The sequence below is a fragment of the Cryptomeria japonica genome, chromosome 8 (assembly GCF_030272615.1).
Source record: "Cryptomeria japonica chromosome 8, Sugi_1.0, whole genome shotgun sequence".
Taxonomy (NCBI): Eukaryota; Viridiplantae; Streptophyta; class Pinopsida; order Cupressales; family Cupressaceae; genus Cryptomeria; species Cryptomeria japonica.
In genome coordinates this window covers 726,248,382-726,320,470 of record NC_081412.1, presented here as the reverse complement: position 1 = coordinate 726,320,470, position 72,089 = coordinate 726,248,382, and the positions used below count along the sequence as shown (strand labels likewise).

Sequence of the window (72,089 nt, the reverse complement as noted above, 5' to 3'; positions counted from 1 at the left end):
TTATCTTGTTGTGCGAGCAAAACTCCTAATGATGCTTTAGTAGTTGATACATAGAGTAATAATGGATTTCCTAGAATTGGTGACATTAGAATAGGTGGTTGCATAAGATATGCCTTGATCTTGTTGAATTCTTCTTCACATTGATGGTCCCATTTGAAATTAACATGTTTGTGCAATAGGTGTGTAAATGGTTGACATTTATTTGCTAGTTGAGAAACAAATCTTCTGATTGACTAGAGTCTTCCTTGTAGTGATCTTAGTTGACTAATATTCTTGGGAGATGCCATTTCCATGATTGCTTTAACCTTAGTTGGATCTACTTCGATTCCTCTTGTTGAAACAATGTATCCCAATAGCTTTCCTGAAGTAACACCAAAGGCACATTTCTTAGGATTTAGCCTTAGTTTGTATTGTTCTAACCTTTCAAAGATCTTTTCCAATATCTCTATATGTTCTTCTCTATTGTATCATTTAGCTAATATGTCATCCACATGATCTTCCATGAATGTATGCATCGTGTCATGAAATATAGTTGACATAGCTCTTTGTTATGTAGCACCGACGTTCTTTAGTCCAAAAGGTATGACATTCCAGTAGAAAGTACCCCACGGACATGTGAAAGCTATCTTTTCTTGATCTTTGGGTGCTATTTTGATCTGATTGTATCCAGAGAAACCATCCATTAGAGAAAACATGGAGTGTCCAGCAGTTAAATCTACAATGATGTCGATGTTAGGTAAAGGAAAATCATCCTTTGGACATGCATTATTAAGATCTCTAAAGTCTGTGCATACTCTGATGCTTTTATCTGGTTTTGAAATAGGAACAATGTTGGATACCCATTGAGGATAAGCTATAGGTCTGATGAATCCGACATCTAGTAATTTCTTTAGTTGTGTCTTGACTAGAAGAGCAATATGCGGATGCATTTTCCTTAACTTTTGTTTGACTGGTTTGACTCCTGGACTAACATTCAAGTGATGCATAATAAGCTCTGGATCTAACCTTGACATGTCTGCATATGACCAGGCAAAATTGATTCACCGTTGTTTGAAGAATTCCACATATTTTTGCATTTCTTCTTTGGACAGAGAAGTCACTAGATGAAGAATCTTTGGTTGCTCTGTTGTGCCAATGTTAACTACCTTTATTGGTTCGATCAAAATGGATGATCTTTCTTGATAGTGTTCACGTAAAGTTTCAAATCTCCCATCTTCTGGCGCATCAAGGAGGTTTTCACCATTAGATTCGTCCTTTCTTTTTACATTTTCTTGGTCTAATGTTGCCAAGAAATTGTTTTCAGCATTAGACCTGATACTGTTTTCTTTATTTTCACTTTTGCGACTAGGAGATTTGACACCCACTTGACTTGAAGATGTGTTGCTGAAATTCTTGGTGAGAGTTGTTACAGGTTCTATTGCATTAAGATATATAGATATGGCATGGTCATTTGAAAAGGTATCAATGGCGGTACGTCCTTCATTTTTCCAGTCAATAAGCTTGGGGTAGATTAGAGGTAAGGGATCTTTAGGTTGGGATGTTTCAAGGGTTTCAAGGGTCATGATGGATGTATCAAAGTTTTCAATATGTATGCCGATGTCTAGAATGGTACTCTCATCAGAATGACCTCACATAAGAAGTACCTGATCGTCCTCGGTTAAGTCCAAGTTAGCCAAATGTGATTCTAATTCAAGTGAACTAGTTCCTGACGTTTGTCCTGCATACATGTGAACTACATCAACTCCTACATCTTCTTCAAAGCAATTTTCTTCAGAGTGATGGGAATCCCATTCCCATTCATTAGAATTTGTATCACTTGCAGCTTGTAATCTACAGATTTGGTCATATAGCATTTCTTCCGCTTTTCTAGCTATACTTTTCCTTCTTTCATATTCAACCTCTTCAGGACTGAGATTGAGTTTTGTCAACTTTTCTATGAGTTCTCCTGGACTTATATTAGCTTCTTTCTTGTTTTGATTTAGATTTAATGTTGCTTGAGAGATGATTTTAGTTTGTTTCTCTTGTTGATTTGGAGCTTGCTTCTTTTTCCATTTCGTGTTTGCTTGTGCTTGTTGCTTAGCATATTTTTCATCCCTTTCAATTGCCAGTTGTTCTTGTATGTTTTCATATTCCTCTTGTTATTGACTAAAATATGTGTCTTCCGATAGAGTGATTTGTCGATACCCTAAGCTTGTTTTGTCTGTAGTCTATTGAGTGTAAGGTTGAATAGGTTCTTAGATACCCTCTTTTCTTTTTCCTATAGGACTTGTTCTAGTATATCCTATTCTTCTAAGAATGTTAAATCTTTTTCCATACTTTTCTTTAGGTATTATTACATTGTTGACCTTTTGTTGAACTTCTTCATCTTTGTATAGCCACTGTAGCACATCTTTGTCTTCTGTCTCCTCTGATAAGGTTCCAGCACTAACAAATGCTCCATCAAATATTGAAAGATGTTTCACAATTGGTTGTTGTTTAGAATTTGATGGTTTTCCCAAGGATTTAGGAGAAAGTAGTAATTGTGATATTGAGTATTCTTCGTTCCCTCGGTCTCTTAGCTGTATTTGTTTCTCCATGCTTGATAAAATAGATGCAAATGATTGTTCTTTGGATTGTATTACGTTGTTTCCTCCCTATTATGTGGAACAATTACTTCTTGAGCCATTTTTAGATTGTTGTAGTATTGGAATGGATTTGCATCTGCAGAGATTGTGATTTCTTGTCCCTTGGAGGGAAATTTTACACATTGATGATATGTTGATGGTACATCTTATAAGTCATGTATCCATAGTGTCCCTAGGAGTACATTATATGATAAGTCCAAGTCTAGAACTTGGCATGTTGTGTCTTTCTGTAGAGGTCCCACTCTGATGGGTAGTATCACAATTCCCTTGGAGGAATGTTCTTCTTCATCATAGGCCTTAATGGTGATTCTTTTTTGGACATCAACTGCATCTTCTGAATATCCTAAGGCACGAACAAGACTTAATGAGCAAATATTTAGGCCAGCTCCACCATCTATTAGAGCACGCTTAACTCACATTTTGTGAATGAGGACTTCAATATGCAAAGGAGCGTTGTGAGGGTGTTGCAAGGACATGTCATCTTCTTTAGTGAATGATAAGCAATGAGGGGTTGTGAGGTGTCCCACCATGGTTTTGAATTGATCAATATCAAGATCTTTGGATGTTGTGGTATCTACTAATGCTCATTCAATAATTTATTTATGTGTAGGTGAAAGCTTTAAGAGTTCTAAGATTGATATTTGTGCGAGAGTTTTTTGCAATTGTTCCACTAGATTGTATTGTTTTGTTGTGGCGGATGATGTGTTTGTTGTAGGACCCAGCAAAACAACTTTGGCTTTGCTTCTTGTGATAGCATGAGAATGTTCTTGATTTTGTTTTTCTTAAACTACAATCACGTTTACCACATTGTCATAAGTATGACCGTAGTTTACCTTTGTTTTACCCTTACCATTGTTTGTTGTTGACGATTCACCTTTCTCATAGTTTGGAAGTGGAGTTTTTAAAGATGTATGAGATTTGTTTGTTGTATGTCCATCCACTGTTATTACTCAATTATCAATCATATCTTGTATGATATGTTTCAACTTCTGACAACTATCTGTGTGATATCCCTTGCTTTGATGGAAATCACAATACTGATTATCATTCCACCAAGGTGGTTTGATTTGAGGTTCGTAGTTCCTTTCTTTTGGTAAAGTGATCAATTTGTTTGCGAGATGTGTTTTTAGTGCTGATCCAAGGGGTTCACCAATGTTTGTAAATTGTCTTCGAAAGAAAGTTTTGATAGTTGCTCTTTGGTGATTGTTGTTTTGTTGTGTTGCTACTGAGTGAGGGGATAAATTAAAAATCAGTTGTTTTGGTTTTACATTGTTGTATCCACTATTCCATCATTGACGACATTTCGATTTCTATTTGGCTTGTCATTGTGATTGTTGTTATTGTTGTTGTTTGGAGGATGGACTCCTCCTTTGTATATTTTCAACTCACCTTTCTTTATCATGGCTTCCTCCATTCTGATTCCGTTATCAATCATTTTTCTGAAACTTTGGTTTCCTTGCATTTTTAAGTGATATCTCATTTGATCATTTAAGTTGTCGATGAATATGTCCATTTTTTTGTATTCTGGCACTGTACGAGGATACCGCGAAGCTAACTGTCTCCATCGTTGTAAAAATGTCATGAAAGGTTATGCGCTCTTTTGTTTGGAATTACATAGGTCTAGCATTGTTACTTCATGTTGTATGTTGTAAGAGTATTGTGAAATGAACTTATCCACCAACTCTGAAAATGATCTGATTCCAGATGCAAGTTTGGAGAGCCATTCCATAGCTAGTCCAGTTAAGCTTTTCAGAAATAGTCTCATTAAGTAGGTATCCTCATGTGCAAACTCCATCCTCATTGTGCAAAATTCTCGTATATGATCTTGAGGGTCAGTCCTTCCATCATATTTTTCGTATCTAGGAGTTTCAAAACCTATAGGAAATTGTATCATGTTTAGATTTTTGTCAAATGGATAAGGATAGATTTCTTGAAGTGAGTATCGTCTAACATTTCCTCTTTGCATATCTTGAATTTGTGTTTACATTGCTTGTAGTTGTTGTGTGAGAGTTGTGATAGGATTATTAACATGATTTGTTCTTGTATGACCATGATTTTGTATTCTAGGAGGATCTAGATCTCTTCTTGTTTCATCTCTACCCCTTCTACTATCTTCATTAGATTGAATGTTATTCAGGATTTCTACTTCATCTCTTTTGGGTATGTAGGTTTCTTCATTGGTTCTGGTGTTATTGGGAATCGATGTGTCATTCATGTAGAGACCAAAGATGTCCTCATATTGTTCGTTATTATGGGGAGGGTCACTTTTCTTTTGTGTCAATTTGTTCAGATCAAAATCTTAGGGGAGTGTAGCACCAGATTTGGCTAACATTAGGAAGTATTTTTATTTTTCTCCCTCCAATAATTTATGCATAAACTTGTCGAATTGAGGATCTTTCTTGATGTCTCTGATGTTTTGTTCTATTATTTCTTCTTCAACTTGTATTTCATCTTCATGTTCCACGGTTATATTCTCTTCAGTTATTTCCAATCTTTCGATTTTCATCTCTGCGATTTTTTGTCTCTGAGCTCTAGTTAAAATAGGCATACACGTGTGTTATTTTGGTAGTATTTGATTGTCCAAAAGGTTGTTTTGATAAGTGATCAACTATCAAGGTAAATGTGATAGCGTGATATAAAAAGATGGTTCAAGTGTTTAAAGGTTTGCGAGTTTTTCGATCTTCGGTTTTGGAGTGCAATGATGATGATTTGATAAGAACCAAGTCCAGTAGGAACGATATATCCTACAATGTGGGACAAGATTATCTTGACCAAACGTTTTAGTTTCATGATAAAGGATGATTGATCCTAATGAGAAACTATGTTTGAGTGATCAGTTTACCAAAGAGGGTGATAATGCACTTGGAGATGTTTAGATCTTAAACTTGTTAAGGGTGAGCACTTTGAAAATATTAAGGTGTTTATCTTCTAGAGTCTGATTTTGATGGATGATAACTTGACCAAGGGAACCAAAAAGATAATTTAAGCATAGATTGATAGATAACAGGTGTCTACATTTACTACAAATTGATCAGGCAGAAATGACAAATCTGAAACAGGCATATAGGACATAGCTCTGGACTGACAAATGCAAAGTTTCGTAAGACAGGATATGCAGCTTAGAATGATAAAATTTACAAGATCATATGACAAATCATAAATTTCATGTAAAACTCAGTATTTCATATGACACAGAATGTTGTGTAGTAAGACACGAAATTCTGTGTAGTACTACACAAGATGTTGTGTAGTACGACACAAGATTCTATGTAGTACGACAAAAGATTTTTAGTATGACACAAGATTCTGTGTAGTACAAAAAGAGATTCTATTTTGTACAACACAAGATTCTGTGTAGTACGAAAAAATATTTTATGTAGACAGGTTCGTATGACAGAGAACCTAACTTGTACAACTGCGAGCAGAACATAGATAAAAAAATGTTTGTTTGGTTGAATTTTGATAACTGAAGTTTAATGTTTTGATTATGTCTTCCAGTTTTTGGATGTCTGATTTGTCGATTTAGGGATGGATACACAACAAACACACGATATGATAAGTGACTCCAAGCATGCTAAACCCTAAGGAAGTTGGCTAAGAATGAAAACCTTTTCTTGCTGACTTAGGTACACACCCAATAGCTAATCAGAATACGACTGTTGAGTCTCACGCAATGGATTCTCAATGCCGTATTATCCGACTCCAAATGTTAATGGGGGTACGATATGGCAAGTGTCTTGGGAGAGTTACTATCTCTCTTGCACAAAGATTATCACCCTTTCGGAGGTGAATCGGGTAGCTTCTATTTTAACCGAAACTAGTAAGGGATCCGTTTGGCGCGTTGAGGTATAAACTCAATTAAGAGGTCTCCCAGCCTTGAAAACCAATGTTTAATATACCCAAAGGTATGGAGGAGAGCTATTCCTGAGCACTGTCATTGACTTGATTTTCACCAAAATCACATTTTTTTTATAGTGGGTTGGATTACTTGGCGTTAGCCATTCCCACTTAGGTCGTTCCCCTCTCATCGGTCGTAATGACTTTAAGAGTTCATAAGCTCCTCAGGAGGGCAGGCCTGCTAAAGAAATGCACTAAGGAAAGTAAAAGATGATTCTATCTTTCTGATCACCTAAGAAAGGTGAGAGCATACTCGCCTATCATCAAAGACACGAAATACATGATAGTTCATTCCTTTAGTAAAATTGAAGTGTGCCTAGAAAAATTTAATGAATACACAAAGTTTAGTCGGATTCATAGGCAACATGCAAAATAGATCCATTAGTAGTCATTGATTGGTTTTTGAATTATGTCTTTGACAAGTGTATCTTCGTCAATTGTCCTATAGGAAAGAGTTAGGCTACCAAAAATCTCACAAACTGGTCAGGGTTAGCATTAGTGAAGTTTGGATAAAAATAAAAAACCCTAACATGCAGTCTATTAAAAATCACAGAGACAGAGACTCATACGACATGATTTATCAGATAAAATGACAAATATTTAGATCTCTGACACAAGCCAAAACTAGCTCCTACGACATAGGATTATGCTAGTACCAATAAAGAATTTGCAACATAGAAATTTGTATGACATGCATTTAGCTCTATTACGACAAGGAAAAGGAGCTCATATGAGTCGGGATGAAGTTTTATACCAGACTAAAAGGTAGTTCGTACTAGTTGGAAAATCAACTCGTACAACATTCTAATTATGTCCCAGCAGAGATGGATGTTTGTTAAAGCTTGAGAGGCCAAAAATGATGATTTCGGCCCCACGGTGGGTGCCAAAATGTCGTGTATGTGAAGTGTACCTATTCCTGCAAACACAAAACACTCAATAGATCATTACAAGCATGGTTAGTGAATTTAATTCAAAGAAACATAAAACCATAACTAAGCAATCTATCGCCTCCTAGTAAATGCGAGTATGAATTTTGCTCTCAGATCTTATTATGTAAATTCCAGTGACTTGACTACACTTAGATGGAGGATTTAAATGATGAAGATGCATGATCTAGCAATGATAACATGATTAAGCTACATGATTTCATGATTATTCTAGAAAATAGGATAGAATGAAGATGCAATTAAGCTAAGATTTGAACATGATAACAATGCTTGAAATGATAAACTAGAAGCTAGATGCCTATAGTAACAATGCTTGAATGCAAATGAGATGAGATCAATTGGGATGCAAAAATGATATGAAATTGGGACCCTTTCTGCTCCAAAATGAGGTCTATTTATATGATTTCCCAAGGCTAGGGGTGATGTGGCAAGAATCAACAATCAAGATTGATTTGAAGATATCAATAGTTAAATTGGAGGAAGTTGGCAAAGGGGTTGGATTAAAGGGAACATTTGTCATCTCTATGGTGACAAGTGTCAGGAAGCTTCTAGAAAGGGTTGGATGAAAGGGAACACTTAGTGACAGGTGTCACAAAGCTTCTAGAAGAGGTTGGATGAAAGGGGACATGGTGGTTAGGATGGAATGGGTTAGGTTTAGAAGTCGTAGAAGTTAGGAGAATTTGAATTTAAAAATTCAAATAATAGGAAAAGGATAATTGATTTCAACAACTCATAAATTATTTTGTTTTAATTAATTAAGGGATTTAGAAGAAATAAATTTGATGATGAATTTGATGGGGGGAATTAATTAATCAAAGGGTTGAAATGAACCTATTAAATAAATCCTTAGATTTATTAATAAGTAGATGAAAGGGGAAATTTAATCAAATTGTTGATGAATTCAATTAAATTGGAGAGGAGGATTAATTAAATAATTGCTTATTTAATTAATTATCTTCAGACCATTTTTAGGTGTATACAATTTGTGTTCAGGATGCTGACAACTTAAGAAGTGAGATGCTTAGGTAGCTCACATGAGAAGTACTCCAGATGAATGTATTCATGTCATAGGGGTAAATTTTGTTGTGTTTAGGTCTTCTAGGGTGTTTGAGGACCTTCAGGAGTCTTGAAATGCATTAGAATGCAAAGTTGCATCTTAGGAGTAAAAAGTTGTAAAAGTTGTTGAGCAACATTTTACAATTTTTGCAAAAGTTGCGTTTTTGGTTGAAGGCATTGAAAATTTGGTTGAACCAACTAAACCAAGAGCATAAAATCCAATAATCACTTCATTGTACGGGTTGGACAATTGGGAATGCAAGAGCATGTTTTTGGTTGTTGAAATAATCTTGTTTTCTTCACCGTTTGATAGTTTTCACTTGTTTTCATTGCTTGGTATGGTCCAGTACGGACTTGATTATGTAAACTCATTGTAGGGCATGAGTGTTGATTGAATTTACTTTCCAAAATATTGTTTTGTAGGTTTGATTGTTCATAGTTGCGGATATTTCTTCCATTCTTTGCAACTAGGTGTAAAACCCTTGCAAGTAGGGTTTAAGAGAAAAAATGGCTCTAACCTAAGCATTCTTTGATGGCACCTATTTAAATCATTAAGAATGATAGGTTAGGGTCTTTTATAGTTTTAGGATAGGATTTTTTATTTTGGAGGTCCTTGAGGAGGAGATACAATGAAGCCCTAGGCTCACCGTTGGGAGTAGGTGAGTTAGGACAACAGGAAAGTGTGTATTAAGAGCACATGGGGATTGGTGCAGCACAAAGTGTCATATGGATGGAAATCCCTCTAAGTTCCCTTGAGGAATCCTAAGTTTCTGGGAGCAGGTTTTTTGACTAGTGAAGAGTTTTAGACCCATCTTCCCAAGTCACCCTGTGAGGCCTAAACCCTCAAAAATAGTGCAGCATTGGAAACCCCACTTGTATAGATAACCCAAATGCAAATTTTCAGTATTTTTTGTAACTTCCAAAAGGGTACTCGAATCCATAATTTATTTCTAGCCTTGTTTGGAAATTTTGCAAAATAAGTCCCTAAAACCACCAAGGGAGGGCTAATTCAGTTAGGCCTATTTGAGCCTGGTAGAGACCTAGAAAGGTTAGAAAACCAAAGTGATGGGTTTGGTGATCCTAAAAGCCTCAAAATTCTTCAAAAACACTTGGTAGATGCATTGGGAGTCCATTGGAAGTGGTTGTGTGTTGAGATCCTTGCAGGAGTGGTTGGAGCCCTGGAGTGGTGTGTGCGTGTGATTGAGGTGGAAACCTCAAGAGGCAGAGTAGATTGTCCAAAACCATTTTCTATACCTAGGAGGCAAGCTAAAGAGGTTCAGACCTTGGAGGTCTCATTAGAATAAACCCTTACTAAGTGCCATTGGATGGACTTGAGGAGTTGAAAGGTTAAGGAGGACAAGACAATCCAGAAGGTGTATTGGATCAAGCTCCAAGACTCTTTGCATCACCAACCCTCAGACTTCAAGACCTTTATGATTTTAATTTTGAATAGAATTAAAAGTGTGATGTCATGATTAATGACTTGAATATAACTCTTAATGGTTAAATAATATCATTTAAATGTGAAATTTAATGATTTCAATATATGGAATGAAATGGTTTTAATGTTATTATACTACATATTTCTTTAGGCTAACCTATTACTAACATTTGTGACAGTGTTTGTTTGAGAATTGACATGATATGCAAGTGCTTGGGGTGCAACAAGGGTGGACTTGTCCACCTATACCAATAATAGTCTCAAAACCTACATACCCAGTTATATATATATATATATATATATATATATATAGGGAACATGGACTATAAGGGGATGAAATAAATTCCTCACCCGACATGAAACATAAGGAGGACATGAGATTGTAAAAAATAAAAATAAATAAAACAAATACAATTTGGAGAAAAACGAATTTTCACCTTATGTATTATTTTATCCAAGCTTCAAATACAAGTAAAAAAAGAGAGAAAAGAATTTGGGCACACAAATTATCTTGGCTCTATGTTTTGGAATGTATTTTTTTCTCCTTGCATGACCAGGGTAGTTACGCTCGATAGGAAGAAATAAAGAAAAGAGGGGAGATTTGGGAAGAGGATAGTCGCAGCTATTCTAGCTCCAAAACAGACCCATCGTACAACGTGTTAGTGACAAGTTAGTCAATCACAACCGTTAACTATAAAATTGATGGTGTAAAATGCACGACTAACATGCGTGTTAGTCAATTCATACTGTCTTTTTGGAGCCAGAATAAACACGTCCGAAGAGGACTGGTTGTGCCAGTCTTAGGACATGGTCTCCCCCACCCTCTTCATTAAAATTGGCACCAACCATGCGCTAGGAACAGAGCCATCGGTCTTAAATCAGGAAAATAGGGCTTTTGGGATACATCTCTTTTTCTTCCTAGGCTGAGTGTGGAGACTAGGGGTGGCCACTAGTTGATACAAGAGACATTGATTTGCAGTGAGTAGAGAGGTGGAAGACTCTGAAGGAAACTAACCATCTCCAACTTCATCCTAAAAAGGGGTTACTTACTTCATTCTCTGTTATCAAAATGAAAGGGATTTTCTTTCCACTCAATTCTAGAAGTAGGGAATTGGTCCAAGGATAAATTATTCTACATATTACAGGGTAAAAGATCCCTTCTCACTTACATTAATATTATTTTTTGGTTTTGGTCATGCCATTCTCTAAGGCTCTTAGTTCAAAGTCTAAATGCCTTCCTTGTGCTATCAGTTTGTTGGATATGTACCTACCAAGGCATTTTTATCCGCAAATATTCCTCTTCCAAATACTTGTATAATTTATATCTTGGTAATACTCTTCATGGAAAAGCCATTATAGCAACTCAAATTTGTAAATATCCTACCAACACTGCATTCCAAGAGATAATATCTTGTTAAGAAAAAATCATTTCTTCCCCATGCTCTAATATTTGCATAAATATCTTCCAGGTTGACTGTTGTTGTAACTATTATTACCATAAGTATGTGAATGTAAGTCCATGCAACAACCATACTTATGTACACACACATAAATCATCTAAATCATGTTCCTATATAAGACATTTATATAAATGCCTAGTATCCTTATTTTGTAGTCAAAGTAAACTGGTGTAAATGTCTTTCTTAGGAATTAAACTCCTTCAATTATGATTTTATAAGTAGCCTTTATATATGTTGCCCAACACTCTTAATCTGTAGCCATTGAGAATGGGAGGATATGCTCTAAACATGGCTTTAAATATTGTAATATTGACTTTATCTAGTATACGTATGGATATATCAATGTATATATATTTAGATGCAAAATCTGATTATCACATGTATATGCCTAGATACAACCCGGTATGTGCATATGAAATTCTAGTTTTATATTTATATGTATATAACCATACATGTACATAGATTCACTTGGCTTATTCTTGAGAATGCGTGAATATATCCATTTGATTGGTAGAGCTGAGGGTGTTCTTACCTTAAGCACTTAAGATAAACCTACCCCTATACTCGTCTAATCTGCCATAGTAAACCGGAATCAGCCCTAAGTGTGAACCACCGAGTTATTGAGAAAAGGCTAAGATAAAAATATCCCTATACTTGTGCCAATGATCAATGCTTAGAACTTTGTGAAGGATTAGCTTGCCTTCACCTAGTACACAGAGGTGAGGAGATGATGAGAGCTATCCTGGGCATGATATGGGATTGATTACCTGGGTAGTTGTCTTTTTTGTGGGAGAATGGTAACTAAGGTAATCACAATATCAAAAGTTATTCTAGCAGGCACCTATAGCATGGGGGTGGTCATTGCCAAGTGCAACCGGATTAAGGAAAGAAGATAGGAGACTCTATCACTAAGGTCACTAGGTGGTATGAGTTGGTAACTACATCCCCTTGGGTGGACATACCCCTCGTTGGTGGCTTACAAACGTAGGTTGTAGGAATACACCAGGTCGGAAGGTTCATGACTTAGGTACTTTGTAAAAGGCCTCAAGCCTCAGGATGGAGGATGGACCCTGGTTAAGTATGGGATGCACCTAGTCTTCCACCCCAACTCCCTAGACTATTCCCTACTTGCACTCATCGCTACTGGTGCAAAAGAAAGGGATATGGATGGGACCCGTGGTGTAGTTCGCAATGCATCCATGGTCCATCTCCTAAGAGATGTACTAGCAAAGGTGGGAGTATGTATTCTACCTACTAGCTACCAAACCCCCTTAAACTAGATCGTATCCCTACCTTGTAGCTAGTGAACTCTTCAGAAAGAAGTAAGAACAACATCCCATTTTCTTTAGACTACTTCAGACTATTTTTGAGATAGGTTGCTAGGTCCACTTGGATGGGGCAGATAGGGAATTTTTTCACACGGAAGGGATTGTTGCACCCCACCTACACAAAAGAGAGAGAGTTTGTTCACCGAAGTGGGACACCCATGTATCAAGGTAACATAAATAGGTATCCATCTTATGGTTTCATTCCTTGTTGGTTTCATATATGCACATTGGTGTATTTGGATAGTTTAAATGCTTATTCTAATATAGAAGTTGTTATAGATTGCAAGCACTTTGTCCTTGACCAACAAGCAAAAAGAAAATTGCTCTCATGGTTGGACCATTACAGTGAAATTGATATAGAAGTTTCTAAAGAAAGTTCCATTATCATGAAAGACATTTATAAACAATTTGATTTGGATCACTCGCCGTAGATGAAATTGATATACAAGTTTTTAATAAAAACTTCATTATCGCCTGGTGTGTGTATCAAGATGGTGTGCAAAAACGTGGACACGCCCCAAAAGAGCATGAAAAAACACAAAATGCGCATGGGGTATTTCAAATTTAAAAAACCTCATACGCATTTAGGCTCATTTTGTCAAGCCTAACAATAACCGAAGCTAAATCACATATGGGGTTTAAAGTATACTAATCACGTACGTAGTTTAGAAACTAAAACCCTGTACGTGGTTTTAGTTTGTAAACCACATACATGTTTGTCTATCAATAAAATTTAAATTAGTAGTATGGACTTGTATGCAATTCATTTAGCATTCCATTAGGTTTTTCGGCAGGATATATACATAAAATATAACATTTAAGTATAAGTTATCTTTCTTATACTTTAAGTTATATATTATGTATATATTTTCAGGATGTTTGAGAGTGGTTCTAGATGTCTAAGAGTTATAATGTAGATTCTACTTTTTTGAGTATTCTTATAAATTTCATACAGTCAAATTTCAGTAATCAGCATGCTCATATCAACATTATCTCTCTCGTCTCTTCCCTACATCCCCCCTCTCTCTTCCTTAACCCCTACGCTTTTGTCTCTTAGTCCTCTCCCTCTCCACTTTCTTCCCTCTCCCAAGTATCTCTCCCTCTCTTTCTCATCTCCCTCACCCTCTTTCTCTCTTTCATCTATCCCTCTCTTTATCTCCCCCTCTCAAATGTCTCTATCTCTCACTCTCTCCCCCTCTCTTTAGTGTCTCTCTCTCCCATTCTCTCCCTCTCCCTCCCCCTCCCTTTCTCTTCCTCTACCAAGTATTTCTTTCCCTCTAACTCTCTTTATATCTCCCCCTATCACTCCATTTCTCTTTCTATTAAGTCTCTCTCCTTCTATCTATCAAGTCTTTGGCTATCGACCTTTATCTATCTATATATCTATCTATCTATCTCTCCTCTTCTATCAAGTCTCTCTCTCTCTCTCTCTCTCTCTCTCTCTCTCTCTCTCTCTCTCTCTCTCTCTCTCTCTCTCTCTCTCTCTCTCACACACACACACACACACACACACACACACACACACACACACACACACACACACATACACACACACACACACATTATTTATCTCTGAAGTCTCTCCCTCTCATCCTCTATCTCTCTATCTCACTCTCCACTTCTCTCAGTTACATCTCTCTCTCTCATTCTCCCCCTCTCTCCTCCCCCTCACTTTCTCCCTCTCTTCGCACCTCTCTCTCTAGTCTCTTGTACTCTCCTTCCATCCCTTCCTCCCTCTCACCCAGACTCTCTCTATCTCTCACCCGCTCTTTCTCTCTCTCTCACCTTCCCTCCCTCTACCTCGTGGTATCTATCTCGCCTTCCCTCCCTCCACCTCTTAGGTCTCTCTTTCTCTCTCAATCCCTCCATCCACCTCTCATATCTCTCTATATCTACCCTCTCTCTCTCTCTCTCTCTCTCTCTCTCTCTCTCTCTCTCTCACAAACACACACACACACACACACACACATTTATCTCTTGTCTCTCCCTCTCAGTCTCTCTCTCTCTATCTCTCTCTCCTCCTCTCTTAGGTGTATCTCTCTCCCATTCCCTCCCTCTCCCCCCCCTCCCTCCCTCTCTAGGGTCATATGGTATTCTTAGGGGTCATATGTATCCTAGGGATCCATTCATGTGTCCTAAGGGGTCATAGGACACCATATGACCCCTTAGGACATCATATGACCCATAACGACACATAAGGGGTCATAAGACACCATAAAACCCATAATGACACCAAATGGTTTCCTAAGGGGTCATAGAAAACCATATGGAGTCCTAAGGGGTCATACGGTGTCCTAAGGGGTCGTAGGAGCCCATATGTCCCTAATGACACATAAGGGGTCATAGGACACCATATGAACCCTTTAGACACCATATGACCCATAACAACACCATGTGGCTCCCTAAGGGGTCATAGAACACCATATGACCCTTTAGGACACCATATAACGACACAAAATAATGTCCTAAGGGGTCATAGAACACCATATGACATCTTAGGACACCATAACAACACCATATGGAGTCCTAAAGGATCATATGGTGTCCTAAGGGGTCATAGGACTCCATAGGACCCTTTAGGACACCATGCAACCCCTAAAGACACCACATGGCATCCTAAGGGGTCATAGGACCCCATATGCCCCTTAGGAAACCATACAACACATAATGACACCATATGGTGTCCTAAGGGGTCATATTGGTGTCCTAAGGGGTCATATTGGTGTCCTAAGGAGTCATGGGACACCATATGACCCCTTAGGACACAATATGATCCCTAACGACACTTAAGGGGTCATATGGTGTCCTAAGGGATCATAGAACATGATATGACCCCTTGGGACACAATACGACCCACAACGACACCATATGGTTCCCTAAGGGGTCATATGGTGTCTTGAGGGATCGTGTGACACCATATGACCCCTTAGGACACCATATGGTCTCTATCTCTTTCCCTCTAACTCTTTTTACCTCTCTCCCTCCCAACCCCATTCTCCCTCTCACCCTCTATCTCTATCTCTCTCTCACTTCCCCTCTCTTAGGTTTATCTCTCTCATTATCTCCCTCTCTCTCTCTATATATATATATCTCTACATCTCTCCCTACCCCTCACTTTCCCTTTATCTATCTCTCTCTCTCTCTCCCTCTCTCTTAGGTGTCTCTCTCCCATTCTTTCCATTCTCTCTAATATTTCCCTCTCCCTCCCCATCCCCCCCCTCTCTCTCTCTCTCTCTCTCAGGTGTCTCTCTCTTCCATTCTCTCCCAAGCCTTCTCTCTCTATTTTCTCAGCTATCTATCTTCCCCCCCCCTCTCTCTCTCTCAAGTGTCTCTCTCTCCCTCTCTCTCCCTATTTTTACCTCTTTCCATCTCTCCCTCCCCCATCCTCTATCTTCCCTCTCACTCTCTCCCTACCATTCTTTCCCTATACCCTTCTCTCCCTCTATGTCTCTCTTTCCCTCTACCAGGTCTCTCTCTCCCCCCTCTCTCTTAGGTGTCTCTCTTTCCTATTCTCTTCATCTTTCCCTCTCTCCCTCCCCCATCCTCTCTCTTCCCTCTCCCTCTCTCCCTTTCTCTTTCTCTCTCAAGTCTCTCTCTCTCTTTCCCTCTAACACTCTTTATTTCTCTCCTATTCCCTTTCTCTTTCTCTCTCAAGTATCTCTCCCTCTCTCCCTCCATCCTCTCTCGTCTCTCTTCCTCTCTCACTCCCAAGCCTAACCTGAGAGAGAGAGAGAGAGAAAGAGAGAGAGAGAGAGAGGTTGATGGAAAGAGAAGAAGAGACTAGAGATAGAGAGAACCATGTGAGAGAAAGGGAGGGAGGAAGGGAGGGGTTGAGAGATTTGAAGTGAGAAAGATGGAGGAAGGGAGGGGTGAAGGGAGGGAGAAGGGGAGAGAGAGAGATCTTAAGTGAGAGAGAGGGATTGAGGAAGGTAGGGCTCTCTACTTTTGTCTTTCTCACTCCGTCCATCCTTCCTTCCCTATCTATTTTTCTTTATCTCGCACTCTTAAAAATACCTCTCCTTCTCTCTACCTACCACTCCTTTCATCCCTCACTACTTTCAACTCCCCTAACTCTCTACATCCTTCCCTTCATACTCTCTCTCTCTCTGTCTCTAAATATCACCTCCACTTCTATCTATCTAACCTATCTATATCTCTATCTCCTTCTCTTTTCACCTCTCTATCTCTATCTATATAGGTATTTAGATAACTATTTTAAGGGGGGAGTGCAAAAAGGTAGGTAGATTATGTAGATAATAAGAGCTTAGTGATTACTGAAATTTGATTATGTTTGAGAAATTACAATATCTAAATCTTGGGGAGAGAGGAGAGAGTGAGATAGAGAGAGGTGAAGAGAGGAAAATAGAAAGGTCTAGAGCTTAGGGGAGATAAATAGCATGAGATAGAGAGATAGCAAGTGAATGATGATACAAGCCTACTGATTACTAAAATTTGACTAAGCCTGAAAAATTATAAGATCTCCTAAAATCTAGAATTAGCATTATGACTCCTAGAGATGTGAAACCACTCTCAAACATCTTGACAATATATACATAAAATATAACTTAAAGTATAAGAAAGATAAAAGACAAAGAAAAATGCCACTTATGAAAAACCTAATGGAATGCTAAATGAATTGCATATAAGTCCATATTACTAATCTAACTTTGTTAATTTGAACCATGTACGCGGTTTGTCTTCTTAAAACCCCATACGTGGTTTTGTTTATTAAAACCCTATACGCGCTTCATATTAAAAATACCTCGTACATGGTTTTATTTATTGAAACTCCATACGCACTTCTTATTCAAAATACCCCATACGTGCTTTAGTTTATTTAGGCTTGTGAGTAGGCTTGGATGACAAAGTTGCGAGTTGGAAGTTTGGTTTCCAACCCATAGCTTTAGAGTAGAATGATTTTGAGAATTTTGTATATATCGTTGGCGAATTGTTCTATATTCATTTTTTGTATATATAAATGCCCATGAGATGATTTGTACACGTTTAGGGGCATAATTTTGTATATTTAAATGGCCATGAGCTGATTTGTACATATTTAGATACCAAATTTTGTATATTAAAATGACGATCAGTTGAATCGCACATATTTAAATGCCAAATTTTGTATAAAAGCCCATGAGATGATTTGTAACACATTTTTTTGTATATTTAAATAACCAAGAGTTGATTTGTCCATATTTAAAGGCAATTTTTTTAGTAATATATTACAATGTTTTGAGTTTATGTGATGTGATAAGGTCAATCATGACCATTCTTGATAAGGTCAACCATGAGCATTCTTGATTCTTGTATAATCATGGAGAATTATTTGAGTCATTATTGGGTCATGGGAGTCATAGACTAATTCTAGATACAATTTAAGCAAAAATTGTCATTATTGTCAAAAAAGTTATCAAGCAACTTCTACATAGCGCTGGTAGGGTATGGCTCTAGACGTTCCGACGCATTGGGAGGCACAATAGGAGCATGCCAAAACCCACCCACTCGGACATGCTCATGATGTTGGTTTATGCCCACAATGAAAGAGATCAAATCTAGCCTATCTTGCAACTTTGCATTGGATGCCACTAATGGTTTTTGTAGCAAGTGAAAACATGCTACCATTTGAAAATGGCTCCGAGTCATTAGAAATTGAGAATGGTCATTGTAGATAGGCCTCACATGACCCTATAGGTTCAAATGGATCGATCAAATCCTTCATGTTGTGAGAAATAGTCAGTCAAAGTTTGACAATATTTTGGACTCAGGGCACTTGAGAGATCCCATCGGTAGGGTATGGCTCTCGACAAGCCGGTGCATTGGGAGGCACAACAGGAGCATGCCTAGTGTAAACCTGCCCACCCAAATGTGCTTGTGATGTTTTTTTGTGCCCACGAGGAACAAAATCAAATCTAGCCTATCTCGCAAGTTTGCATTGCATGCCACTAACGGTTTTTGTAGTAGGTGAAAAAACACTACCATTTGAAAATGACTCCGAGTCATCAAAAACTGAGATAGGTCATTGTAGACAAGCTTCACTTGACCCTATAAATTCAAATAGATCGATCATATGTATCTAGGATTTCAAGAAATAGTTCATCAAAGTTTAACAATTTTTTGGACTCAGGGCACTTGAAAGATCGCGCCGGTAGGGTATGGCTCTCGACATTTCGATGCTTTGGGAGGCATGACAGGAGCATGCCTAGCATAAAAATCCCCACTCAAACTTTCTCATGACATTGGTTTGTGCACATGACAAACATAATCAATTCTAGCCTATCTTGCAACTCTGCATCGCATGCCACTAATGGTTTTTGCAGCAGGTGAAAAAATGCTACTGTTTGCAAATGGCTCCGAGTCGTCAGAAACTGAGATAGGTCATTGTGGACCCTATAGGTTCAAATGGATTGATCATATGCATCTTGGATTGAGAGAAACAATCTGCTGAAGTTTGACATTTTTTGGACTCGGGGCACTTGAGAGATCGCGCCGGTAGGGTATGGCTCTCAACGTTCTGACGCTTTGGGAGGCACGATAGGAGCATGCCTAGCAGAAACCTGCCCACCCGAATGCACTCATGATGTTGGTTTGTGCACAATGAATGGATTCAATTCTAGCCAATCTTGCAACTTTGACAACTTTGACAACTCTGACAACTTTGACAACTTTGACAACAACTAAGCAAATTTTACATCTTTTTGTTAGACAGTTCAAATAACCGGAAGACAATTGAGAGGGGGGGTGAATCAGTTGTCATATATTACCACAACCTTGAACAATTAAAACTTTAATACCAGAACCCAAAACATTATTACCAGAATGCTTAAACCAAAAACCAGAATATCAGTTAAACCAATTAAGCATAAACAATAATCATAGAATAAATACCATCCATATGACACAAAGATTTATACGTGGAAAACCCGGTAAAGGCAAAAACCACTGTGGGAAGCCTACCCACAGTCAGATAATACTTTTGCAGTAAGTATGTGAATTACAATTGAGGGTCCTGCACTTGCAGGAAGGCCAACAGCCTAGAGTGCACTGCTCATCACAAAAGGAGTCTCACTGACTACATAGAAATTCATACTAGAATCCAAAGAAGTGTTGAACTGCAAAATGATGAATACTAAGAGGGGGGGGTGAATTAGTATACCGAAAAACACTATACTCAAAAACTTAAACAGTCTAGTGATAAACCAGTAAAATAGTTTAACAGAAAAACCGGTTAACACACATGCAAACCAAGATGCAAAGAAGACATTCACCCACAGAAGAAATACCACCATAACACAAGATATTTGACGTGGAAACCCAAATGAGAAACACCATGGTGAGATGGAGCTCATAAGTAACTATCTGCAGAATAAGAACCAGACCGGTTAAGGTCTTACAATGTTCTTTACCAGAACAGATCGTATTAGGAATCTCAATCTCTGTTAGGAGATAAGTCCGATTAAAGACTACCTTGCTAGAGGATTTTAGATCCACATATGTGAACCACCTTGTTAGAGGATTTACAAAAGGCTTTTGGGCCTACCTGGTTAAGGGCTACAGACTTGTCGAAGATGTGAGTAATCAACAAGTGAGTGATCTAGCAAATAGCACAGATTGCTTGGTTAGATCCTTGATAGCTTGTTCCTAATACATTCCAACATTACTTAAATCTTCTACACATTCATACTCTCTCTGACTCCTCAACCACCTTAAACCCTAGCAACAATATCAACTTCACCAACAACAACAACCTAAAACCCTAGACATGATGTCCTTATAAAGGAATCTGATTTCATGTCGGTCTAGCAGGTTTACAATACAATTTCCTAGGTTCAATGCATCTAGACATATCTAGTAACACAACACAAAAAGCACCATTAAAGTGTCAGCACCGTCAAACAATCGGTGGATGGTAACTCATCACAAAATGTCGATTGGTAACTCATCACAGAGTATTACTGGTTCATACAAAATACCGGTTCAAGCAAAATGTCAGTTGCCGGTTTGACAAAATGAAGACTGGGAAATATGTGTTATGCCTCTTTGATCCTTCGTACCGCTTGAGATCCTCAAACCGCTTGGGGTCAACATACCGCTTCATATTGGTAAACACTTTCTGCAAAACACTAATAGTCTAAGTACTATAATGCATCATACCAGTTGGAACAATTGTCGGTTGAGCATAACTCATACATACAAAAATGATCTCAATGCAAGTGTGTGTCCATCAATGACAATCATAACATAATCATCAAATGTGCCAACAACCTCCCCCTTTGGCATTGATGGCAACACTTAGGAAATTTTGACATCTAAGTGTTTTACAACAAAAAATATGCCAGAATCAAAATTACTCCCCCTAAGCATATACACTATCCCTTTTGCAGAAAATACAATGTCTACTACTTCTTAACAGAAATAGCATGAAAGTATACATTAAAACATTCAAAATTATACTTCTCCCCCTTTGCCAACAATGACAACAAAATATTACAGATTAACACCTGTGTCATTAGGATTAAAAGAATAAGAGTTTATGACAATAAGGAATAAAACTTGTCAAAAACAGATTTGAAGTCCTGCAAAAATTGTTTCATAGATAAGAACCAGGACTCAAGTAGGGAGGTTGCCACTTCTTTCTCTATCTGCATCTGGGAGACCTGTTCTTCCATGGCATCTAATGTGCTCATCTCCTGTGTCGCCGTTAAGGCATCCATATTAAGATAGCACTTCTAAAGTATTTGCAGATGTGGGAGTAGAACCAGTTGTAGCTCCTGCAAATCTCGTGACTGGGTGCTTATTTCCAACTCTAATTTGGCAGACTGGATGTGAAACCGGTGAATGGTTTGCCCATAAGTTGTAAAGGAGTCGTATGGTAGCTTGAAGGTACTCATATACAACTGCAAGTCAGTTTGAAGCTTTTGCTTATGTACAAGCACATCGTCACATAACAGATGGGGTTGGCAAATCTTGCTGAGTAGAAGATTCCCCTCATCTAGAGCATTCCTTATATCCTTTTGTGCTTTTTGCAGTTCAAACCGGAGCTCATTAAGTTTCTTCACTAGTGCAATGTTGAGAGCCTTTTGCTGCTCTTTCTTAGCATTTGCCTTTGCTACCTCCTCTAAGCTCTGCACTTGATCATCTACTACTATGCATAGGAGCTTCAATTGTGCCAATGATGAGTCGGTACTGGGGAGGTTTGTACCGGGTAACAAACCGGTAAGAGTGTCCATCGCCGCTTGGATCACATCTTGCTCCTTTTTCCTTCGTATTACTTCAAGGTGTTCTTGAGAAACCTTGATGCTCTACAGTAGCTCCATTTCACTTGTAGACTGGAGGTCAATGGGACTGGTGAGGTCAACCGGTTTGGCTTGACTACCGGTTGCCTTAAGTGTCTCCATCTGTGTGCTCTTTGCCACTTCTCCTGCCTTGTCCTCCTCTGTTTTCTTCTTTGTCGCTTCTCTTTTCTTTTCCTCTTCCTTCTCTTCCTCTTCCTTCTTCCTTTTCTCTGTTTTCTTCCGCTTCTCCTCTTCCTTTTCTTCTTCTTTCTTCTTCTTTGTATCTTCTTGTTTCTTTTTCTCTTCATCTTCATCTCTTCTTTTCTTCTCATCCTCTTTTCTCTTCTCTTCTTCTTTCCGTTTCTCCTCATCTTCTTCCTTCTTCTTCTTCTTCTTGTCCTCTTCCTTTTTCTTCTTCTCCTCTTCATCCTTCTTCTTCTACTCCTCTTCATCCTTCTTCTTCTCCACCTCTTCATCCTTCTTCTTCTTCTCCTCTTCATCCTTCTTCTTCTTCTTCTCTTCATTTTTTTTCTCCTCCGCTTGCTTCTTTGCTTCCTCCTTTTTATCCTCAGTTTCCTTTTCCTTTATTTCCTATTCTGCCTGCTTCTCCTATCCTATAGATTCCGATGGTGTACCATGAGAAATATCTTCTCCATCCAGAGCATCGACATCAATAGTGTCGATAGGTTCAACAACCGAATTTCCTTCATCATCAAACACTTCATCTCGTTTAGTTATTGTTGGTTCTTGTTCAGCCTTCTTGTTGGCTTCAGCCACTCTATGCATCTTCAGGGCTTCTAGAGCAAGGGTGTGTGTATTCTTGAGCACTTCTTTACCCTTCCCTTCCAATAATAGGAGTCTTCTTCTTCTCATGAAGAAGAGGCCTTTGTATTTATTCATTACTTCAAACAGTTCTGAATTTGATACATCAGGAAAGTGTTCAGCAAAAACTTTTTCTCTCATTTCTTGTTCCTACTCTATGGAAATGCACCACTTATTGTATAAGGACTTATACAAAGAATCCGGTGTCTCAGATCTAATTTCTGAAGGCGACCAGTCATTAACACATAAATACTAAATTATTTCTTTTTCAACTGCTTCCTTTTCATCATCGTTAAAGTCATCAAAACAATCAATCAAATCATTCACCACTTTTCTCCTAATGTTTTTGATAGTTCTTTGACAATGTGTCAAAGGTTTGTAGGAGGAGATGTCAATATTTACTGATGCCGATGATGCCGGTTCATTCTTTGTCTTTTTCTTTGCTTGATGTGTCTTCTTAGGTTTTTCCTCAGACACAGTTTCTTCTGAGTCTGGTGAGGCATTCCTTGTCTTCCTCTTTCTCTCGAACACTTTAGCAGGTGCCACTTCAGGTTTCTTTTTAGCCGGTGACCGCTTGGTCACTGTAGGACTGGTTGTAGTAGCCGGTGCTGATGCTGACGGCATTGCTTTTGCCTTCTTCACTGAAGGTTCTTTTCCTTTCTTTGTTGAGGGTTCCTCAACCGGTGTTATCCTTTCTAGGTATGTGCCGGTTCTCTTTGTCTTTGGATCAAGTGGTGAGGCAATAAGGGTAGAGGCATATCCTTCCAACATATCATTCATTACCTCATAGCCCATAGGCTCCACTTCCTCCTGTCTGGGCTCAACAGCCTCCATTATGCATTGATCCACTTTAATGTTGAAACAAATATCATCTTCATATTTCTTGACAATATCACCTGATATTCTCATCCTCTGACTCAATTTGCGTCTGAACTCATCAAAGTACTTGTTCAGAACTTCAAGGTAACCGGTTCCAACTGCTTGAAGGCTTTCCTTGATTTGCTTGGTTGCCGGTTGGTCAGCAGACCACTGGACATCACCTACTCCTAGAAAGTAGCCTTGGAAGTAAAAGAACAACCCAACCAATAGTTGTCCAAACTTGAACCTCAATGCATTATCCTGTTTGATTGATTTCAGATTCAACAGGAGTTGCCTTTGCATACTGGTGCACAGGTTGAATGATGCATCTTCCTTGATCATCTGGTAAGCGGCATTTACCGCTGCAACAGATACAGAGTTAATTCTACTAGCTGAGAACGTCCGGTATCCAATCACCATACATGCATATTTCACGAGGTCATCCTTGATGGAATTAACAGTCATTCCTCATGAGTCGCTCACTGAACTGGTGAGCTTGGACATTTCCATCTTGCTTGTCGTCCTTAGGGCTGGCACTTCCCCTGTATTGCAGAAACCGGTGACGGCATGAATTGCTTGTGGTGTTATATCATGCGTTCTTTCTAGGTACATTTTGTCACCATGAACTTTGCTCAGAATGAATGATCCTAATGTGATCATCTATGAAATCCTCCAGGAAATAAACAACATTGTGGAGCTTCTTCTTCTCCAAAATACTATACTCCGGTTTGATCTTTTTATCTTGTCCACAAAATAAGCCTAGCTGCGAGTGAATTGCTAGAGACCCTAGGTCTTCGATTTTACAATCTATGTAATCTAAGATTCCCTCTTCTACTATCACACCAGATGGAACTTGTGATAGGGCATTATATCTAGACTTGCATTGAATAAAGCTTGTTGAATCTACAAATGTACTAGAGCTAGTATGGGATGCAGAAGCCATGATAGAAACTGAAAACTCAAAAAATACCTTTCAAAAATCGTGAATTTAGGGCTTTTAGATTCTTCTCCACCTCACACTCCGTCAATTGCAAAATCATCGCTTTGCATTCTTCACTTGACCGTTTGCAATTTGAATTTGAATCTCCTTCAAGGTTCCTTAATTTCTCAGAATCGTAGTACAAATCACTTTTCTCCGCTCTGCACTTGAAAACATTCTTCACTCGAAAACTAATAGTGAGAAATGATTTGAAAAATTCCTTTTAAACATATTCTTCACCTACCGCAATTAATGCTCCACCATTAGGGCGTAAACCCTAATGTGCCTTTTACCATTTTCGATCTTCCGCCAAATGACAGGTATCACATACCGATTAAGGTCTTTTACTGGTGTAAACTAGGGGTTCGAAACATTTCGCCGTTTGCTCCCCCTAAGCTTTTTTGAAGCTTAGTTTGTTGGTTCCGTGATTTCCACACTAGGTGCAGAAACTGGTTCCTCTTGTAACACCGCCAGTTTCTTCTTCCAGGTCTTGTTCATATCTGCTTGAACAGTGTCAACATCAATGTTTCCTTCCGGAGTGACCGGTATATCATCTGATATACTCTTTCTATTTCTGCAGGATCTGGCAATGTGACCCGATTTGTTGCAGTGATAGCAGACCAATCCATGTGCTCTCCAGGGTCCATTGTTCATGTTTCCATTCTTCCTTCTGCACGTTGCAGCAGTGTGACCATGACCATGACAAATCCAACAGTTTTATCTCCATTTGGTTGCCGCTTGATAGCCACCGCTTCTTAACTGATGATTGAAGGCATTAAACCGATTGTGATTCCGGTTCACAAAAGGTTCAAGACCAACTCCTTGGGTCCTCTAAGGATATCTTCCAGTGTTATTCATAACAGACCTACATCTAGATGCTTTATGCCCAAACTTGTTGCATGCATAATAGTTACCATTGAATCTATAGGATCTAGGCTTATCATTTAGAAAATAAGGAAAATTATTGTAAGCCTTACTCCTACACACATTTGCAGTTTGTCCTTCTTTCAGACAGTTAAAGCAAACAGGTTTAAACTTTTTCTTACCTTTATCCTTTGATGCCGGTTGTTTCTTTGATGCTTCAACACTTGTACCAGAGGTCTCACCTTCCTCATGACCGGAATAACCAAGTCAATTGGTATTCTTTGCCGGTTTGGTAGATTCAAGCTTTTGCTCTAGCTTGACAGTACTCTTGTTGAACTTAGCAAGTATTTCCTTTGACTCAGAGTTCTTTGGAAATAGCAGCATTTGTTTCCATCAGGTTTTCATTCTCAGAGATGGCAATGTTTAGTTCTCCTTGCATGTCTTCCTTTTCCACTTTGCTCGCATGGAGTTGGGTAGTTAGGGCACTGATCTCTTGCTTCAGCTTGGAGTTTTCATGATCTTTGTCATTGACCAAATCCTCAGTTTTCCTCTGGTTCTCAAGTTCTTGGCACATTCGGATAGTCAGTCCTTCCAATTCTTTTCTCAGGTTGGAATTGGATTCATTCAGCTTTTCTACTTCTTGAATCAGGGCTTCCATGTTCACTTCATTAGAAGAAATATTTTCAGATAGCTCCATAAGCTTTTCTACATGTTCTCTCCTCTTTGCTTGAGATGCCTTGTATTTGACCATAAGATCATCATAAGCTTGCTCAGACTGAGTGAGCCGATGAGTAAGTTCCCTCAATGTGTATTCCCCCATATCTCTTTCCAAGTGGTTAAACTTATATAAAGGTAGGCTTTGATACCAGTTGATGAATACTAAGAGGGGGGGTGAATTAGTATACCGAAAAACACTGTACTCAAACACTTAAACAGTCTAGTGATAAACCGGTAAAACAGTTTAACAGACAAACTAGTTAGCACACATGCAAACCAAGATGCAAATAAGACATTCACCCACAGAAGCAATACCACCATAACAAAAGATATTTGACGTGGAAACCCAAATGGGAAAAACCACGGTGAGATGGAACTCACAAGTAACTATCTACAAAATAGGAACCAGACCGGTTAAGGTCAAATCGATTAAGGTCTTACAATGTTCTTTACCAGAACAGATCGTGTTAGGAATCTCAATCTCTATTAGGAGATAAGTCCGATTAAAGACTACCTTGCTAGAGGATTTTAGATCCACAGATGTGAACCACCTTGTTAGAGGATTTACAAAAGGCTTTTGGGCCTACCCAGTTAAGGGCTACAGACTTGTCGAAGATGTGAGTAATCAACAAGTGAGTGATCTAGTAAATAGCACAAATTGCTTGGTTAGATCCTTGATAGCTCATTCCTAATGCATTCCAGCATTACTTCAGTCTTCTACACATTCATACTCTCTCTGACTCCTCAACCACCTTAAACCCTGGCAACAATATCAACTTCACCAACAACAACAACCTTAAACCCTAGACATGATGTCCTTATAAAGGAATCTGATTTCATGTCGGTCCAATAGGTTTACAATACAATTTCCTAGGTTCAATGCATCTAGACATATCTGGTAACACAACACAAAAAGCGTCGTTAAAGTGTCAGCACCATCAAACAATCGGTGGATGGTAACTCATCACAAAATGTCGGTTGGTAACTCATCACAGAGTATTACCGGTTCATACAAAACACCAGTTCAAGCAAAATGTCGATTGCCGGTTTGACAAAATGAAGACTGGGAAATATGTGTTCTGCCGCTTTGATCCTTTGTATCGCTTGAGATCCTCGATCCGCTTGGGGTCAACATACCGCTTCAGATTGGTAAACACTTTCTACAAAACACTAATAGTCTAAGGACTATAATGCATCATACCGGTTGGAACAATTGCCGGTTGAGCATAACTCATACATACAAAAATGATCTCAATGCAAGTGTGTGTCCATCAATGACAATCAAAACATAATCATAAAAAATGCCAACACAAAAGATAGCATCCCCTATACCCGAGTACAGTTCCGATTAATCTCAATACCAGAGGACTAAATCCTCTTACATAAACCCAATTCGATCTCCAATGATCGACCAAATCCTCTACCTAAATGATATTACATTATTCACACTTTACATATCTATATCCCATTCCATGTCTCTCACTTATGATCTACAATGAGATCTTACATCATATATACAAACCCTTGACCATAAACAATCAGGTCGGCCACCAGACAATAAACCAATTACACAATTACAAAACATGTCGGCCTTAGACTAAACAAACAATATTCAACACATAAGAATTCCCGAAAATGTATCGAGAAGTCCAATCCACACGCTTCGTTAAACTAGTCCATAACCTAGATCAACCGAGACCCAATATAGGTCCATAGGCTAAAGAAATGATCTGCATCTGCCAAGTCTCAAACATGATCACCAACAACATCCTGAAACTCCACCAGAAGCTGCACCAACACCACTTATGCATATCATCAAAGATCTTCATCAAAAGCTTTGCCGGCGAAACCCTCACCAAAACCAAAAGCCAATCTTCCAAGCAAACATGATAGCATCTGATTACTAGACCGAAACCAACTAACTGAATATGAACATGAGTATCATGAATAAGCTAATTCCATTACCAAACCATACCATAGTCTATCGGATCATGCCAGATCCAAACCAACCAGAAACCACTCATCCTACCAAGACCAGAAGGGTGTCGATAAAGCATCCAAATAGCTAGTGTTGACATCAATGACAAAACATCAATGCAACACATAATCAATTATACCAAATGACCAACAGTTTTATCCAAATGAGCCCAAACTTTGACAACTTTGACAACAACTAAGTAACTTTGACAACAATTGAGCAACTGTTACATCTTTTATCCAAATGACCCCAAACTTTCACAAATGGCTTCAAATGATCATTAATGGTCCCAAATTACCTTATTTAGATAAAACAATGGTAACAAGACGAGAACCAAAATTTGACCATTGTGAGCATGAGGGTTCTCTCGCACCACACACATTGACAAATATAAATGAAAGGAATCGAAAGCATCCATTGATAATTACCATAGATCAAATCTCACCATTACATTTTCATTGAAACAAAGAGTTTTGTAGGGTTAATTCAACATTTTAGAAAGTTTATCAAATCATATTCCATGATTGCAATGTTTTATATTTTGTTGTTTATATTCATATTGTTGACTACATAGGTAAATATTCATTTAACTTTATAAAAGGGCAGCCACAAAATACAACAAATACACAATAATGAACTCAATACAAGAAGTTTTGTAGGGTTAATTCAACGTTCTAGAAAGTTTATCAAATCATATTCCACAATTGCAATGTTTTATATCATAGATTTCTGTTGTTTATATTCATATTGTGCATTACATAGGCAAATAATCATTTAACTTTATAAAAGGGCAGCCACCAAATACAACGAATATACAATAATGAACTCAATACACATTTATTGGATCAAATATCAACATTTATATATATAAAAAAGACATGTATGCCAAGTCAATACAAGTATTACAAAAATGTGGCATATGCCATGTCCAGAGCAATATACAATAAAAATGTAGAATATATCTACATGTATTGGTCATTCAATTACCATAACTAACACTATATGATCCTATACTTGTGGTGGATCATCAAAATCGAGCCTCTTCAATGCAGTACACAACTCTGTAGATGACTGCAAAACCACAATTCAAAAGCCAAGTTAGAATCCTTTTGTTGAAAATAGTCCACAATTATCAACATAGCTATGCATTTAACTATAATTTATTTGCAATAGAAATGTAGATTACCTCATCTGTTGATCTAGGATTTACCATCTTCTCTATCTTCTCCTTGTCAGCCTTAGGAGTTCTCTTGAATACCATCTTCAAATGCTCGAAGTTATGGCCAAACCGCAAAGGGGGCTATTGTCGATTAAATATAATTAATACAATGTACTAGCATATATACATCAAAAACACTAAAAATCTATAATATAGAGAACAAAAGTGTACCAGAGCCTGAGATGCTTCTCCAATAGATCGAGGAGAGCTCATAATTGATGGAGTAGTTGTCGCTATTACCTGTACGAAAAATGATCAAATATTAAATACAATTAATATAATGATAAGTATTGTAGGTCAAAAATGATTAATGTAATATATCAAACAAAAGTGTATCAGAGCCTGAGATGCTTCTCCAATACATGGAGGAGGGCTTACCATTGATGAAGCAGCTATGGATATTTTCTGTATGAAAAAATGATAAGATTATAATTTATCACAAGTTCACATGTACACATGCGTATAATCATCAAATCAAGAAAATAAAGTAGAGATACATACCTTTGCCCTCTCTCGATCCTTGGGCGTATCAAGTGCATTCAACATATCTACATAACTCAATGGTCATTGTACATATAAAACAGAGAAAAAACACTAATCAACCTACAAATCCCAACTATGATAATTTCAACCTTTTCAAACAATTGTACAACTAAAAATGTGTTCAATTACCTTCTTCCCATGTTTTGGCATCCTCGAGTATATCTTTTGCTAAGGGCGAGGCCTAGACACGGAGGGGGTACCCTAAAAAAACAAAATTAACATGAGATATTAGCACAAATAATATTAAACATATAATTTAACAAATCTAAAATGAAATGACTTGAATATTCCATCAAAAGAATACATAAAATGAGGTGTACAAAATATGATATTGTATAGCCTTGTAGGCCAAAATCGATCACTGAGAGCGTGACATCATCAATCTAGGACATTTGGTCCTCTGACAATGCCTACAAACAAAAAATTATCAAGCATTAAATAGAGTTGGTATATCTTGTAATTTTTTTGAATTCAAAATGTACCATTATATTTTAACATGTTACAAAATTTATACCTTAGACATCAAAGTTGTCGCTGCAATAACTGCGGGAGGAATATCAGATACCGCTACTGCATCCTGAAATGCATATTATTTGTATCAATTTAAATTGATCTATAAATGAAAATTCATTTACAATTACAAATTTCAAGTGATTGATAAATAAAATGCTATGAATTCAAATCAACACACTTGTGTCTACGGATAACCGCCAAAAAACATGTCGATCAACTCATTTGTCAATGCCACATCCTCAATCGTGCGGGTCTGACATCTACCATGCACAAATGAGATGTGGATCCATTTGCAGTGACCTCGTCATCCATCCTTGTGCATATCCCTAAGCAAGTGGCACACATGCTAAATGGGCTCACTAGCGCCACCTACAACAACTAATGGCTCATCATCTGGTACAATAGGGTGTGCTAACTGTGGCCCATGTTGGATGATCGCATCAATCAATGATGTGGCTTCCTAAAGAGTATGTAGCTCCATCGACTCTTTAGGTCTACTGGGACAGTCAAATGCACCTTGGGTTTGGGTGCTAGGGGGCGACGACTCTCCTGGGCTACTCGCCTACGAGCTCCACGTCTATCTTGGGCAAAGACACCACCTCTACCATGGAACTCTCTCATGTCAAAATAATTAGGCGGCACATTGAAGACAAACTCACAGTATACTTTCCTCAAAAAATACAACAATACCTCAAAATTATTACAAGGTGTTTCATCAAAGACCATTGACCATCTCTGCCAAAAATTATTCTTCATCTGCACATTAGTATACCAATGTATGGGTAACCTCTTTGCATTAAGAGGTAACGACTAACCAATTATAGGATCAACAAAAAGGGCACATATTTGTTGTTTACTAATGTTTTTTGGTGGGGCAATACATTTTGGCTTGGGGAAGTGATTCATCTAGTAAGTACTCTGTTTCTGCATGGTGATTAGAGTTTAATATACAAAGTTTTGGAGGTTTAGAGGTTCCTTGGTGGAAACAGGCATGGAACAATTTTTCATTGCCCAAATGCAACTGTTTTATGTGGCTAGTGGTTCAAAATCGATGTCTTACTTGGGATAACTTGTGCAAGAGGTGCTTCCTTGGTCCCTCTATGTATGTTGTGTTGTAATAGTGAGGAGAGTGTTTCTCATCAAAGACTCCTTTTTTTCTAGATTGTCTAGGCTCTAGTACCCACTTTCATTATTTGGCATATTTGGTTGGAGAGGAATCGCATGATTTTTCATGTTGCTAGTATGGTTGTTCAACACTTGTGGTGGAAAATTATTCATTCTCTTTGTGAGACTGTCTTGGCAAGGTGTGACTTTATTGGAGGGGTGGCTCCTAAAGATGTTGATATCTGCACACGGTTAAATTTTTCTCTTCAAAGAGGTGATCCTTCTTCTTGGGGGGAGGAATGGTAGGCAAGTCATGAGGAATAGATGCAAACATCCTTGGTGAAAGATAAACCGGGAGGGTCGGTGGATCTCTCCTCCTCAAGGAGTTTTGAAAGTTAACACAAATGACTCTTCTCAAGGGAATCCTAGTCATACTGGCATTGGCGGAGTAGGGTGTGACAGCACTGGAGAAGTTTAGTTTATTGTTTCTATCTATAAGGACCTTCATACAAATAATTACATGGAGGTTCTTGTCATTTTGTATGTTATGGAGCAATGTTGTATTCTTGGCTAGCCAAAGATTATTTATGAATCTAATTCTTAGGTGGTGGTGACTCTACTGAAGGAGCATCAACTAGATGATGTTAGTTGGCACTTAGCTTTGGGTATTAGACAAATTCTTAGGTTGTGTGGCTTGTTGGAATCTGTTACTTTTATTCACATTCCTTCATAGTGGAATGGAGCTACTGATTATATGGCTAAATGGGCTTCTAATCAAACGCAAGGTTGGAATATAGTGGATAGGGGACAATTACCTAAGTTGGAATTGTCTCACATGTTGGACTAGTTAGTGGATAGCGACAGGATTGTGTAGTGCTATTTTCTATGCTCGGTGGTTGGCCCTTCTTGCTTTGTAATTGTCTTTGTTTTGAATAAATTTTTACACCTATTTAGTTAAATTTTACATTTACCAATAGCCACCCACTTTAACCCTAGTAGTTAGTATTTTTGGACCATAATTGGCCCTTTTATGTACCTTTATTGGTACCCATAACGCACAACTACTAGGGCATTGTGCATAAGTATTGGCAATTTTAAATGCACATTTATTGGGGCATCTTTAATAGGTATCAAGGGACACTTTGAAATGTGTGCTTTTTAATCCTTGGGCACATAATGGATCTCATAGTGTGCGTCGTTACTACCGAGAAGGCAAAACAATAGTTATAAGCAGTTAAGTCACATATGAAGACAACCAAAAAAATCATCAAAATCCAATATACCACTTAGAATTTGTGAATACACGAAATTACCTCTACACTTCCCTAAGAGGGACTTAAAGAGTGTCCCTCTTAAAGAGTGGGGAATTTTCATTTATTGGTATCTCATTCCAATAGCCAAACAGGAAATGCAGTAAAAATAGGAAATGCCCAACCTCACTGTCATGCGTCTGGTAGTGTGAATATGTCTCCTTTCTTCTGATGCTACACCATGGCGATAAGGAGGCAACTGCTCCGCTCCATCCTCTCACCTCATCTCGAACCCTTCACACACGTCCCTTGCATTCCTCTCTTCTCACGTTTGTCTTACCAACAAAATCTGAATCCCCTTTGGAGAAGGGGTCATGGGTGCCTTGCAGACTACCCAAGCGTTCTTTTTCCTCTCATTCCATTCTCTCTCTTCCTCCTCAAAACAAAGCCCTCTCCATGCAGGCATGGAGGATACTGCCAAACATTGTGCAGTTGCTTATGATCTTACGCCTCTCAAAATTGCCTTTTCAATTAATCCAATTACTGCATGTCCTGCGACCATTCTATTTCATAAAACCACATTTAATTCAGGTATTCTGTCAAACAGTTGGCGTGCTTTGCCTATGCTGGCATATTTTACATACATGTCTACCAGACTACCAGAGCAGTTGCAACTACAACATTTAGCGAAAGTCCTCTCTTCTTAATGCTTTGATGGATGTCCCTGTCATTTTTTTTCCCACCAAACATCTGCCCCTTTCCTTCCTATTTTCTTCTCAAAAAACAGGGCATGAATGCAGTCAAGTGAAATTTGTGGGAGTTTTAATATACAGGAAAAGCAGACTCCACACATATTGCATGTGTTGCATAGAATATTTATCTTCATTGAAAGCAATATCCTATGCTACCACAGCACTTTCTATGTGATTGCTATTATGAAAAGATGTATCAAATGTCCATCTGATTAGCTAGATAGATAAACTTGTTGTAAATGCCTTTTTAAAATAATATTAAATTGTAAAATAAACGAATGAACATTTTATTGATTTTCATATTGATGAGTTGTTTTGAAAAAAAAGGATTTTTTTTAAGGGTATCTCATCTATTGATCTGGTTGGAGGTGATGCTGTTAAAAATTGTAATCAAGTTTTTATGACAATAATATTATGGTTTAAACTAAAAGAAGGGTTTTATTAAAACAAAGAAGGAGAAACAAAACAAGAAGGGTTACATGCCCAGCATAGATAAAATTACATAATTCTGTCAGTCTTCACTAAGTGGTCTAACAAATGAGACATATCCAGACATATCTGTTCATAAAAACTTGACAAATTTTTAAATGCTTTTATGAATCAAGAAATTTTTTCTCTTTCGAAGAAAAACAAACCTCAAATAGTGCAAGTGAAAAGAAAGAATGCAAAACTACTTTGCAACAAACAAAAGGAGCATTGAAACCATCCACAGAGCTGTTGAAAAAAACTGTTTTGGACAAAACCAAATACGATGTGCACTGTTGATAAACAAGAGGTTGCAAACTTTTCAACTTTATATTTGAGCAAAATTTAAAGATGTTATAGATTTCTGTATTTTTGTTTTGTATGTTTAATTTTTTTTTAAATCAATCAGTTGAGAATTGAATTTGAGATCTTCCATCTGCTGTAAGGATGTTCATCAATGAGCTGCCAATTTTTTTTTTTGTGAACAGTCTATCTTGACTTTAAATGTGACTCATTTTCCAACATTCCCATGAATTGTAACAGTGCAAGAATTTGGAGGTCCTAGTTGGGTTAGCTCTACTAAACTAGACTGTGATACCATATTAAACTTTTCATAATTATGAGTCAACCTAAGACCTCCTATCACTGAATCATTGAACTATCAACCTTATTTATGATCTGTCTATTTTCGATTCAAATGAAACTCTTTTCCCAACACAATTTTAATTCTCAGTATTATTTTCTCACAACATTATCTATTACATTTTATTTTCTTAAAAATTAAAATGATGTTCAAACATTGAAAAATTAAGTTATGTCTGTTGATTTGTTCTTACTGCAGCAAATCTCTTGCTGATATAACAGGTCTATGCTCTGTAATTTATTCAAAATTTACTGCACATATTTATTTCTCATGTTTGAACGCACATCTTAAAAAACAGACCAAAAAACTTAGAAATTTTACTTTAGAACTACCAAATAAAAACTGTTCTTACCAGCTCTCTCATGCTTGAATGCACATCTAGAATCAAAGACTTGAAAAAATTACTGTACAATAAAAGCTGTTCTTACCAACCCTTAAATCCTAAAATATAGGAAGAGTGTGAGTCTTCCACATTATTTCCCAGATAAAGCATTGCTATATAAGATAGTGTCAACAGTCCATACCAGCATATGCATGTTCCAAAAACAGCATTTATATACCAGACTTTTCAATCATGGACTGGTTTCAATCTTGAAGCGATCCAAAATACTCTTGCCCTTTAAACTCTGGTTCCAGAATGCCGTCATGTATTCTTCATATTTATATCTTCTGTATAAAGCCGGATGCTCATCATCCACCATTGATGGTGCAGGACCAATGAAGGTTTCCAACGAAGGCGAATAGAAGGTGGGAATAGATATACGTGCGGCGGTCTTATTGGTTACAGCCCTATGCTCGGCGCTTTTGAAGCGTCCATTGCTTACAACCTAATAAAAACTCACACAAAAGCAATTCAAATTTCAGTCCTCCAAAAGCGAGTTTTGAACAGAGGGGAAGTCTATACAAAGAGAATAACATTTATAGTACTATAAACCTGAATTTGATCAGCCACATTGACCACAAAGGCATTGGGTATTGCTTCTACTGCAAACCATTTCCCATCTTTTAGCACTTGCAAGCCACTCACATCTCCTTGCATCAGAACAGTAATGCCACCTGGATCTGAATGAGGTGCTATGCCAAGGGTAAGATCTGGATTTGGGCATGCAGGATAGTAATTTATCTGGAGTGCCTGGGTATGCTTTCCTAAGATTGCATTCAAATAGTCAGAATCTTGTCCCAGAGCTTCAGAAATCGCAGCCAGAAGCCGTAGAACCAGTACTCTAATCTCCTTGGAGTACTTCCCTGCAACCTCTCTGTTTTAAAAAAGTGAAATGAGAAGGAAAAAATGGGTCACAAGCACTTGTTGGTGAATTCCTGTGAGAAATTTTGTTTTGTTTTTAGTTTTTCTTTGAAGTTTTTTGTCACTACCTGTAAAGTGCTGGTTTTTCAGGCCATGAATTGATAAATTCCTCCACTGGATTACAGAGGTGTCTTAGAGAATCCTTCCAATTATAGAATTTATCTTCGGTGACATTGAAGCTTGTTGAAACCCTAGCCGCCTGCCATGGGTTCTCTGAATAGAGACAGGCCCTGTCTTCTACAGGCATTTCAAAAAACTCTCTGGCAATGTCCATCATGCTTTTCATCACAGTCTCTGGCACTCCATGGTTAATGATCTGAATGATCCATATTGAATTTAGGCGATACCCGGAAGAAGGAAAAAGAACAAAACAGATCTAAATGTTTACCTTGAAGAAGCCATCCTCCTCGCATGCCCGCCTAATCTCATTCACTACCTTTATTCTATGAGGCCCATCCAAATCTCTGAGGTCTATGACTGGAAATTTATATGAATCACAGACCTGGGATATGTCGGGACGTTCACCCGGAGGAAAGACATACTTATCCTGAACATGAAGATGATTGTGCCCATTGGACAGGAGTTTCTCCACAACACTGAGATTGAGCCCCACATGAGCTATGGATTTCATTGTACTTGAGGGTTAAAAATGAAAAGAAGATTAGCTAAAATTGCTCTAGGATTCAGAGATGCTTACACTTTTTAGGTTCAATTGCTTAGGGATTCAGGTCTGCATAGATTGACTCAGTTTATCTAGCTGTATCAAATAATATATGGGAGAACTAGGGAGCCCTAGGAAAGGTCCATTATTTTTTTAAGCTGATTGTCACGTTTTGAACACTATTCGAAGTTGTCAGTTGTCAGTTGTCAGTGTTTCCCATTTATTTTATCTATTGCTGGTTAAAATGTATTTTTCCTAATTTTAACATTGCAAGTGTTAGTCACATACATGAGTACAGACTCACGGTAGAACATTAAAGCAGGAGGGCAAAAACCAATTGAAGCGGCAGTCAATCTCGCAAGAAAGGTTTTAATCCCTGCATCATGTCAATCTTGTATTTTATTGTTTGTCTGTATTCATGTAAATGTTAATTCTGTTGTTGTATACTGGTAGTTGTGAGATTTTGCCAAGATCAAGAGGCAATGGAAAGCACAAATAAGAGAGAACAAAATAGATGATAAAAATAAACTGTATTCTATCAAGATGAAAAATATGATCAACTGGATCATTAAGCATTCGTTTCATACAATGAATATGAGTCTGCTTATACAGGCAAGGCTTATGGATATGTGAGCACACAAACATGACATGTGGCTCAATAAGAAACAAGAGTAGGTAGGAAATAGGTGTGGGTAGGTAGGAGAAATAATATAATAGTCCACATGAGGTGGATCACCCATTGAATGTGGAGTGTAACAACAAGATCAACACCATAAAAGGTGGAAATTCTCTTACACACGCTATCCCAATGTGGCACAAACACCTAAGTGTCTCATACCCAAACTACTATGAAATGCATTTCCTAAGTAAACTTAAGTAAGGTGTAATAATATCCAAAATGAATAAATATTTACACCAACACCCCCCCTTAAGTGCAACTTAAGGGAATGCACTAAAGTCTACAATGTAAGATGGGTCCTGGCTACGAGGCCATGTTAGGTACCCATGTACAAATGCAAATGCATGAAAACCAATGCAATGAAATCTCTCACAAGGTGGGGAAAGAGAGAAAAACCCAATGGGAAAAAACCCTCCCCCAAAAGAGAGATGAAAACTAGATACAAAGAACTCTCATAAAAGTATGTGAAGGACAAAACCCCATGTGAGGAAAAAGTCCCCCCCATATGAGAGAAGAAGAAGAGAGACTAGGAAGCCCCCCCTCAATGTGGAATCTATACCAATGATAGAAGCTCGAAGATGAATGAAGAAACTGCTCCATGAACGTCAAACAACATTCCTCCCCTTAGGAAGAAACAAAACCAAAGGTGTATCCATGAAGTCTCCCCAACCATGAAGGGAAGATGAAGCAAAAATACTCATCATGAAAGGAATCTTTGAAAACTGCTCAAGTGTCCCCATGTCGATGCTGAAAGATACCCCCTCCAAAGGTGGTAAACTGTGTCACATTGCTGAAAAAGGCACTCCAAGATCTAGTGGAGATGGATGTAGAACATTATCCAAAGACTCATATGTCTCCTCAAAAGCTAAAGAGACCTCCTCCAAGTGTTGTACAAAAGTATCCACAATCATGTCAACCTCTAAAGATTGATCATGTAGAGAATGCACAAGAGGGTCAGAGTGATCCTTCACAACAATTAAAGAAGGATCATCTTCATCAAAGAGAAGATGAATGTCATCAATGGTGTCTCCCAAATCTGCAATGTAGGACTCTACAAACAAACCTGCAATGTCTGTCAAGTAGGCATCCCAATCAACTAAAGTTGGAAGACATGAAATATCCTGCTGCACTGAATCATAAGAAGGCAAAACTATCGCACTAGCTACATCATCAGATGCAATAGGTGGTGTGATATCAATAGAAGGAGATGAAATGCAAGGCTCAAGAATGGGGTCACATGTGAGAATCCCCAAGTTCAAATGCCCAAAGTTCTCCTCAAAATCTGAATCATCAACATAGGAAGAACCAACTTCATCAATAGGACCAAAATCTGAAAAAGAGTACAACCGAGATGAATGATCAACCACCCCAGTCGCAATGATAGCTCCACTCTCCAAGTCTCTAATGATAACTGAATCAGGTGTGAACTCCACAGTTTTCTTAGTTGCCCCATGTGTGATTTGATAGATGGAAAGAAGATTATTTGTCAAGTGGGGTACACACAACACATCATTGAAGGAGTTATCCCCAATGGCAATAGATCATTTCCCAATCACATCCATGTATGTATGATTTCCCATCAAAATTTGTGGCATGTGGCAAGGCTCAAATGTAGAAAACATAGACTGTGAAGATGCCATATGATGAGAAGCCCCTGAATCTAGAAGCCATCTCCTTGAATCATGACTTGTAATAGCACAAAGAGCTTGTCCCTTTCCTTTATCTGTCCCAAAAGAGTGATCCTTTCCTTTATCCTTGGAAGAAGAAGCCGATGTAGACATTCTAGAAGGTAGGTTGATTCTATTTTTCTCAAGAAGATTCTTCAACTCATCAATATCCTTCTTATAACAATGATGTTCATCATGTCCTGACTTCTTGCAATATCCACAAAAAAGATTGTCCTTCTATGATTTCCTCTTAGGTGAGAATGGTGTATCACCTTGTTGTGGAGAGGAAGATTGTGCTCCATCTTGTTGTGGTTTAGACTTAGCTTGCTTTTGATTCTTGCATTTTCCTTGATTACTTTGATTCCCTTTATTAGCCACCAAAGCTTGTGACTTTGAAGACTTGAGAATCCCCATCGTTGTCAACTTAGATTGCTCAAGTATCAACATCTCCGTGAATGAATCAAATGAGGGAGAAGTGTATGAGGAACCTTGAGCTAACCTATGGGTGTGAAAGTTAGAGACAAAGGCTGCATACTCTGAAGGAAGCTTGTCCAACAAGTTATAAACCAATTGAGCATCCTTTTTGTCAATTTCACAATCCTTTAGCTTTTCTCTTAGCTCAGTTGCTTTTGTGACATAATCTTGGATTGTATCAAAATCCTTGGGATCCAAAGTTGTGAATTCACTATCAAGCTTGTAGCCCTTAATCTCATCAACTTAACCATACAATTTCTTAAAAATATCCCAAGCCTCTTTAATTGTTGTACACTTATCAATGTGAAAAATGAGGTCATCTGATACATACTTTCTAAGAGTTCCAAGTGCTATAGCATTCTCAGTAAGCCATTGAATTTGAGCATTAGGATCAGCCTTAGGATCAGGTGGTGTTGTAATACTTTCATTTACATAATGAATAAGTCCTTTTTCCATTAGTTTACTCCATGCCTTAATTTTCCATGATGCATAATTATGAGGAGTTAAAAGTGGAAATTTAGGAGAACCCATAGCACCAAAATGAAAAACACAAGATAGAGAGAGGCACAATCACACAAGACACCCCCCCCAAAATACTCAATCAAGAAACCCCCCAAAATGGTGATTTTGGCACTTTATACTTAGTGCGTATACAATGGGCTACTTGCAAAACAAGGCAAAGTGGACTTTTGATTTCAATTTACAACTTCTCAAAATGAGATCTAAGAGACTTCAACAAATACTGCTAGTGATCTAAATTGAGATCCAAGCAAAATGCAAGTACCAAATATGCCAAAAATAGCTAAATACTGAAAGTACAATTTCTACTTAAAATCACTGCAAATAGATGGCAGATTATGAAAGTAGATGAAAAAATATGCACTTTCAAAAAAACGACACCTGAAAAGGAGTCCATATGAGCCCAAACGAAGCCTCCAAAGTTGTAAAAATTGGGATTTCACGATTTTCGAAAAACCTGTATCCGAAAAACAGAAAAATCCTGCACCACTATACAGATCATGAAATTCTACCCCAAAACAAAAAAAATTGCTCGAAAAAACGAGTCCAGATGAGTGAAACATTGCTATTTGAAAATTGTCTGCAAAATTATAATTTTTGGAAAATTTTTGCCGCAGCGTCAAACTTCAAATGCCTTTAGATTTGGCCTCCGAAGTCCGATTTGGATGAAACAAAAGGCAAAACTGACTTTCTTGGATCTCCTCAATCCAATGGTAACCTCAGATTTGACCCATCAAGCTTCAATAATAACCTGCAATAGAAAGATCCAAAATGCAAACCCCAAATAACATCAAATTTCTCTCAATTGGCAAACCAATGACACTCTAATGGCTCTGATACCATGTGAGACATGGACTAGCTCTGATACCATGTGAGACATGAACCAACTCTGATACCATGTGAGATTTTGTTAAGATCAAGAGGCAATGGAACGCACAAATAAGAGAGAACAAAATAGATGATAGAAATAAACTATATTCTATCAAGATGAAAAATATGATCAACTGGATCATTAAGCATTCATTTCATACAATGAATATGAGTCTGCTTATATAGGCAAGGCTTATGGATATGTGAGCACACAAACATGACATGTGGCTCAATAAGAAACAAGAGAAGGTAGGAAATAGGTGTGGGTAGGTAAGAGAAACAATATAATAGTCCACATGAGGTGGATCACCCACTGAATGTGGAGTGTAAAAACAAGATCAACACCATAAAAGGTCGAAATTCTCCTACACACGCTATCCCAATGTGGCACAAACACCCAAGTGTCTCATACCCAAACTACTATGAAATGCATTTCCTAAGTAAACTTAAGTAAGGTGTAATAATATCCAAAATGAATAAATATTTACACCAACAGTAGTAAATGTTGCTATTCTGTTTTGTATCTTGCTATTCTGTTTTGCATCTTCTTTTTCTTTCTTTTTTTCTTTTTTAAGCATATAGCTTTTTTTTAATGTCAATTTTGTCTATATTCTAGGGGAAGAGCACCGTTCATATTCTAATAACCCGTAACCTTTCAATTATTAACTTTAAAAAAATTGAAAAACAAATGACTAAAAGTTCATTAATAAATTTTAAATGTATCAATAGCTGCTTGTTTTTTAGCATTTTTGGATCATAATTGACCCATTTGTGCACCTTTATTGGTACCTATAGGGCACGACTATTGAGGCATTTGTGCATAAGTATTGGCAATTTTAAGTGCCCACTTATTGGGGCATTTTTAAGGTATCGTGGGAGACTTTGAAATGTGTATTTTTTGACCCTTGCATGCATAATGGATCCCACAACATGCATCATTACCACCTAAGAGCCAAAACAATAGCTATAAGTAGTTAAGTCGCATGTGGAAACAACAAAAAACAAATCGTCAAAATCCAATTTTCCGTTTAGAATTTTTAGGTGCACGGAGTTAGCTATAATGGCTACTGGTACACTTCCCCTAGTAGCAAAAGTTGTTGGTCAGTTTATTCTTGTAGTTTTTAACTGCAACTTCGATATAATCTGCATTTTTTCAATACAAACATTGTGTACAATGATTTACTTAGGTTAAGTAAAAATATAACATTAAAATTATAATTAATTGAAGTTGGGAAATGATAAATTTAAGTTTTGTTTCGAGAATTTAAATATAAATGGATATGGCACTGTTTAGGAATTATGATGAAGAATGATGTTGTGTTGTGCATAATCAATTTTTTGATGCTTAGAAAATGATGTCTCTGGTAAGTTTATTTTCTTAAAATTAGAATAGGTACAAAGTTCCTTGTGGGTTGATCTTGAGTCACAAAGTGTTGATCATAAGCATACAAAATTATCCTCAAGTAAACTTTGGGACCTAATTCAACAAAATATCTAAGACATATTTGTAAGTTTGACAATAATTAAAAAAATCATTAAGGAATTTGTCAATTTGTTAGGATCAAGTTCTCATATGTCAATCCCCTTGATGGACTAAATTTATGACCTTGGGTAAATATTCAATGACAATGTTCTCAAACATGCAATGGGTGAAATATTTTGATCTTCAGTACTCCATTAAAAACTTGCAAAATAGAGAAAAGCATGTAGCAAGTAACATGCAACACACAACTTGATAAAATCATGAATTACAACTTGCTTTCAAGGGTTGGAATATTGCAGAAAGGGGAGATTTTTGTTTGGATTTATCTCATATGTTCGAGCAATTAGTTGGGGAGGATAGGAATGGATAATTCTTAATTCTTTGCTCGGTTGTTGGCCATTTTTTCTTTGTAATCTTTCTTTTGTGATTAATAATTTTTTACCCCCTTTTGGTCTAAAAAAGAGTAAGAATATCTTCCAAAAAATTACACGAAGAAAAAAAAGAGATCGGTAAGAGAACATGCTTGTTATAGAAAGTGATACATGAAGGACTTTATTTATACAAAATAAATATTTGACTCTAGTAATGGATAATTGGTGGGGGTTTTCTTGGATATGAAACAAAAGTAAAAAGGGCTCTAACTATGTGAAAATTTGCATGTAAGGAATCTATTCCAACATGAATGAGATGCCAAAGTGTCTCTATTTGGATATGAAAATGGTTTGATTGTAGATAGTGTTGTAAAAGGAATCCATTTGAATACGATGATGAAGCTATATCTTTTACCAAAAAAATATCATAATTACATCAGTATCATCAAACTCAAGAAAAATGTTAGTGATAATGTATGATCTCTCTCTAATTGATTGCATGCATAAGATGTAAGGAATATAAGGAGGATATTGATTAACATGGTATAGATGTAGTATAGCAAAAACACCATCACATTGGAAGCATGTAAGCACATGAGCTAGATATAATCTCAAGATATGCAAATTTTTGCCTTTGATATAGAAAAATGATAAAATAAAGATAGACATAAATGTTAAAAGGAACACGTAAGCACATCAAGCATGTAAAATATTACCTTAAACATCATGTAATGATCACATAGGATTTATGTCCAAATTGATGTGTTGTATAATAAAGATATATTATCCCCAAGATATGGTAATTCATCATGGATAAAATGAAATATGTCATAGGATATGAAAAATGTAAGCATCAACATATTATGGGATTACCAACAATGTATATCATGTCAATCACAAGCATGTCAATCATAAATGCTTGTAGAGGAAAAACAAGTGATAGTAAATGCACTACCACATAATTCATTGTAATTCCATTAAAAAATTTCCATCAACATGCATTTATTAATTGTAAATGAGTAAATTCACTTTAACTATAAATGGTAAGGTAAAAGGTAAATACTATCATCTCATTTGAACACATTCATCTTGAGAGAGATATTGCTTTGGTCATGTACTTGATAATGGTATGGCAAGGATATACCTTGGGCCTTGGCATGGATTAATAGCATATGACATTAGACTAATGTCTTTGATTGTATAGAGGTGGTATATATTGACTTCCCTTATTTTCCATGTTTTTTTATTGGTTTGAATATCACAAAATTATAATATAATTTTTTAAATTATATTTGTGACATAGAGTTTCAACCACACAATCATGGGTAAAACCATGGCATTCATTGTTATAACCTTGTACATGTGAATTTGATTTGTAGATCATTCATCTAGTCTATTGGCTCTAAAAAATAAAGGTGCTCTCCTCTAGAACCATTACTCCAAGTGAAACAAGATATCTAAAGTAAAGAGAAGGACTCATCAATAATGACAGGATAGTTTTAGACGGTCAATACATAGGATTAGGGCACATTTTCTTCATCTCTAAGCTCTATAGAACCTTCTAGGTATTCTCTTGAGGCCTTAAGAGGAGACATAACTTGGAATAATTCTTTCACTACCATGTCCTAATGCCAATAGGAATGCCAACTAAGCTTATTAATAATAAATATAGACAATTATACAAGTGCACCCATATATATGTAACAATCTTCACTCACCAAAAATCCTGCATTCAATGGGTTAGGGGTGTTGATACCATTAAAGGAGATGAGAAGTTAAATGGATTGCCCCTGAATGTAGATAATTTAAACTAAACTTTGATGGAGTGGCATGTGGTAACCTTGGTGCATTAGGGGCAGGCTGCATAATCACAAATTGAAAGGGTTTAATTTTAAGGCCTGAAGTTTTTAGACCATTGTCAAATGGGACTAACAATGAAGTCAAACTACAAGCATTGATAATTGTCCTACAATTGGGATTGAAACAATTCATCAAAACTTGAAATTGAGGGTGATTTGATGTTGGTGATCAATGCTATTTGAATGAATAAATTGTATAGTTAGAAGTTAGAGACCTTCTTTAAAGAAGCTAGAATTTTGTTGCCTCAATTTGAAGAGTTTATGACGGACCATGTATACAAAGAAGCCAATGAAGTGGTTGACTGTATTGCCAACAAGACTATCAATGGTGAAGATAGTTGCCACATCGTCCACGTCGCAACAAGTACATCCATGGAGCGAGTTAATTCTACATTTAATCAAAGGTATTTTGAGCAATGCTTTCATAAGGATCAAATCATAGATACAAGATAAACATGAAAATTCCATCTACAATTTTAGCATCACTTAGTGATACAAGGGAGACAGTGGATTTGATAAAAGCATTGTATAGAAGGCTAGTTCAAAACTAATTTCTAGGTGGTTTGGAAAACATGGTGGCTATGATTGTTGAGGGACAAGGCATTCCTTTTTCAACTAACTTTTTTGAAAGCTCATCCCATGGTGTGGAGGTCAAATGTTTCTCTCTAATGTTCACCTCCATACACTCTAACTTGTATCATCATCAAATGATTACTTGTAAATGTGTCTTATTCCTCAAAAGGACTATACTAATGAAGCTTATTGAGAGTCTCAACTAGTATAAATAATTTATAATATAGGAGCATCTAGATTGAATCCTCTCCTTACAATTTTCTTATTATGATTGTAAATAGGGTGTAGAAGTTTAGATATTAGGGTAGTATTTCTCCATTTTGTTCTTGTAAGGAGCAAGTATTAGTACTCTTTAGGTTGGTGATGGTTCTCACCTTGAAACCCTGAGGGCATTTTTATGGTGATAATAGTAACAAATAATGTATAAGTTTTTATTTTAATATATACAGGAGCAAAATCCTTGTTTGCAATTTACTTATTAAAAAACAAAGTTTCATTCATCAATGATGAATCCCTTTATTATCATATACACTTACATCTTGTAAAATAACTATTTTAGTCTTTTATATATATTTATCTAACATGATCTCATTAAAGATATATATTACTAAAATAGTGAGCTATAAGTTGGACAAGACTACTAAATGGATAAATATGTTAATATTTATGCTAGTGCGACCCCTAAGATGTAACCAAAGTTATTAAATTGATTAGTGGATGCAAGAATAATAGAAAAATAAACTACAACACAAATAAAAAGATATTCTTGTCTTTTAATTTAGGTGGTGAACAAGTAACAACAAACTAGTGACTTAATCATATAAGGCAATATGGAATCGAGATTTAAACTTTTCACACAAATACATGTGTAAATAGTGTGTTACTTAATTGGTTCATCACTTAGGTCCTATTCACACAAATTACTTAAGTTTACATGGGATACACATAGGATAGTTATCACTTTATGTCTTATCATAAGATTAAGAAACATATCGTAATCTTACATATGCAATCCTATGTCTTACCTTGGTCTATATAACAAGGGGCTCTCTTTTTACTCTAATTTGTTTTGAGTAATTAATATTGTATCATTGCATCCATTGATAGAATAACATTATCCTCCCCTATTTGTTTCTCTTTTGCTTCAATTGAAACTCCTAGATCTTGGGTGACTACATTTTTAGCCAAATCTTGCATGGTATAGAGCATTTTATACCAATTCTTACAACAAAATATGCATCCAAGAGTACATTGATGAACCATAAGCTAAGCCAATTAATCTATACAACCAAGAACAATTATAGAAAATTTTGTTAATATATGGTTAAACAAGGTGAAACCACATAATGCATTAGAAAGACTACACCAAATATGCATTAACATGTTCTATAATCCTTGCATGAATCCTTAAGCTATTACAATATAAACTAGCAAGTGTGGCCTTAGGAATAAATAGAGAATACGTGTCCCCTAAAATAGCTTAGAAAATCATGGAGATACTTGTGTTGTGAAGAAACCCTTGTGTTATGCACATTTCCTTGGCATGCCACATCCACTTGACTTTAGAAGTTGAACTTGCACCTTTGGTTGATACGCTTGAAAATGCTTGATCAACATTGGATTATATACCTCATTGAACTAGAATGTTATCTTGGCCACCCATGCCTTGCTTATATCATCTTCAAAAGGCCATCTACAATAACTATTTGTATTTGTACTAAAACCACCTCCTTAAGGGGTCCAAAGGTATTTGTACTAGTAATTATTTATTTACTGGCAACGACAAGTTAATTATTTACAAGTAATGGTTATTATTCATATTTACCATGAGGTTGACCACAAGTAAATATGGCCCGGTGCCTAGAATTTATTATTAGTGTATGACATATGTAAGAGATTATATTATTCTTGGTGTCTTACAATTGTAAGAGAATATGCTAATATTAGATGGTGCATGTTATGATAGTTTATGACACGTGTAAGAGCATCTTATGACAATTGTCATAAAGTTGTAAGTGCAGTAATGGTGCTATTTTTGAACTTATAAGAGGTAATCTCAATGGTGGGTCAGATGAATTTTTACCATGATTTTTTGGAACCTTGTTTGGCCCATGATAATGTTCTATAGTGGTATTTTTGTCTCCATAAGCCTATATATTGAAGGCTTGAGATGGAGACATAATGGAAGTTCATTTTTGTACACAGTTGTTGCTAGATTGTGTTGGACATTGTTGGTGTTAGGATATGTTGTTATCATTGATGTCAACATATTCCTGCTCTGGTGCTTGCATATTGGCTTATTGGGATCATGGTTTGGTATATGGATTATTTATAGTATCAATATATTCTTCTATATTGGTTTTGGTGATCCGAGAAGCTTAATTGATCATAGCATATGATCCGGTTTTGCATTTTGTTTTTCTTATTAGTGCTTTGCAGGGTTCAGTATTTCCTCAAGTATATTCTAGTGTGATCAGATCTTGAGCTGAGTCTTTAGGAGATTGTTTAGGATGATCTTGTGTATCTTCATTTTAGATGGTTCATGATTTGGCGCTCCGCAAGTTATCTTTTTTCGTGATGGTTGTTGTTGTTTGAGTGTTCTTGAAGTTCAAATGTTGATCGATGAAGATTTGATAAGTGGTGTTGGTGCAGCTGTCTCTGATGACTCTAACGTGCTTGCTAGTGTTTCCTAATTGTGTCATGTTTGTTTTGATCCGCATTGATTGTTGTGCAAGTTTTTGGTGATTTTGTTGATTTGGTGATGTTCTTCGTGTTATGCGGTTTTCTTGGTGGTGTAGCGTGTTGCAGTTGATCTTGGCGTGATTTTCGGTGGTGTTGCGTGTTTGGAGATTTAATTTAGGTCCATGTTATGTCATTTATATCATTATATTGGTCTGATGGTTGATCCTTGTATCGTGTTCAATGTAATTTTGTAATTATGAGTTGAGGGTTTAGTCGACCTTGTTATTAAGGCCAATGAATTGTATAAATAGGTGATATTGTCATGTAATTTAGGTATCAAGGTTGTCTCTACATTATCAGAGAGTGGTGTATGTGCGAACAAGTGGTTCATCCTTCAACATTGTGATTGAGTAGATATTGGTGTTGTAGAGCAGACAATTGTGCTTAACTGGAACTGTCATCAGGCATTTGCAGATGCTATTATTGCAGTTCATTCCTTCCGGATTATAGTCTGAATCTTGTTGTAAGTCAGTGAGACTTCCCTGAGGATCGTAGCCTTCTGGTTCATTATCTTTTAAGCAGTGAGCTCTAGGCAGTGAGCCTGGATGCATGTGCATTCCCCATTGTAATATTTACACATACTACTGCAGAGTATCATCTTATTGTGGGCAAGTTCCCACTGTGGTTTTTCCCTTAACTGAGTTTTCCACATCAAAATCTTGGTGTTGTGTATTGTGTTATCTATTCCTTATCTTTTTTATTGTTGCAGTTTATAATATCTATATTTGTGATCAAGTTTGTGGATCCTGTGAAAATTGATTCTTACCCCCCCCCCACCCCCCTCCCCCTCTTAGTTTTCCTGAACATTGTTGTTGCCAACAGATTGAAGGTTGAAGACGATAAGAAAGGAAATATTTTATGTAATCTCTATTTCATGAAGATAATACAAGCATTGGCCTCTTTTCTTGGTGGAGTTTTTCCCCAAAAGGGTTTTTCCACATAAATCCTATGTTGTGAGATGTTATTCTTGTGTTGTTGATTTATACTTTGTTATTACTGCTATCTTATGGTGAAATAATATTCATTTATATGATGTATTATGTTTATCTAATATATCTTTTATGTTTATCTAGGATGTGTTTATTAAGCATGTTAAAATGGTGGTATTCAACATAACAAAGAAGATTCAAATATCTAAATAGTTTTCAATATTAAGATGTTGTGAGATGTTCTTCTTGTGTTGTTGATTTATACTTTGTTATTGTTGCTATCTTATGGTGAAATAATTTTCATTTATGTGATGTATTATGTTTATCTGGGATGCGTTTATTAAGCATGTTAAAATGGTGGTATTCGACATAACAAAGAAGATGAATATCTAAATGGTTTTGAATATTAAGACAACTTAATTTTCAAATTTGCATACAATCACATATTTTTCATTGGGTATAATCTAAGCATTGAATCTCATCAATATTTTATTGGATTACAGATTTCCAAAAATTTCTAGCAATTTCCCAACACTTTGGACTAATGTGTATGATAGCCACTAATACACTCAATTGAGTCTTAGATGAGCCCTATGTTTTCCCTTATTATGGAGATGTGGTCTATTGAACCTTAAGAGAGTTATGGTAATGGTAATCCATGAATGGATGTTTGTGTTCTTTACATATTTTGTATCGAGCTCTTATTGAGCATTATTAAGTGTTTAAGTGGCATTTTCTATCTAGAATGTCTCTTCTAGGAGAGATATTTCTAAGGCTCATTATTTTTTATTTTCTTCCTACATCTATTGTAGAACTTGATCTTGTTCTTGGATTTGTTCTTGATCGATGATTTTGAGAGTTGATTAGTTTTCTCTTAGCTTTCTTAAAGTAGATTTTACCCAATCTTTACTAACCCTAGGACACATGAAGTTCGTATTCTAGGTGTAAGAGATAGAAGAGATGAGTGGAAAGTTGCTTGGACCATTCACTTCAAACTTGATTTGTGTTTTGATTCCTTGACCATTTTATTTCTAACCCATTGATTATGTACACTTAATTTTTACTATTTGGTTTGAATCTATGTTTAGAGCTTTATAGTTTGAGAATGTAAGGACCCAAACGTTGCATCTTGACTTGTCTTTGCATATTAAACAATTTTAATGCTAATAAAATAAATGGCTACAATTTACATAAGTGTTATTTAATGAATTGGTAAATGCAATAAATGGAAATTTATCCTAGGTTTTTGTGTGTTTCTAAGCAAATAAAAGAATGTGAATTGACTATCAAGTGATTATTTGATGACTATTGATTTTATTCATTTCAACGAATTTTTCTATTGCATGTGACCATGATGATTGAATTGTCTAAACAAGTGTAAAAATCAATTATTACTTTTTATGTTTTCTTTGAATTGTTTTGAGTTCCTAATCTTATTTAATGGTTGCTTGTTCAAGTATGAATGTCAATTGTTATTTTACTATTGAAAAATATTTATTCTTGGAAAAGGATATACTATTACTGTAAAATTTATTTGTAAATAATATAAATTACTTCAATAAAATAAAATAAACTAATCTAGGATACTAAGAAATTATAGATAAATGGTAGATCTTGAGCAAGATGAAAATAAACACAAAGAACTCAATCCAAATCAAATAAACACCTTAGTTAGAGCAAATGAGAGTACGAAACAACATACAAATACAATATAAATATGAACGTTTATTCCTTTATAATTTTTGCAATAGCTCCAAGATTAATCGTTGCAATGATATATAGTAATGGTGTTTGCTCTTTGCTAGAAATAACTAAATTTAGGCAACATTGTACTTGCATGTAGTATCAAACAACAATTCATAAATTACGGGTAGGATATATTTTTAATAATGATTTTTTTTTTTTCCTTTCTTCGACACACTTGGATGATTTTGCTTCTTAATAATAAAAAAATATACAATGAAAAGTTTATAAAAAAGAAGTGAAAATGCAGAGGTGTGAATAATAGATGCACAAATTGATGCATACTACAACATAGAGAGAATATGACTCAGGTGTGGTGGTAGATAAGCTACAACAATCACAGATCACAACATTATCATGAGTAGAATAAATAGGAAAAAAATAAAATGCAATAGCAATAATATAACAGTATATATTTCCTTGTTTACTATCTACAAAAGTCTTTCAGTACATTTAGCAAATTTATTTCGCCAAGAGGCAATCTACAATGGGATCAATATACTCTGTGAATGGTGAGATTTGTTGCTTCTTTGATTGAATGTGTACCCTTTGTGGAGTCTCAGGCTGCCCATTTTGGCTAAAAGAGTGCAAGAAGAAGAAGAAGATGATGATAATGGGCATATTTGAGCATAGGAAAAGACATGGTAAAAATGGTTACCTTAGCCATGTTTTATTTAGAGTGAAAGTTTATGAGTTAGAAATTACAGAAAACAATAAATGATACTACTAAGAGCAAAAATTGAAGACCTCCTTGCCTCAGCCAACATATTATTTTCTATTATTTATCAACTCTTGATATGCTTGACAGCTACACTAGATGAAATAATTTGATGATAAATTGCTTTCTTGTCTTTGAATAGGTCCTTCATTATTGAGAATGAAATCCACGGAGGATAGAGGCTGCCATGAGTGATCGCATTATGGAAGAAAATGTAGGCTCATTATGGAATGAATACATTTGTATTAACTAGTCCTATTTCATCTAGAATTTGGATATAGTTTTAATAGGATTTCATATGCTCTTTATTCCTCTTTAGTGCTTTAGTTACTTTAAAATTGAAATTTTGTTTATAAAATATTTCATAATTTTCATTAAATAACATGAAATTGTAGTATTTGCATATGCAAATTTCAAAATTCAGTGTGACTTATTATGGTTTTTATTGCACATGCATTTTTGTCCTTAGATTTGAAATGGTGTGAAGTTGAAAGCTATAGCTGAATATGGATGTTAAATATATTTTTTTTCATATTGAACAAGCTCAAAATTAAGCTACAACTCTTGGTCCTTTCTTATGATTTAGTATTTTTAAGTTTCTCTAATTTTTTATTTTTAGGGTTCACAAAACATTTCTTTTTATGATTTAATATTTTATTATGTATTAAGTTTCATATCACGTTTCTTTATAATTTTTAGTTTTTTTTTTAAATTTAAATATTTCTTTGGTAGGATTTATGTGGGATATTATTTGAGGTTTTGATTTGACAATGTTATATGTAAATATATTCTCTTCCATCAATATGGTGATTAATAATGTTCGAGTTGAACTATTTTCATTTTCTTGCATGATGTCTTTAATAACATATTTATAGTGAATCTTTTGATTATTGCAAGTATTTTCTTAAATAGCTCTGGTTTATAAAAAAAGGTAAAGTGATTTATTCATATTTATGAATTGTGAGATATTATGTGAGGTTTCTATTTGCAAATGCTATATGTAAATACATTTTCTTCTATCAATATTGTGATTTATAAAGATGTGCTGATTTGTTTTCACCTTCTTACATAATGCCTCTAATAACATATTTATAGTGAATATTTTGACTGTTGTAACTCATTTATCACATAAAATATACGATGATTTATTTATATTTATGAATATTAGATACTTTGAGATTTGATATGATGAGTTTTACATAATTTTTAAAAAATATAAGTATAATAGTTTATACAAAAATTTCATAAAATTAAAACAAACCAGAAAAAAATTCAAAGCGTAAAACTTAATTGAACAAACAAGTCTACCGACTTTGTTGCACCAAAATATTTAATCAGAAATAAACAAAGGTACATTTTAATTATTGTACCATTGAAACAAATTAAGTGCAATTGGACCAATCCATCAATCACAAACATGGTAGTCATTAAGTTGCTTTCACAGTTAATTGCAAATGCATTTTTCGATGAAAATTTTGAAATCAGAAATATGGAATTTAACCGATTCTTCATTTGAGTGCTTTTTTGGATTCTGTTACTTTTTCATATATTTCTAGGGAGTGGAATGGTGTTGCGGACTGTCTGGTCAAATGGGCTTCTGATCACATGCATAACTGAAATGTTGTGGATAAGGGTCAGTTACCCATGGATTTGTCTCTTCAGTTAGATCACTTAGTAGATCTTGATAGGACGGTTTGATGCCCTTACTTTTAATTTCTTCTTCTTTGAATAAATTTTACCCTTTTTATCAAACTGTATTGCCCACTTCTCCAGTACCCTGCCAACACCATTCCACCTTCTTGACATGCAAATTGTAACGCCACAGTGTGGTGTGCAATGCGCTACAAATGATAATCTGACGGTGGTGGTGGCCTTAGATTGTATTACTGTGAAGCAACATTTTCCCTATACATCGTAGTTGACACATGATTTGAAGGATAATTGTTACGTCTCATCTGTATAGGTTCTGAACGGGCGAACTGGTGTAAAATTAAATGACCAGAATAAAAATATACATGGATTGATTCAACCCCTCTGTGAGGTGCAATCAGGGAGAAGAAGACAGGTTAAAACATGGAAAAAAAAAACAAATAAAAGATTTTGGTGAAAGAAGAATTGGAGACGCGATTTAGCATAAAGCATGAAGGGGAAAGTGTGAGGAATGCTCATGGAGGAAAAGAATTGACGCCCGTGGAAAAAGAATGTGAATTGAATGCAGAGAACATGGGTGCAAAAAAGGCCCTGAGAGTATATTGAAAGGGAGGAGTTGGATACAGAGGAAAAAAAAAGTGAGAGGTTGGAGAACTTGTTAAAAAAATATTGTAATGTTTTGCTTCAAGAGAGGCCGATAAAAGGTCACTAATGTCTGTAATTTGTTTCAGAATAATTGAGTTTTTTTTTTAAAGGAGTAAAGTTATTTTCTTAATTAAAAAGGGGTAAAAATTTATTCAATCACAAGAAAAAATGCAAAGCAAGAGCATTACACAACCCTGTTGTTCTCTACTAATTGGTCTAACTTAAGAGACGAATCCTGGAGTAATTGTCTTCTATCTGTAATGTTCCAATTCTACATATGATCAGAAGCATAGAAAAAAACAAATTCTAAGGAAACACATAGTTGAAAAATCTGATTAATAATCAAAACCAAATGTCAACTAACATCTTCTAATCGTTGCTTATTCAACAAAATCACCACCACCTGAGAATTAGACTCACAAATGGTCCTTCTCTACCCTAGTTCACAACAATGCTCCTCACCATATAAAATGGCAAGAGCCTCCATTAAATTGTTGTATGCTAAACCTTATAAATAGAAAAGATAAACTGAACAGTACCAAAACTATCACGCGCCACCCCACTAATCCTAGCAGGACCAGGATTTCCTTGAAAAGAACCACCAGTGCTGATTTTCAGAACTCTCAGGGGAGGAGGGCCCCAACACCCCTCACTGTCTGCATCTATTTTGCATGACTTGTCCAACCACCTGAAGAGAACCTCCATGAAGAGGAAGATTAAGACGTTACAGAAAATAACATCACCAAGGTCAACACTATCAGTCAAATCACACTTAGCCGAGACAGTCTCACCAAGAGAATGGTGAATTTTCCATCACAAATGTTGAACCATCAACTGAACATCTTGAAAAATCCTGCTATTCTCTCCAATTTCTTATTGGCGAAATTGATGTTGAATTAAAAACATAGCGTGTCTCTATTTTATTGTTTTGTGTTTCATTTAAGCTCTGTGAGGTAGAACTTGGAAGGGTGTGTCGTGTTGCATCATCAGAGTACTCCCTTGCAACCCCTTTGTTTCAATCATCAGAGTAAGCTATATGATTACAAATGTAAGATAAAATTATACAAATTCAAACCATGTCAACATTTTTTTTCCAGAGATGTAAGAAATTGTTGGTAGTTTCTTCAAATTATGAAGGTTATTTTTCCCTACCTCATATGGACTTATGATCTTCTCTGTGTTATTGGGAAACATATAAGTACACAATCATAATACTATTTTAGAACAAAAGAAAGATTATTGTGTATGTGGTGATACTTTAAGAAATATAGGCAATAGAAAGAAAACTTTGGGAAAAGATTTTAGACCTTTGCTCTCAAGAGAGGTGGTAACCACATTGCAACCAAATGCATTGGCCAAAGCTAAAGAAAATGAAAAGGCCCCTTCCCCAACTAATAAAATATGTTGTAAGTTGGAATACTGCTTAATTCTTCTTTCGATTTATATTTGAAAATCATAATATGTTGACTATATACCTTGGAATCCATTCATAAAGATAAGGAGAACCCAAAAAGTTCAAAACTACAAAGACCCATAAAATTTGTTGATCATTCCTCTTGTATTCTTTTTTATAGCTCTTATTTTAAATTTGAGTTGCTACTTCTTTTTTTGTAGCTCTTATTTTACTTGAGCTGCTACTATCTTTTACTTGATGCTACATATATAATCAACCAAACATAATACATGCATTCTCATCTTTTTAGATGATGCAATATCATCCCTTTCCATCCAACATCCATAGAACATATCCACGCTACCTTCATTAATCAACTATATTAGTAGAAACCTCATCATCATAGCGACCAATAGATCTAATAGATATTTTTATCTACATTGATTACCATTTCAATACTTACATCATTTGCATCTAAGTGTAGGTTCAGTGTCATAGTACCTACTTCTTCGTATGAGGGTTAGAGAGGTATTACATCATGACTAGCAAATTCATGATATCGATGTCTTTGTAATCAATATTCACATGATATTCTATTTTTGTTTGATCTAGTTGTAAGGGTCCTTGCATGAGGTCATTTCATCCAAATAGTGAAGCTAAATTAGACTTTGGTCCATGTAAAAGTAATAGGATTTGTAGTCTTGCAAAAAAAGTCCCAATACTTGTGCAGCTAATGTGGCATCACATGATTGGTTATTTTTTTATAACTAAGGGTACATTTCATTCAATTATGGGTAGTCATCATAGCAATAGTAATTTTAAAGTCACAATTATTGGTGCAATGTTTAAAAAACAAAGGACTAATCAACAAGTATAGATAGTTGTTTGTTTGGGGCTTGCTCCCATATACTTTTGTGTTGTACTGCCTGCGGGCTTTTAGTTTTTGATAGTCTATGACTATGTTTAAGGGTTGGCGCCCTAGTTAACATTGTTTCTTTAATAAAAAATAAGTATAAATATAGATATTAAATCAACAACTAATATCACAACAATTAGAATCCACTTCTACATAAGATAGCTAATAATTAAAATGGTTAGAAAAATCAAGATTCTGCATTGCAAAAATAAATAGAATGTTGTACGTGTAAAACCCAACATTTGTATTGCCAAAGTTTTGAATTGGCCAACAAACCTATAGTAATTATAAAGCATTAACTTTTCTAGATCTAAGCCTCTAAACTTCAAAGAAGCAAATTTTTGTATAAAACCCTATCTTCCACCTAGTAAAGAAAGCCAAGGTGTGGCTTCCACTGCCAAAGGTTGTCTGTCCTTTCGCTTATTGGAACACAAATTTTCAAATGCACAAGATTCATATGGTGTTGTCGAGTGAAGGAGAGGAGAACACATTTTCCCCTAAATTGTAAAGAATTTGGTGGTTCCCGATGACTCGTTTGGCACAACAAATCACAAAGAGATTGAGATTTCAAGCATTTTGAGAAGAAAAACTGAAGTAGGGAAAGAGAAGCACGAGCTAAAGCGATTTGTGTTGGAAATGTGAAGTCCAACGGTCACATGACCCTTCGCGTTCTCCCAACTGTTCATTTCATATCTGAATATGATTATATAATGGTTGTGTGTAGCCCATGTATTTGAGTTGATTAATGAAGTGATTCCCTGCCTTGAGTGTGGATGTAGGCAAATTTGTGGAGCCATGATAAATTGTGTGTTGTCTCTTATTATTACTTTTTTTGTTTTTGTTATCGTTTTCTCTGCTCATTCTAATCTTTACAATTGGTATCAGAGCCATGTTGGCTTGAGCAAAGATGGAGGAAGAAGGAGTAGGTAAAATTTATAACTTCTATGGCAGTTTTACGTTCCATGTAAAACTATGTTTCAAGTGCCGCGTACATTGGTGGGATGGTTGGAAGAAAGAGAGGAACTCAGTTGAAGAGGATAATCCAGCGAAAGAAAAGGATGTTGGGATTCTTATTTGCTCTCCCCTTGAGCCAGCCTTGGCACTTATTGGCCAAATCGTTAATGGTCGGGAAGTTGTTGGCATTCGTGTGGTGAAGGTTGAATGCCATGATAGTCCCTGTATAGACGCTGGAATTTCTAAGCTGAAAGATGTTGAAAAAGTAGTTGTTGTTGAAGAGGATGAACTCAAGAGATTGCAGGAGGAAGAGTGTATGCCATTGGAGACCCAAGCTGAATCTGCTGTTGACTCCCAAGATGAGGAGTGTGTAGATTAGAGTGAGGTAGCAGGGCAAGGAGGCCTGGGAGAAACTTTGGCTTCGGAGAGCTTTGCAGATGGCATGGCCTTGGCGAAAATAAAGAGGCACTCCCATAATGATGACAACCTTTGTGCAGATAATTTCATAGAAGCCTATGAGCCTATGGATTTAGATGACATAGTAAATGATAAAAGTCACTTTTCTGGTTTGAAGCGAAAGCGACCATTGACAGGAGCAGAGGACAACGAGCATCGCTCCAAGCGGTTTCAAGCGTCACATAGAGTGAATGAAAATGTTATTGAATTTGTTAATGCTTATTCTAATGGAGGAGGAGATGTTTTATCTCGACCAGAATGCGTTGACATTCACCAACCTGATTGGATGGATGTGGATGATAGTGCCAACGTCGATAATGAACAACCTGAGGGTGAGAGAACTCGAACTCGTGATAACAATCTGATGGAGTTGTTTGATGATGAAAATAATGCCATTGTTTTGTTCCTTGTAAGGTCTGAGTTTTATGTTTGGATATTAGAATCCAGTAATTGTGAATCGGTAGATATTTTGTTACGGGGGAGTTTAGGTGATGGTGATGAAGAAATGTATTTTAAACTGGGACAAAGTGGTGTTTTGGTTTTTGGCATAATGGGTGAGTTTGTGCCTGATAGAGTTTTTAACTCTGCTTTGATTTGGAAAAGGCTAATTCGAAGCGTATGTGGACAAGAGTTCACGAAGCTAAAATCTAGCAGGCTGGTTTTAATGTGAATTTCGAAAATGGAAGCAGGGATGCCAGTGCATGGTTGTGCCAGTTGGCCTTCACGGGGGAGATTGTTGGGAATGTGAAGTCCAACGGCACATGACCCTTCGCGTTCTCCCAACTGTTCATTTCATATTTAAATATGATTAAATAATGGGTGTGTGCAGCCCATGTATTTGAGTTGATTAATGAAGTGATTCCCTGCCTTGAGTGTGGATGTAGGCAAATTTGCCGAACCACGATAAATTGCATGTTGTCTCTTATTATTACTTTTTCTGTTTTTGTTATCGTTTTCTCTACTCATTCTAATCTTTACAATTTGGGCATAGACATAGCTGTCATCTTCTTCAAGTTGATAGAGGGTATTGGGCACCTGTTTTCCGAGTCTAACGTACAATGATTTAGAAAAAGATTTTGACCAGAAAAATGACGGTTACTTCTTGCAGAAACTGGTGATTCAAACCAAGACCGTGGTGTTCATGCTTTTAACTTGTCCTTCTTCATCTTCGCCGCCAGTCTTTTGTGGCTCGCATATGGTTTTATTGCTCAATGATCATGGTGGGTATTGGAATTTTTATAACCATGAGAAATATTGAATGAGTATCTGAGTTTCAAGAAGCTTATTTTGATTAGATTGTTTTCACTGCAGGCCCCAAATTTTGTAGGACTGCCATTGGGTACGGCTCAGATGGTGATGGTGATATACTGTATTTATAGGGGTAAGAGTGTGCAAATCAGAGAGGAAAAAATTGATCAAGAAGATAAAGTCTTCACAGAAACAACAGGATACCCTGCTTATCCAGACGTAGAAATGCAATTAGAAAATCAGCGACTCTTGCTCATGAAGGAGTCGTTGAAATGAAGTGAAAAGCATTAGTAATCAAAGGCAGCAACTCATCCACTCCATTGTCTATATATTTGTTATTGGTTTCAGGTTTCATTATTGGTTGTGGCCCGTGTTATATGCAGAGGGTGATTATTATTTTGTACTGAAGATTGGATGCATCAATTTCTTCTTTTCCTGGTTCTGTATTTGTGCAACTGGTTATTATACAAAATTTGATCAACGAACAAGAAGTTCTCTTCTCTGTAAGATTTGATTTTATGGATATCTTTGAATCGATGTTTAGATTATGTTTACACGGAGGTGGGTCTTTGCCAAACATACGCACGGTAGTTGCCCAAACCAGCGAAGAAAGCTTTCCTTCATCAACAATGGCGTGAAACTCTCCAACGGCGGCAAAAACTATCGGTAACGGAAAATAATGGTTTCACGGCGTGAGACAATTTTCCGGTGGCAGGGCATCCCCACAGGGGATAGCCTATCGGCTAAAAATATGTCAAGGAAATTGTCGCTGGTGACATCCTGCCTTGGGGTTCTCTGCCCTAATCTTTAAAAATGTCTCTGGTAGTGTCCATCATGTTTTCATCACAAATTCCGGCACTATCTGGTTTATAATCTGAGTGATCCATATTGAATTTAGGTAATAACCAGATAAAGGGGGCAAATAATAGGACAAGTAGTTGTTTATCATTAAGAATTCATCCTCCTCACATGCCCACTGGAAATATGTAGGAATGGCAGCAGACCTCGGGGATGAGGTTGCATATAAGAATGAGAGACCCCAGACATCTGGTTTCATAGAATACAATTCAAGAGAGCTATAGACCTTTCATTTGACATAAACAATTCAATATGAGAAAGTGGGGATTGATGAAACATGTTTCAAAAAATATACAATTGTTTTTGGACATTGGATCCGTTGATCTGACTGGAGTTTACAGTTGTTTTGGATGGAAGATGATGCTTCTCAAAAATTTAAAAAGGACTTCAATAGTATTTTTAAATACTTTGATGAACTAAAAAATTATCCAAACAAAAACTTTCACAAACTCCTTTGAAACAGATAAAAGAACATTGAAACCATCCATAGAACTATTAATAAAAATGTTTGGACAAAATGATGCAGATTAAACCTCTGTTCTCTGCAAACAATTCTCCAAAACTCATGCTCTGCGCCTGTGTACGCATCTCGTAGCACACAGCTACTAAAATTCAACAAACTACTAATCTTTCTAATAAAAAACAGTATATAGAATAAGAATCCATGATAACTATGTTCTGAATACATAAAGACAACTTTCCTGAAGCAGCTGCAAAGCCAAAAGATAATTCATACATATTAAAGGCACCAAAAAATTATGTAGCCTTTTCTCCAATGAAAACACCTTATTCAGCCTCTCCGTCTCCCACCAAAAAGAACCAACAAAAACCTCCTCGAAAAGGAGAAAACATCCCAAAATAACAAGACAAACAATTCTTTATCATAAAGAATTTATCCTCATCACATGCACACTGGAAATATGCAGGAATGTCAGACCTCAGACATGTAGTTGCATAGAATACAATTCGAGAGAGCTATAGACCTTTCATTTGACATAAACAATTCAATAAGATTTTTCATTGAAAGCAATATTTATTACACTATCACAGCACTTTCTACGCAATTGCTACTCTGAGAAGCTGTATTAGATATCCTCCTGGTTATAGCTGGACTGATAAACTTGTTATAAATCTCTTTATTTAAGTAATATTTAATTTTAAATTAAATTAATGAACATTTTATAATGAAAGTGGGGATTGATGAGATATTTTACAGAAAATAGATTAATTGTTATTGGACATTTGATCCGTTCATCTTACTGAAGTTTACAGCTGTGTTGTATGGAAGATGATGCTTCTTAAAAATTGCAATTCAATCTCTATGACATTCAAGAGGTTTAAACTTTCACAACTTTATTTAAATTAGACTTAATGAGCTAAAAAATTATCTCTTCCGTAGAAAGACCTGAAATAATGAAAGAACAAAAATGTAAAACAGACAAAAGAATATTGAAACCATCCTTAGAGCTATTAAGAAAAATGTTGGAGGGTGCAAATTCTTTAGATTTTGTATATTTAATTTGTTAAATTTTTAAGAATCGAATTTATGAGCCACCAACTCTCTTTAAGAAGAGTCCATCTTCTTTGAACGGAGCTCTATTCATCCGACTCTGATATCATATTAAACTTTTTATGTATAAATTACGGATCAAAACTAGAACCTCCCATTACTGAACTACCATCTCCCTTATATTTTCCAATACAATTTTAATTCTCAATATTATTTTCTCATAACATGATATTTTCTCTAAAGATATGAAATTTAAATCAGAAAACTAATCAAAAAATTTGAAATTGTCTACTTAAACTATCAAATAAGAGCTGTTCTTACCACCGGTCAAATTTTAAAAGTAGCGGAATAGGTTAATCTCTTTCCACCTTATTTCCCAGATAGAGTATTGCTATACAAGATAGTGTCCACTGTCCATACCAGCATATGTATGTTCCAACAACAGCAATTATATACTACACTTTCCAATCATGGGCTGATTTCGATCTTGTAGTGATCCAAAATGCTCTTGCTCTTCAAACCTTGGCTAAAGAATGCCCTCATGTATTCTTCAAATTTATATCCTCTGTATAGAGCCGGATGCTCCTCATCCACCATGGATGCTGCAGGAGCAATGAACGTATCAAATGAAGGCCCATAGAAGGAGGGAATAGATATACGTGCAGTAGTTTTATTGGTTATAGCCCTGTGCTCGGAGCTTTTGAATCTTCCATTGCTTATAACCTAATAAAAACTCACACAAAAACAATTCAAAATTCGTTCATCCAAAAAACCTGAAGTTGATCACCCAAATTGACCACGAAGGCATTGGGTATCGGTTCTACTGCAACCCATTTCCCATCTTTCAGCTCTTGGAGGCCACTCACATCTCCTTGCATCAGAAAAGTAATGCCACGTGGATCTGAATGAGGTGCTACGCCAAAGGTAAGATCTAGATTTGGGCATGCAGGATAGTAATTTATGCTCAGTACCAGGCTAGGCTTTCCAAAGTTTTCATTCAAATAATCAGAATCTTGTCCCAGAGCTTCAGAAATCGCAGCCAGAAGTTTTAGAACCAGTACTCGTATCTCCTTGGCATACTTCCCTGCAATCTCTCTGTTTTAGAAAAAGTGAAATGAGAAAAAATAAGTCACACAGACTCGTTGGTGAATTCCTGTGAGAAACTTTCTTATGCTTTTCTAAAGTTTTTTGTCACTACCTATAAAGTGCAGACTTTTGAGGCCATGAATTGATAAATTCCTCCACCGGATGACATGGGTGTCTTAAAGAGTCCCTCCAGTTAAAGAATATATCTTTGTTGACATTGAAACTTGTAGAAACCCTGACAACCTGCAATGGATCCTCTGAATAGAGACAAACCCTGTCTTCCACAGGCATTTCAAAAAACTCTTTGGCAATGTCCATCATGCTTTTCATCACAGTTTCTGGCACTCCGTGGTTAATGATCTGAATGATCCATATTGGAATTAGGTGATACCCAGATAAAGAAAAAAGAGCAAAAGAAATCTAGATGTCTACCTGGAAGAAGCCACCCTCTTCGCATGCCCGCTTGATCTCATTCACTACCTTAACTCTATGAGGCCCATCCAAATCTTTGAGGTCTATGACTGGAAATGTATAAGAATGACAGACCTGGGACATGTCGGGACGTTCACCCGGAGGAAAGACATACTTATCCTGAACATGAAGATGATTCTGTCCATTGGACATGAGTTTATCTACAGCATTGAGATTGGACCCAACATGGGCTGTGGATATCATCTTGTACTTGAGGGAAAGGAACGAAAAGAAGATAGCTTCAATTGCTCTGGGGTTCAGATATACTTAGATTAACTCAGGGTATCTAGTGGGCTCAAACAATTATTGTGAGAGCTAGAGAACTTTGATTCGACATAGAGAGCTGGAATCATTTGTCTGCATTCAAGAAAACACTTGCAAAAGTCCATTATCATGCAGGACAGGACAAATAATTGTTTATTTGGGTCGCTCCTTGATAGGACAAATAATTGTTTATCATAAACAATTCATCCTCCTCACACGCCCATTAAAAATATATGGTAATGGCAGACCTCAGACATGTGGTTGCAGATAAGAATGACAGGCCCAAAACATGTGGTTGCATAGAACATTTATCTTCATTGAAAGCAATATTCTTACGCTACCATAGTACTTTCTTTGTATGCAATTGCTACTGTGAAAAGCTGTATTTAATGTCATTCAAAATAAATGAACGAACATTTATGTAAAATTTATCAAGGGGTTTAATAAGTTTTTAAAAATTTCTCTCTTTTAAAGAAAGACAGACTTCAAATAATATAAGTGAAAGAAAGTATGTATAATTAGTTTGAAACGGATAAAAGCAGCATTGAAATCATTAAAAAAAAAAACTATTAAAAAAGGTGTTTTGGTAAAAATTAAATCTACTATATATATTATTAATCAATGAGATGTTGAAAGTTTAAACAAAATTAAGTGATATTATAGATTTTTGTATTTTTGGTTCGTATGTTTAATTTGTAAATTATATTATGGACAAGTTATGAATTGAATTTAGGAACTCCTATCTGTTGTAAGATATTTTGTCAATAAACTACTAGTTCTTGTTGTGAACAGTCCATCTTCAATTCAGATGTGGCTCATTTGTCAACACTTCCTTGAACCACAATGCAAATACATGAAATTCATAATTGATAATTTTTATATCCAGGATCTCATCTTTAAGAGGTCGATAGACCTTTCAATCACATAAAGCCTTTACCACGGTATTAAAAGAATATCAAAGTATAAAGTTTTAGCATTAGAAATTTATATATTTAGTAAGGTGTGGTTATAGTGCCACTATACAAGTCACCCCCACAATATTATATAACCAAGAGCTAAGACTCATAATAATTAGATCTTATGCTTGATTCATTATATAAGGTTATCTTATACCTAAGAATTCATCTATAACTCTTGGTCATCTTATTTCTCTTAAAATTTAAACATAAAGTTGTTCAAATTATTATCCTTTGGTTACAATAAGTTCTTAGTAAGTTTTCCTTATTTATCCTAAAGGTCCATCTCCATGACATTGAGGTTGGGTTGATTGCTTAACAAGAATTTTTATAGTTTGCCAAACCATATATAATCATTGGTCCATGACACCATGCCATATAGTGTATACATCAACATGAAGTTTCCTTATTGAATTCATAATTACCATATCCCAAAAGTTATATTGTAATGCAAAGTCGCATAAGGTTTATTTGGATAGCACACAAGAATAAACAACACCTCTTAGACAACATATTATATTGTTGATCCCCTTTGCTACTCTAATCAAGCATGTTGTTGATACATTGGAAGGTATCATTGACAACATGACACCCTTCCATCACAACCCATTCCGAAGGATTTATGATGAAGGCGACGTCATCAAGTTTGTATCAAAGTTATGGTCATGATTTGGTGTACACTTTTACAATTTCTACATGTTAGATCATCAGTATTCACGAGTATGAAATTCAACACTTGATCCAAGTTTTACAATTCAATGCATACTCATTTATCATGTCTACATTTATACATTAGTAATAGAAAACCCATAATAAGCATGCCAGATAACCTTGAATTACAACAATATTGTGCTACATGTATAATATTATATTCATCTCTCCAATATATCCTTAAATCGACCTTGACATATTAATGTTTCACTATTTTATGATTGTTGTAACCTTACTTAGGAACCATCATAACTACTCACTATTCTTTATCTAAATTAACTGATCTCTATGTTTATCCATAAAGAAATGTTACACTTATTATTCATATAATCAGTTCAATACTTGCTCTCTTGAGAATACCATTCATAAATGATCATAAACTTGTGTCCATAATAAATTAAATTTTTTAAAACAAAACGTATAATTATATAATCTTAAACAAAAAGTATAAATATCTTATTCAACACCCATCACACAATTGACTATATTCGACAATGTATATCTGAACCAACAATCCATTATCGTTTATAAGAAACAATATAAAATTCATTGTTAGCCTCCCAGAATACAAAATGTAACAATGCATGGCTGGAATTCGTTAGAGCGGTCTTTGTAGTAATAGGAGGAGATTGGGGGCCATAAATAGACCATTTCGTATTGTTTTTAAAATGGATGAAAGAGAAGGTTGTTGTTGGGTGATTAAGATTTGCAGAAAATGTCAGTTTTATCACATGAAGTTGAGGGTTTATAAGGACATATTTAGATTCTAGATTGGGTGTGATGTTGGGTGAGAGTTGCACTAGAGATGAATGTTAATCTCTTTATTTTCTATACCATCTTTGCAATAATAGTTTTTTTAATCATATTAAAATCACCCCCTATGAACCAAGGAACATCCTCAAGAGAGGCAAACCAATTCCACAACTCCACCCTTTCTCTATAGTCATTAGGGGCATAAACTGCACAAATCCCAAAGACCTTATCTTCCAATTTAATTATCACCCATAGAGCTCTAGCACATGGGGACTACCCCCATCTAAGAACTTTATTAGCCCAATGGTGGCTAAGAAGGATTCCAATACCCCCCTTACCCTTAGTGTGATTAGTGTAAAAAGGGGTACCATTTTCTAGATGCATTTGAGGCCAACTTCTTGTGTAAACCCTACTGATTTCAACTCTTGAAGCATTAGGTAGTCCACATCTTTGTGCATGCTGAAAAATATCTTAACAATAAATTTCTTGTTAGGGGATTCCATGCCCCTTATATTCCAAGAAATAGCTTTAAATTTCATGACCATGGTCATTCAGTGGTGTCCATGGAAGGCTTAAGCCCTTCAGATTCCTTAGGCCAATCATCTTTATTGTTGGCTTCAAATGCAAATGAAGAATTAGGCCTACCCCTCTTTTTTCTAGTTTCGGATGATCAGGTCCCATAGATTCCTTTCTAACACCAACCTCTTTAATGGTTCTGGGAGATCTTTTCTTTCTAGGTTTCTTAGTTTTAATTTCAGGAAAGTTACCCATCTTAATTGCAGATCCAATTTCAAAGCTAGGAGCATCAGGGCAGAATTCATTACCACCATCTCCCACATTATTCTTATCCTTACCATTCTCATTTGTCTATCCTAGGGGTGGGGATGACAGAAGTGAGATTTTTGTCCCCAACAAAGTCACTAAATGTGGATCTAGGGGTGTGCATAACCAATTGGGGCCCATCAAAATGCTCATATGTATCCGGGAAAGTTTTAACAGACCTCAAATTAGATTCAAGGCAACAAGTATGTCCATCCTTTTGAATAATTTCCTCAATATTGCAACTAGTCATCTGCAAGTCCTTGTTAAAAGTCTCAATATCAGTTATAGGGGACTCGCCAGATCTCCGATCCATACTAGTGGCTCTGTTAGTGGAATGGGGCTCACCTCCACCATTCCCATCCACACCCTCAATGGAGGGCAAAGGAGTGATAGTTTTTATTTCATCATTTTCAGAGGCAATGGCTATTTCCAACTGTTTCCTAGCTTCTGCCACTCTTTTTAATTTTTCCAATACAATCTATTGTGTGTTTTGCGTCCTAGGTCCATTGGCTGCATATGAAAAGCTATTGATATCAGAAATGCTAGAGTGGGAGGGTTTAGCAGCAACATTCGCTTCCTTAAGAGCCCGTTTGTACATCTGAATGCTCTGAGAGATAGGACTTGAATTCTGTAACAAGGTGTAATTATCGACAATTGAACAGAAAAGTGTACTATAAACTGGATAGGTTCTATTATAATAAAGAATTTTTTGAGATTCAAAAGATGATAAGGGGGATAAATACCCTGTCTTTCCCTACACACAAGTTCGGACCATCATCATATTCAAATCACTCTAGGATTTTCTGTTGCTTTTGTTGGAAGTGGAAACACTCTAAGAGGGGGTGGGGGGGGTGTGAATTAGAGTGAATAGATTTCTTTCTAATTAAAAATAACTAGAAGATACAGTCACAATACAACACTAAAACAATATTCAAAAACATTCAAATAGAATGTTCTATTGAGGAGTAACAATCATTATTAATGCTTTAACAGAAATCTGAAAAATTACTAGAGTGCTACAATTAATGGAAATCTGAAAATTACCATAGTGCTGCAATAAAACCCACTGCCATATAAAATGGATTTATGTAACATAAACATGCATAACCCATGATAGATAATATGACAAATAATAGACCAATTATGTATCAGAGCTTGACAAGAATATGATAAATTGAAATGCACAAAACAATGAGACATCACATGACACAATTATTTTTCTGAGTGGAAAACCCTCATGGGGTAGAAAAACCACTCGAACCTGTTTTTCATTAACATCAAATCTTCAACTCTGTTACATTTGGTTTCATAAGAGCACCAACTCCTTCCACTATACTGCCTTTGTTAAGCCCAGAAATTGAAATATCATCTTCAATACTGTAGATATACAAAAACTTTTCTGTTTTTAAGAGATTTTCTATTTGAATTTTTCAATCCCGACTCCTTGCTTTAAGCAAAGAAAATATATATATATATATATAGAACAATGAAGCCATCCTTCATTCATGAACATCACCAACTCAAGGTCATCACCTCCTTGAGTTGGGGTTAACCCAACCGCTGTAACTGAAAAACTAAAAAAAATGAAGAAGATTCCTCTTTCAGTGAACCCAAGACGGTAAAACTGAAAACTTCCTTATTTACTTTGGTTTGTATCTTAAAATGCAAATAAAAGTAATTAGAAAGCTATTTAACAATAAACTGAAACAATGTAGCTATCCAGAAATATACGCAAGTAACAAAAAATAATAGCCTTTATTCTTCATTTCCAAAATCAAAGAATCCTTGCAAGATACCAAACATTTACCTATTCCAACTGTAAAGGTAAAAAATGAGCAGTGTTTGAAATAAAACTCATGTTCTTTTGCACTTTCACAATGGTGCTTGGAAAACAAATAAACCCACCGCATCTTGAAAAATGCTACCAAGAAAAAAACTGTTTGAGAAAGTGCTATGATGTTGGCTAGGGTTTGAAACATTTCAAAGCGATGAAGAAAATATCTTGGCTTAATTCCTTTGTATTTGAAAACCAAAGTACTTTGCCAAAATAAAAAGATCTTTGAAGTCCCGGGCAATAAAAACATAAAGTCATTAAAAAAATTTCAATAAATAATTATGTATTGAGATCCGCATAATTTGTGCCACATCATCTTATTCATCCACATCACTGTCTAGGTCAAATCAAATACCTTCAGTAAGACTAATAAAACAAGATGGTCACGTGTTGTAAAATATCTGCCACAACCAATGAGATTCAACTAATCAAGTGAATCATCCAAGAGCAATTTTGTCATCAAGGACAACACAGAAGAGAAGTCAACAAACTCCCCCTTTGTCCTTGATGGCAAAAACAAGGCCATCCAAATAGATTGAAAGAAACCACCGTCCAAATGCCAAACTATGTACCAAGTTTCAAATGCTAACCTGTCTGTGAATCAATTGCCAAACTCTGTGAACCAAATGCATGCCAAACTGAATGCACCATAACTGAAACAACTGTAAATGCCAAACTTTGTGAATCAAATGCATAATAATATTCTCCCCCTTTTTTGTCTCAAGGACAAAGGGAAAGAGACAAGAATAATCAAAATCAACTACAAGATATAATAGAGAGCAACGGGCAAGGAGAGCAGCGACAAGCTGCTGGTGGAGAGCAAGGCTCCCCCTAAGGCAATGATCAAGTTAATGAAGTAGAGACTGAGAGACAACTCCCAATCGAGATCGTAGTTGTTCAAACATGTCTTTTGCCAAAGGTTTGGTAAAAATATCTGCCACCTATGCTTGAGTAGGAACATATTGCACTGAAACCTCATTAGCCAAGACTTTCTCATGAAGAAAATGAAATTTAATGGCTATATGCTTGGTGTGGGAATGCATAACTGGATTCTTAGATAGATTAATGGCACTAGTATTATCACAAAGAATGGAGATGGGTTTAGGAACAGTAATACCCATATTTGAAAGTGTTTGAGCCATCGAAAGAAGTTGAGTACAACATGATGTAGCTGCAATATATTTAGCCTCAGTTGTTGACAATGAAACAAAATCTTGCTTTTTACTTTGCCAGGCTATAAGACGGTCACCAAGGAAAAATGCTGCACCACTTGTGCTCTTTCTGTCATCTAGACAACCAGCCCAATCGGCATCAGTAAAAGCTAGTAATGTAAAGTCATTGTTGTGAGGATACCAAAGACCATAGTCTAGAGTACCCTGAATGTATTTAAAAATCCTTTTAACAGCATTAAGATGAGACTGTTTAGGTGTTGACTGAAATCGTGAAACCATACAAACAACTTGCATTAAATCTGGTCTAGAGGCTGTTAAGTACAATAGACTACCAATCATTGATCTGTATGCAGATTGATCAACATCAGGTGAATCATTAGACTTAGATAACTTACAACCAGTCATCATAGGAGTACTAATTGGATGGCAATCATCCATCTGAAATTTTTTAAGCATCTCTTTAGCATACTTGGTTTGTGATAAAAATAAGCCTTGTTTAAGCTGTGAAACTTGAAGACCAAGGAAAAATGTTAGTTCTCCTAGCATTGACATATCAAATTCGGATTCCATTAATCTAGGAAATTTCTTGGATAAAGCATCATTGTTGCAACAAAAAATAATATCGTCAACATAAACTTCAACCACAAGAATATCATCACCTTCAATTTTGACATACAAATTGCTGTCAACACCACCTCTAGTGAACCCATTGGCTGTTAAATGTGCATCCAATCTGAAATACTAAGCTCTAAGAGCTTGTTTAAGACCATAGAGGGCCTTTTTCAACCTGTAGACAAATTCAGGATTGTCCTTTGATACAAAACCTTCAGGTTGTTCCATGTAAACCTCTTCATCTAAGTACCCATTCAAGAAAGTTGTTTTTACGTCCATTTGATAAACTTTGAAATTTTTAAAACAAGAATAAGCCAAGCAAATTCTAATGCACTCAATACGAGCAACTGGAGCATAAGTTTCACCAAAGTCTATACCTTCTTGTTGAGCATACCCTTTGCACACAAAGCGTGCTTTATTTCGTACCACTTTACCAGACTCATCTAGTTTGTTCCTGAAAATCCATTTGCCACCAATCACATTTTTATTATCAGGTCTTGGAACCAACTCCCAAGTTTTATTTTTCTCAATCTGACTGATTTCATCCTACATTGCTTTCAACCAACAATCATCATTTAAAGCATCATCAACATTTGTAGGCTCAAACTCAGTTACTAAACAGAAATGTTCAGCAATTCGAGCTTGTTCTTCAATCTTAGCTTTCCTTCTAGTTAATATTCCTGCATCTCTATCTCCAATAATTAGAGTTTGAGGATGCCTTTTAGTGATAATCCTAGAAGGTGTGCATTGAGGTGTGGTTTTGTCAGAACTTGATGCAATTTCCTGTTGAGAATTATCTACTACTACAACAGATTCAGGAGTTTTATCAAGTGTTAACATGGGTTCTTCCTCAATATCCTGCACACGACTGTTATCCAAAAACACCTTCTCATCAAAAGTAACATTTATTGTTTCAACAATTTTATTGAGTCTTAAATTGAAGCATTTATAAGCTTTGCTATGTGTAGAGTATCCTAAAAATATACCTTCATCTGATTTAGATTGAAAACTACCCAAATTTTCATCATTTTTTTTAATAAAACATTTGCAACCAAAATTTTTGAAGTATTTAATTGTAGCATGATGACCATACCATAGTTCATATGGAGTGAAATTAGATTTCACTCTGATTTGAACCTTGTTTAAGATGTAAACAACTGTATGAACAACTTCTTTACAGAATCTATCCGGTAATTTGGCCTCATCTAACATTGTTCTAGCCATCTCTTTTACTGTTCTATGTTTTCTTTCAACCACCCCATTCTGTTGAGGTGTTCTAGTAGCAACATACTGCCTTTTAATGCCATGATTTTCACAATATTCAACGAACTCTTGTGATGTAAACTCGCCTCCTTTATTTGACCTCAAACATTTAAGTTTGAAATCTGATTCTTTTTCAACCATTTTGCGAAAATTTTTAAATCTTTCAAAAGCTTCTGATTTATGTCTGAGAAAGGTTACCCCAACCATTCTAGTGAAGTCATCAACAAATAACATAAAGTATTTTTCACCATTAATAGATCTTGTCCTCGTAGGACCACATAGATCGGTGTGCACTAGTTGTAAAGGTTTAGTAGAAGAATGTTCCTTTGATTTAAAACTCACTTTTGTTTGCTTTCCTTTGATACACCCTGAACAAACAATATTTTTTGGTTTATTAAGCACTGGTAAACCTCTCACATTTCCAAATTTGCTGATTCTAACCAAATTATCAAAGTTTATGTGCCCTAACCATTTATGCCACAACTGGTTATCTTCAACTTGACCCATAAGACACATACCTTCATTTCTTTCATAATTAGATGAGTCAAGAAGGTTATATATATTGCCATGTGTCCTTAGTCCTGTTGCAACAGTTTTGCCAGATTTGGTTTTGATTGCACAACCTTGTGAATTGAATGAAACATTGTATCCACTATCATAGATTCGACTAACACTTAAAAGGTTATGTTTAAGGCCTTCTACATAATATACATCATGAAGAGGTGTATCATCATTAAGAAGTAAAGATCCTCTACCTTTTATTTGAATCCCAGAATTGTCACCAAACTTCACAAAACCACCAGCATGATCTTCAAGTTTTAAGAACTTGTCTTTATCCCCTATCATGTGGTTAGAACAACCACTATCAACAACCCATAAAGTTTTCTTACTAGAGAGAAAAGCAGTTTGAACTAGCATGGATTGTTCAACGTTCTGGACTTGTTTAGGTCTCCAAACCTTTTCTGTAGTTGGTTTGCTTTGCTTGCACTATCTAGAAGTATGACCAATTATTTTACATTTGAAACACCTGATCATATTAGAAAAACCAAAGTATTGTTTATGACCAAATCTTGATGTTTTGGACATCATAAATTTACATGTGCTCACTTTGTGACCAAATCTATTACAGAAGAAGCAATATCCATTGAAAAATGAGTTAAATCTGAAATTGTTCCACTTGTTTTCAACT

The 72,089-nt window shown here is 36.1% G+C and overlaps 2 protein-coding genes across 3 annotated transcripts; both read right to left on the bottom strand.

Annotated features, from left to right (window-relative positions):
* Positions 1 to 34,971: 34,971 nt before the first annotated feature.
* Positions 34,972 to 36,914, bottom strand: LOC131046816 (protein DMR6-LIKE OXYGENASE 1). Its single transcript, XM_057980603.2, has 4 exons — positions 36,427 to 36,914; positions 36,107 to 36,354; positions 35,670 to 35,991; positions 34,972 to 35,562 (listed from the first exon to the last, which is right to left on the bottom strand). Exons 1-4 carry the CDS (start codon positions 36,667 to 36,669, stop codon positions 35,308 to 35,310), a joined length of 1,068 nt encoding a protein of 355 aa, XP_057836586.2. The 5' UTR covers positions 36,670 to 36,914; the 3' UTR covers positions 34,972 to 35,307.
* Positions 36,915 to 61,231: 24,317 nt separating this feature from the next.
* Positions 61,232 to 63,032, bottom strand: LOC131046746 (protein DMR6-LIKE OXYGENASE 1-like). Of its 2 annotated transcripts, none has more exons than XM_059209938.1 (4): positions 62,475 to 63,032; positions 62,155 to 62,402; positions 61,730 to 62,051; positions 61,232 to 61,679 (listed from the first exon to the last, which is right to left on the bottom strand). In XM_059209938.1, the coding sequence occupies exons 1-4, from the start codon at positions 62,715 to 62,717 to the stop codon at positions 61,425 to 61,427; spliced, it is 1,068 nt and encodes a 355-aa protein (XP_059065921.1). In that variant the 5' UTR covers positions 62,718 to 63,032; the 3' UTR covers positions 61,232 to 61,424. The 2 variants fall into 2 exon arrangements, with proteins under 2 accessions (XP_059065921.1, XP_059065922.1); XM_059209939.1 differs by having other exon boundaries at positions 61,232 to 61,558.
* Positions 63,033 to 72,089: the final 9,057 nt, after the last annotated feature.

Coding starts and splice junctions, on each gene's coding strand:
- LOC131046746 (XM_059209938.1), bottom strand. CDS start 62,717: ATGATATCCACAGCCCATGTTGGGTCCAATCTCAATGCTGTAGATAAA. Junction 62,403..62,474: donor AAGAGGGTGGCTTCTTCCAG/GTAGACATCTAG, acceptor TGGATCATTCAG/ATCATTAACCACGGAGTGCC. Junction 62,052..62,154: donor CAAAAGTCTGCACTTTATAG/GTAGTGACAAAA, acceptor TTTCTAAAACAG/AGAGATTGCAGGGAAGTATG.
- LOC131046816 (XM_057980603.2), bottom strand. CDS start 36,669: ATGAAATCCATAGCTCATGTGGGGCTCAATCTCAGTGTTGTGGAGAAA. Junction 36,355..36,426: donor AGGAGGATGGCTTCTTCAAG/GTAAACATTTAG, acceptor TGGATCATTCAG/ATCATTAACCATGGAGTGCC. Junction 35,563..35,669: donor ATGTGGCTGATCAAATTCAG/GTTTATAGTACT, acceptor AGTTTTTATTAG/GTTGTAAGCAATGGACGCTT.